Source organism: Bactrocera oleae, chromosome 3, assembly GCF_042242935.1.
Source record: "Bactrocera oleae isolate idBacOlea1 chromosome 3, idBacOlea1, whole genome shotgun sequence".
Classification (NCBI taxonomy): domain Eukaryota; kingdom Metazoa; phylum Arthropoda; class Insecta; order Diptera; family Tephritidae; genus Bactrocera; species Bactrocera oleae.
In genome coordinates this window covers 31,111,264-31,172,211 of record NC_091537.1, presented here as the reverse complement: position 1 = coordinate 31,172,211, position 60,948 = coordinate 31,111,264, and the positions used below count along the sequence as shown (strand labels likewise).

The 60,948-nt window shown below is 35.0% G+C and overlaps 1 long non-coding RNA gene across 1 annotated transcript; it reads right to left on the bottom strand.

Moving 5' to 3' along the window:
- Positions 1-1,491: 1,491 nt before the first annotated feature.
- On the bottom strand, positions 1,492-23,395 carry LOC138855909 (uncharacterized). The gene is made up of 2 exons (XR_011395049.1): positions 23,120-23,395; positions 1,492-1,696 (listed from the first exon to the last, which is right to left on the bottom strand). It is a non-coding gene; the product is annotated as an uncharacterized lncRNA (long non-coding RNA).
- Positions 23,396-60,948: the final 37,553 nt, after the last annotated feature.

Here is a 60,948-nt window from a genome sequence, read left to right as displayed (position 1 = left end):
AACTGTTATATGGGAAGTGGTTATCATCCGATTTCACCTATTTTCACGCTGCCACAAGAGGTGTCGAAAAGATTTGTCCAGTGTAAATTTGGATGACATAGCTGGAATTGTTTGGGAGATATATATTATATAGAGCAGAGAATGTTAATGAATAACAACGGTCTCTTTTGCAATAGCTGTTTTGTTTTTGCGAGAGTATAAAGATAAAAATTGATCAAATTAAGACCAAATAGTTTAATTATAAATAATTTCTTCCCTTTCATTGAAATTAGAAGCGCAAACATCATTCCACTACAATATATAGGAAAATGTATTATATCTTTGCCATAATAAGTACATTTTTCCCTTAATCTCTGAGTTTAATGCAAATTTAGTATAAATTAATAAAACAATTAATAATAAGCTTATTAAGCTGTCCCCGCCATATGAAAATGTCAAAAAGCATCATCTTTATTTGTGATACGCGATACTTTTGTGTGGCTGACATTTTTGGGATAATAATAAATTTCGAATTTCCCAAACAAACAGAACCATTTCTTGATTTAATTGAATGAGTAACTCCAAAAAGGGAAATTAAAATACGAGCAAAAAATGTCAAAAAAGAAAAGTCATTCGCCTAACAATCAACGTAAATGCATTGAATGTCTTTAATTATACAAGTACAATAACTAAAGTAATAAATATTTATATAAAATGTATTTAAATTAGATGGATTTCTTTAAACGCGCCGGAAATTGTAATGCATGGCTATATTGTATATTCTCATCGTTAAAAAGCGTCTAGCAATATCTATTATGGAATAGATTTGATTTGTGCATATTCGGTATCTGGGGGCTTGAATAGTTTTGGTTCAACTTGGACAACTTTTGGTCATAAGATGGCAAACCTCAAAGGCACTATTCGTACAAAGTTTTAACCGGATGCATTGTTTGTTTCCTGATTTATACACTGGAAAGTGTAAAAATCATATGGAATTTAAAATTGTGCTATATAAGGGGGGCGTGGTTGACATTCGATTTCACGCATTTTCACAGTATCTAATAGGAATGTTTCGGTAACCTCTTGAAATGGGTCAAGTAGTTCCTTACACATAGGATTTCACCTAAAGGTGGGCAGTGCCACGCCCATTGTCCAATTTTAACATTGATTCCTATTAAGCATTTTCTTGCGGTCATAGTTGTGAAATTTAATGTTTGTGGCCTGCAATACCAACATTCCCTTGCCAAGAAATATGTGTAGCAAGTTTCATACACTCATCATCTTTATCGTTTATATAAATATTGCATGTATAGGTATAACTCAATATCTATCTCGATTAGAATTACAAACAACAGTTAGATGAAGAAAACTTGTATACTCTGTAGCAACATGTTGCAAGAGTATAAAAATGTTGCGTAAGAAGACAACATTAATTATTCGACAAAATCGGGATCGGATTATAATCAAATCTTTTTATATGGGGTTATATACAGTTAGAAGGAAAAAAGTGAATTTTCGAGAAGTTTTTCTGAGAAAACTTTTAAATTTATTGATCTAAAAATTTATACACACATTATGAAAATATAGTTAAAAGATATTTTCAGACTTAGTACTAGTAAAAATATTTATTTTGAAAAGAGCTACAGCTGATCTCCGGGAGCTTCTCTTTTAAAAAAAGACGTTGTACGGTGACCACTATTGCTCTGAACTGGATCATCTGAAATTAAAAAACCAAACAGATTTCATTAAAGTAATGTTATATCTAGTAATTAATCGAAGGAATAACAAAAACAAATTTTTTGACAAAATAGCGGTTTCTCATAAAAATAAATCAATTTGAAAACACCATTCTGAGAAAAACGCGTTTAAAGTTTGGAATGCACTTTACATGGGATAAAAAACAATTTTTTTTTACTTTCTGAAGTCGTCTATTCCAGGCGCATATAAGAGGCCCTCCGCTGATTCGGCAGCTTCTAATAACTCGAGCTGATGTTGTCTGCGAGCCATTCTTCCATCTCACGCGCTCTGCGATCGGAAATGTTCACGCGTTGATATCTTCTTTGTCGGCATATGAATGGGCATTAAGCCCAAGTGTAATTCCTATTGCCTTCATATAATGCAATAGTGATGCCATTCCTTCATTATCATATGCCGGCAGCTATGTATGTAGTTTTCGAATCGGCTGATTGTAGCTCTCGTTGTTGCATTGGTTAAAACCACCTACACATCTTTCTCACTGCTGAGATCTGTAAAAATCGGACGTATAGCCTCAGAAACATCTTCTGATAATGGCTCGTAATCATGTTCGGAAGTGGATAATGATTGGCAGCTGCAGCCTTCTGCCAGCTGCACCAGATAACATTATACATTTTTTTAATGGAATCACAATTTCTCCTTATTGCTAAGCCATAATAAACTCTCAACTTATCGATCATCGTTCCAGTAAATTAGGCTTTTCCACCGAGAGTTTTTTTTTTGTATTTTTTTTCCTTTTTTGTTTTCAACTGTTTCATAATTTTGTTTGACACAATCTCGGAGTGCCCATTCGTTTCTGTACGTGTCCAATACATTCTTTCTTTACAACTTCTTGATCACCATAAGGTGCAGCCTTTAAAATTCCCGAGGTTTTGGAGTCACCGTCTCCGATGTAATTTTTGTACATGACTCCAAGTTTTTCTAATGAACGTTGGAACGTTTCGACGACTGAATAAACTTCCATTTTCCCAGAAGAACCAGCGTGATTTGCAGTCCAAGTATTTTCATGTTCTGCATGTACAAGCCCGTTGAAAAAGTTTTTCGGTGGCTGGTTTTACAGCGAAGTGAATATTATTTATTATCAAATCGTAAGTGGGCTGTGATATAAAAGCTCTCATGTCCATTAATCCACAAAATGTTGCTGCACCTTTTAACCCTAATCCGAGGATTCGTGACAAATAAAAATCGTCGATTTATCTCATAAGAGTGCGCGACAAAAGGACTAGAATTTATGTTAAGACCTGCACACTTATCACACAGCAAAACAATTTTAAAATCAAGTCCTCGTTCAGAAGCAGTTTGAAACTTGACATTTCCGTCACAGATCTTATATTTCACATATTCAGAAATTGCTGAAAATATTGTTATAAAATTTAAAATGCGATACTCAACAGACGGATCATGTGTAACTGAGATTTCCTGTTGTTCCTCAAAATTGTTCGCCGAGGCACTGAAACTACTTTCATCCGTTTCAGCTTTTTTTGGATTAAAAATATTTTTGCGCTCTCTTGTTCTTGACTTACATATGTTAAGAGATTTTTTCATTTCTCTGAAAGACTTCATTTTCACGAAAAATTACACAAAAACAAGAAAAACGTTAACTTCGGTTGCACCGAAGCTATAATACCCTTCACAGATACAAAGGTTCCTTACAATAACTTGATTCAGATCTTATTTCGTGAAGATGCCTCGTCAAATAGAAAAGTTTTTCATGCAGGCACTTTACTCCGATCTTTCAGTTTATATGATAGATATATGACATAGCGATCCGATCTAATAAACTTTTTCGGAGATTATATTCTTGCCTTAGAAAATAACTCATGCCAAATTTGGTGATGATACCTCGTCAAATGAAAGAGTTTTCCATACAAGTACTTGATTTCGTTCGTTCACTTTGTATGGCAGCTATATGCTACATAGGTATATGAAAATAACTCATGCCAAATTTCGTGAAGATATTACGTCAAATAAAAAAGTTTCCCATACAAGCACTTGATTCCGATTGTTCAGTTTGTATGGCAGCTATATGCTATAGTGGTCCGATATCGGCCGTTCCGACAAATGAGCAACTTCTTGGTGAGAAAAAGGTAGGTGCAAAATTTCAAATTGATATCTTAAAAACTGAGGGACTAGTTTCCATATATACAGACGGACGGACGGACAGACGGACATGGCTGAATCAACTCAGTTCATCATGCTGATCATTTATATAAATATTTTATAGGGTCTCCGACGTTTCCTTCTGGGTGTTACAAACTTCGTGGCAAACTTAATATACCCTGTTCAGGGTATAATAAGAACGGAGCATTTACAATACGCAGGTACATAAAAGGACAGCGTTCAGGTAGTCGCTGCAGCTCCGGCCTTGTACTTCCACGCACTCTGAAACGCCTTTTCAATTTACGTGTAACTTCGAAAATATTCACCGGAACGATATGAAATTTGTGTATTCTTAAATATAGTATGTAGATCCAGAAGATCGCAATTGATGATATTAGGGATATGAGATTTAGATCTAGGTCTAGATCAGCTCCATTAATGTTCAGCGCTAAACCATTAATACTATAAAAAGGTTTGTTTGAATACCGGATATTATTATATGTACAAATAGTATAGCATAATTTCACATATTTTCGGCCTTAAACTAACCTATATCCAATATTATACGTTCAGTTAATTTGGCTAAAATAACTTACATATTAAACGATATATACGATATAAGGCCAACCTGAAGTTTTAAAATCTTTCATTAGGTATTTGGGAGTTAGATGTGGTATTGACCCAATTTTATCTATTTTTTGTTTTACTACATATTATTAAAAGAAAAAGGTGCTCCTGAGTTTCATTAACGTACCTCACATACCATCAACAATGTATAAGGAGTAAAGTCAACCATATGGAGGCTACGGCAAGTTTTCACCCGGTTGTATTCATTTTAGTCACAGAGGTGCACCGTTAGGAGAAAAATACGCTCACTCAAATTATTAAGATAACTCATATATTGACCAATATATGGGGTATAAATCTTTCTTTTAGGCTTCAGGCTAAGGGAAATACTGACCTTATTAAACCTTTTTTGACATACAGACATACTCTTATCGGGAAGGGATTCTCGCCCAATTTTAATTATCTCGCACATTGACCGATATTTTCGGTAAAAATGTAGCCATAGGCTCTGTGGTCCACATTTCCCGTATCTGGGGCTTGATTAGTTATGGTCCGATTTTGAAACTTTTTAGACATGACGTGGCATACCTTCAATGTACTATTCGTGTAAAGTTTTATCCCGATGTATTAATTGGAGCTTTATTTGTATAAGTGAGAAAAACACGCGGAATTTAAAGTTATGTTATGGGGTAAGTAGGCGTGGTTGCAGTCTGATTTCGCCCACTTTCGCATTGTAATATAGAAATATTATAATTCTGATATTACACTCTACTCTTACCTACAGAATTTGCTTAAAACCGATTGGTTCCGACCAATGGGTTTTCACCTAAATGCGGTGCCACGCTCATCGTTCAATTTTGGCAGCTGCTTCTATAAAGCCCTTTCCTATAATCTCCGGCGCAAAATTTTGTGTTTCTTTTCGCATTTATTTATTGATTAAACGCGCTTCTATCAGTTTTTAATAGAACCGGTATATAGGACGTGAGCAGGATTTCAATCCGAATTCATCCATTTTCACCTTAGAGGTGCTAAAAGGGCAGGGCCAGGTCCGCTTTTTTTAAATTTTTTAAAGTGCAGATGCTTCTCCGTAATACGAGTCGTTGCAGCAAAATATTTTATTGTGGAGCTTAGTTATGCAGTTTATTGTAATATGGACTACAAATTTGTGTCTTACTAATCTATATGATAGACTAAATTAGTTTTATAACTACATTTTATTTCCCGTCAGCGAAAATTTTAATACAATCATCCTCAAATAGGACATCTTTGAGTAAGAGAGAACTGGATAAGCGAGAAAGCTCTATAAGTGAGAATAATTCTCAGGTTCCGAACTTCGACCTCTTAAAAAGCTTTATGAGTGAGAAACCAAAACTTCCATAAGTGAGAGTCATTTTTCCCACCCTCACCTCTATAAACGAGAGCCTCTTTGGTATCTACCTCTGTAAACGACAATTTTCCTATGTATGACTCATTCTTTTTTTTCAGCAATCAGGAAGGTTGTTTTTTTGTAATTCAAAGAAGTAATATTTAACTGTATTAACTTATTTGTCACGCTAATTGCAGTTCATAAATATCATTTGCAACGAACAGTATAGCTTTTACAACAACTTATAATGTCTAAACGAAAAACCAACTACCTATTATAAATTTTAAATGTGGCACCACTTCAAGCATTTTTTGCTGTGAACTTTTGTGTCTTTTATTTTACAAAAATTTTGAATTATAATTGATTTCTATTAGTGATTTCCTTGAATATTTAGTGATTTGATTCTGAGTTGCAAGCTAAGTAAAAATGTTCTCAAATTTTGTGTATTATCATAAAGTTTTAAAATTCGAATTTTAGGTGCCGAGTCAGCTTTTGTTTCATTTTGTTTAATTTTATTTTATTTTCTCTCTTTATTTATCACATCTACTTCTTAATTCACAGATGCGTGTAGTTTTTTATTTGTTCCCGTGCACCTAAAACTGCCCGCTTTATTGTTTTTTCAAACTGTTTTGGTTTTGAACTTTGATAATAAAAAAAATTGCTATTATTTTTGCGTTTGTTCTTAATTTTATTTATTATTATTAGTATTTTTATTAACACTCTAATTTATTATATATCTATAAGATTTGTTTTACTTGCTCTTTAATCTTCTTTGTTGTTTATTATGTCGTGTAACTTCCCCAACTGTAACATTAAAGGCGAGTCAGATCGCTACGTTTCGTGCTGGCTTTGTGATGAGCTTGCCAATATTAAATGTGCTACAATCTTAGATTCTATTCTCGACTGTAAGGGATTGCGCTGGTCCTGTTTAAATTGTAGATCTATTGAAATCGATCTATTTAAAGTTTATAGGCAGTCACGCAATCGCTTTAACGAAATCGGTCAAGATCTTGAAACCCTCACCGAAAAATTTAGGCACTACGAAAAATAGTTCATATCTTTTAAGTGCTTGAATGATTCTTACGAATCCTCCAAACCTACTCCTAAGCGTAAACGTTCTTCCGATGAAGTAACACTTACTTCTTCTGTACAGAAGACTACATCTCCTAAAAATGACCTAATAAATCTCTCTTCTCCCTGCCCTCAAGGTGATAAGCCGTCAACTTCCAAAGAGCTTAATTCCCCAAAAGCTCTACTTAATAGTAGTAAGTGTCTCACAATTTCAGAGGCTCCCCCTAATAATAGTATATCTGTTAAAAATTTGGTAGTTATTCCACCTAAAAAAACTAGATTTATTTCTAGACTTGCCAAAGATACCTTAGTGAAGGACATTATTTCTTATATTTCGTCGCGTTTAAAAATTGATCTGTAAATTTAACTTCAATTATGATTAAAGTATATCATCGTTTAAAATAGACGTATCTCTTGAAACATTGAGGCTTTTGTACGCCAATTTAAGCCTAAACTTAGAAATCAAACTGAGGAAAACATTGTTAAATTACCAAAAGCAACCAGCGATATAAAAAACTGATTGGTAGGAATTCGCTGAGCATTTATTATCAAAATCTTAGAGGTCTTAATACAAAATTAACCGAATTGTACTTAAACAATTCCAATTTTAATTTCCATATGATTGGATTTACAGAAACATGGTTAAAACCTCACATTTTTGGTAATGAGATTTTAAACAGCGAATATCAAATATTTAGATGTGATCGACTAAACAGAATCGGTGGAGGTGTTCTATTTGCCGTACATTCCTTTATCCCATCTGAATATGTTCTTGTTCCAGAAACCGACTCATTTGAATTTAAATGTATTAGAGTCTATGTTAATATTGTAGTTGCTTCATTTATTTAACCCTATCTTATATACCACCCCATTGGACTTATATGTATACATGCAGCATGCTTCTTTAATAAATAGCGCTACTTCGATGGCAAATAATGCAGATTCAATAATCGTTTTATGAGATTTTAATTTACCATGTGCTTCGTGGAAAGCTTCCGATGACTATATCGTACCGATTTGCAATCGGTCACGTTCTAATGAGTTTTTTGAAAAAATGTCGGAGTTGGGTCTGAACCAAATTAATTTGATTCCGAATAAATTTGGTAAATGCTTATATTTAGCATACGTTGATACCTCTTAAAAGTGTTCCGTTATTCAGAGTCATCCTGCTTTGGAAATATCTGTCGAAATCATAGTCAATACACGGGATAGTAATAATCAAACTTCTAGCTTCTGTACTTGGTTTAACTTTGCAAAAGCTAATTTTAAAAAGTTAAATAGAGAACTTTCTACAATAACATGGCCTAATTATAATGGTGATATTGAATTGAGTGTCTCTCATATTAATAACATAATTACGAAATTATTTGAAAAGTATGTTCCAATAGTAATTGTTACTTAAAGTATAAAGTATAAATCCGTGGTTTTCGAAAAAATTATATAAATTGAAAAACAGAAAAACTCGAACCTTTTAACATTAAAAAAATACCGGTTCACTTGTCGACTATTCTATATATTCTGTATTGCGTCGACAATATTTTGACCTAAACAAAAAATGTTATAATAATTACTTAAATAAAGTAAAAAAGAATCTTGCATTTAATCCAAAATCGTTTTATGATTTCGTCAACTCCAAACGCAGAATTCCCAAATTTCCGTCCGCGATGAAATACAAATCTATCATTTCAACTGACAATGATATTATATCCAATATGGTTGCAAAATTTTTCAAGTCAAACTACTGTAATAATTCTTCCAAAACTTTTTCCTATTAGCACGTGCTGTGTCCGAATACTTTAATTAACGCTCCAATTATTTCTGAAGAAGACGTCCTACTTAATTTAAATAAGTTAAAACCATCTTTTAGTTACGGCCCAGACATGATACCCCCATGCTTCTTAAAAAATAGTGCCAAATATATTTAGTTGCCTTTCATCGGGATATTTAATTCCTCTCTATGGAAACAGTCATTTATAATTCCTTTGCATTAAAGTGTCCAACAGTGAAAACTATAGAGGTATCGCAAAACTATCAGTTTTACCTACAATTTTTGAAGCTATCATCACTGACCATATAACCTTTTCGATTTCTCCGTTAGTTTCCTCATCTCAGCATGGATTTCGTAAAGGGAAATCGACTCTAACAAACTTGCTTGAATTTGTAAACCATGTATCATCGGGTTTTAGAGAACATAAGCATACGAATGTTATATACACAGACTTAAGCAAAGCTTTTGATAAAGTAAATCTCTCTATTCTTATACATACATATACTTGGCTTTCAGCCAAGATTTCTTAAATGGGTAGCATCTTATCTTTATAATAGAACACAACGAGTTATATTTGAGGATACACCTTCAGATAGAATTAATGTCTCTTCAGGTGTTTCGCAAGGTAGTCATCGGGTCAAGATTCTGTTCTTGTTGTTTATTAACGATATCTCTTCAGTAATAGAATTCTCAAAAATTTTATTACACGCTGACGACGTAAAGCTTTTTAAATCATACACTTCAACTGAGGAAAGGTGTCTGTTGCAAGCAGACTTAAACAATTTGCTTGCATAGTGTGATATAAGTGATTTGCCATTGAATCTCAATAAATGTAAGACGATGTTCTTTTCCTGTAGATCTGTGCACTCCTCTCCTTATGTAATACAGCACCATAGTCTAGAGCAAAGTTTTAACTTTGTTGATTTGGGAGTTTATATGGACCCTAAGCTTAATTTTAGTCTTAATATTGATACCATGTTCTTGAAAACAAAAGCTGCCCTTAGTTTTGTTAAACGTTGGTCTAAAGAATTTAGAGATCCGTATAATACTAAAAGACTTTAGAAATTACTAAAAGACTGTCTGAAATTAAATTTAATACCCCGGTTCGCTTTTTGAGGCAGTTTAGACCTTTACTGTTAAAATCTTGTAGATCAAATTTCGAACTAAACGAACCATTTTGCCGTATATGTCATGATTTTAGTTCTCATTCCAGCCCATTTGACTTATCTGACTCACTTTTCAAAATTAAAAAGACTGTATTATTTTCTCTTAATAAAGGAAAATGTGGCATGTGGTCCGATATCGGCCGTTCCGACAAATGAGCAACTTCTTGGTGAGAAAAAGGTAGGTGCAAAATTTCAAATTGATATCTTAAAAACTGAGGGACTAGTTTCCATATATACAGACGGACGGACGGACAGACGGACATGGCTGAATCAACTCAGTTCATCATGCTGATCATTTATATAAATATTTTATAGGGTCTCCGACGTTTCCTTCTGGGTGTTACAAACTTCGTGGCAAACTTAATATACCCTGTTCAGGGTATAATAAGAACGGAGCATTTACAATACGCAGGTACATAAAAGGACAGCGTTCAGGTAGTCGCTGCAGCTCCGGCCTTGTACTTCCACGCACTCTGAAACGCCTTTTCAATTTACGTGTAACTTCGAAAATATTCACCGGAACGATATGAAATTTGTGTATTCTTAAATATAGTATGTAGATCCAGAAGATCGCAATTGATGATATTAGGGATATGAGATTTAGATCTAGGTCTAGATCAGCTCCATTAATGTTCAGCGCTAAACCATTAATACTATAAAAAGGTTTGTTTGAATACCGGATATTATTATATGTACAAATAGTATAGCATAATTTCACATATTTTCGGCCTTAAACTAACCTATATCCAATATTATACGTTCAGTTAATTTGGCTAAAATAACTTACATATTAAACGATATATACGATATAAGGCCAACCTGAAGTTTTAAAATCTTTCATTAGGTATTTGGGAGTTAGATGTGGTATTGACCCAATTTTATCTATTTTTTGTTTTACTACATATTATTAAAAGAAAAAGGTGCTCCTGAGTTTCATTAACGTACCTCACATACCATCAACAATGTATAAGGAGTAAAGTCAACCATATGGAGGCTACGGCAAGTTTTCACCCGGTTGTATTCATTTTAGTCACAGAGGTGCACCGTTAGGAGAAAAATACGCTCACTCAAATTATTAAGATAACTCATATATTGACCAATATATGGGGTATAAATCTTTCTTTTAGGCTTCAGGCTAAGGGAAATACTGACCTTATTAAACCTTTTTTGACATACAGACATACTCTTATCGGGAAGGGATTCTCGCCCAATTTTAATTATCTCGCACATTGACCGATATTTTCGGTAAAAATGTAGCCATAGGCTCTGTGGTCCACATTTCCCGTATCTGGGGCTTGATTAGTTATGGTCCGATTTTGAAACTTTTTAGACATGACGTGGCATACCTTCAATGTACTATTCGTGTAAAGTTTTATCCCGATGTATTAATTGGAGCTTTATTTGTATAAGTGAGAAAAACACGCGGAATTTAAAGTTATGTTATGGGGTAAGTAGGCGTGGTTGCAGTCTGATTTCGCCCACTTTCGCATTGTAATATAGAAATATTATAATTCTGATATTACACTCTACTCTTACCTACAGAATTTGCTTAAAACCGATTGGTTCCGACCAATGGGTTTTCACCTAAATGCGGTGCCACGCTCATCGTTCAATTTTGGCAGCTGCTTCTATAAAGCCCTTTCCTATAATCTCCGGCGCAAAATTTTGTGTTTCTTTTCGCATTTATTTATTGATTAAACGCGCTTCTATCAGTTTTTAATAGAACCGGTATATAGGACGTGAGCAGGATTTCAATCCGAATTCATCCATTTTCACCTTAGAGGTGCTAAAAGGGCAGGGCCAGGTCCGCTTTTTTTAAATTTTTTAAAGTGCAGATGCTTCTCCGTAATACGAGTCGTTGCAGCAAAATATTTTATTGTGGAGCTTAGTTATGCAGTTTATTGTAATATGGACTACAAATTTGTGTCTTACTAATCTATATGATAGACTAAATTAGTTTTATAACTACATTTTATTTCCCGTCAGCGAAAATTTTAATACAATCATCCTCAAATAGGACATCTTTGAGTAAGAGAGAACTGGATAAGCGAGAAAGCTCTATAAGTGAGAATAATTCTCAGGTTCCGAACTTCGACCTCTTAAAAAGCTTTATGAGTGAGAAACCAAAACTTCCATAAGTGAGAGTCATTTTTCCCACCCTCACCTCTATAAACGAGAGCCTCTTTGGTATCTACCTCTGTAAACGACAATTTTCCTATGTATGACTCATTCTTTTTTTTCAGCAATCAGGAAGGTTGTTTTTTTGTAATTCAAAGAAGTAATATTTAACTGTATTAACTTATTTGTCACGCTAATTGCAGTTCATAAATATCATTTGCAACGAACAGTATAGCTTTTACAACAACTTATAATGTCTAAACGAAAAACCAACTACCTATTATAAATTTTAAATGTGGCACCACTTCAAGCATTTTTTGCTGTGAACTTTTGTGTCTTTTATTTTACAAAAATTTTGAATTATAATTGATTTCTATTAGTGATTTCCTTGAATATTTAGTGATTTGATTCTGAGTTGCAAGCTAAGTAAAAATGTTCTCAAGTTTTGTGTATTATCATAAAGTTTTAAAATTCGAATTTTAGGTGCCGAGTCAGCTTTTGTTTCATTTTGTTTAATTTTATTTTATTTTCTCTCTTTATTTATCACATCTACTTCTTAATTCACAGATGCGTGTAGTTTTTTATTTGTTCCCGTGCACCTAAAACTGCCCGCTTTATTGTTTTTTCAAACTGTTTTGGTTTTGAACTTTGATAATAAAAAAAATTGCTATTATTTTTGCGTTTGTTCTTAATTTTATTTATTATTATTAGTATTTTTATTAACACTCTAATTTATTATATATCTATAAGATTTGTTTTACTTGCTCTTTAATCTTCTTTGTTGTTTATTATGTCGTGTAACTTCCCCAACTGTAACATTAAAGGCGAGTCAGATCGCTACGTTTCGTGCTGGCTTTGTGATGAGCTTGCCAATATTAAATGTGCTACAATCTTAGATTCTATTCTCGACTGTAAGGGATTGCGCTGGTCCTGTTTAAATTGTAGATCTATTGAAATCGATCTATTTAAAGTTTATAGGCAGTCACGCAATCGCTTTAACGAAATCGGTCAAGATCTTGAAACCCTCACCGAAAAATTTAGGCACTACGAAAAATAGTTCATATCTTTTAAGTGCTTGAATGATTCTTACGAATCCTCCAAACCTACTCCTAAGCGTAAACGTTCTTCCGATGAAGTAACACTTACTTCTTCTGTACAGAAGACTACATCTCCTAAAAATGACCTAATAAATCTCTCTTCTCCCTGCCCTCAAGGTGATAAGCCGTCAACTTCCAAAGAGCTTAATTCCCCAAAAGCTCTACTTAATAGTAGTAAGTGTCTCACAATTTCAGAGGCTCCCCCTAATAATAGTATATCTGTTAAAAATTTGGTAGTTATTCCACCTAAAAAAACTAGATTTATTTCTAGACTTGCCAAAGATACCTTAGTGAAGGACATTATTTCTTATATTTCGTCGCGTTTAAAAATTGATCTGTAAATTTAACTTCAATTATGATTAAAGTATATCATCGTTTAAAATAGACGTATCTCTTGAAACATTGAGGCTTTTGTACGCCAATTTAAGCCTAAACTTAGAAATCAAACTGAGGAAAACATTGTTAAATTACCAAAAGCAACCAGCGATATAAAAAACTGATTGGTAGGAATTCGCTGAGCATTTATTATCAAAATCTTAGAGGTCTTAATACAAAATTAACCGAATTGTACTTAAACAATTCCAATTTTAATTTCCATATGATTGGATTTACAGAAACATGGTTAAAACCTCACATTTTTGGTAATGAGATTTTAAACAGCGAATATCAAATATTTAGATGTGATCGACTAAACAGAATCGGTGGAGGTGTTCTATTTGCCGTACATTCCTTTATCCCATCTGAATATGTTCTTGTTCCAGAAACCGACTCATTTGAATTTAAATGTATTAGAGTCTATGTTAATATTGTAGTTGCTTCATTTATTTAACCCTATCTTATATACCACCCCATTGGACTTATATGTATACATGCAGCATGCTTCTTTAATAAATAGCGCTACTTCGATGGCAAATAATGCAGATTCAATAATCGTTTTATGAGATTTTAATTTACCATGTGCTTCGTGGAAAGCTTCCGATGACTATATCGTACCGATTTGCAATCGGTCACGTTCTAATGAGTTTTTTGAAAAAATGTCGGAGTTGGGTCTGAACCAAATTAATTTGATTCCGAATAAATTTGGTAAATGCTTATATTTAGCATACGTTGATACCTCTTAAAAGTGTTCCGTTATTCAGAGTCATCCTGCTTTGGAAATATCTGTCGAAATCATAGTCAATACACGGGATAGTAATAATCAAACTTCTAGCTTCTGTACTTGGTTTAACTTTGCAAAAGCTAATTTTAAAAAGTTAAATAGAGAACTTTCTACAATAACATGGCCTAATTATAATGGTGATATTGAATTGAGTGTCTCTCATATTAATAACATAATTACGAAATTATTTGAAAAGTATGTTCCAATAGTAATTGTTACTTAAAGTATAAAGTATAAATCCGTGGTTTTCGAAAAAATTATATAAATTGAAAAACAGAAAAACTCGAACCTTTTAACATTAAAAAAATACCGGTTCACTTGTCGACTATTCTATATATTCTGTATTGCGTCGACAATATTTTGACCTAAACAAAAAATGTTATAATAATTACTTAAATAAAGTAAAAAAGAATCTTGCATTTAATCCAAAATCGTTTTATGATTTCGTCAACTCCAAACGCAGAATTCCCAAATTTCCGTCCGCGATGAAATACAAATCTATCATTTCAACTGACAATGATATTATATCCAATATGGTTGCAAAATTTTTCAAGTCAAACTACTGTAATAATTCTTCCAAAACTTTTTCCTATTAGCACGTGCTGTGTCCGAATACTTTAATTAACGCTCCAATTATTTCTGAAGAAGACGTCCTACTTAATTTAAATAAGTTAAAACCATCTTTTAGTTACGGCCCAGACATGATACCCCCATGCTTCTTAAAAAATAGTGCCAAATATATTTAGTTGCCTTTCATCAGGATATTTAATTCCTCTCTATTGAAACAGTCATTTATAATTCCTTTGCATTAAAGTGTCCAACAGTGAAAACTATAGAGGTATCGCAAAACTATCAGTTTTACCTACTATTTTTGAAGCTATCATCACTGACCATATAACCTTTTCGATTTCTCCGTTAGTTTCCTCATCTCAGCATGGATTTCGTAAAGGGAAATCGACTCTAACACTGACTATCGGGTTTTAGAGAACATAAGCATACGAATGTTATATACACAGACTTAAGCAAAGCTTTTGATAAAGTAAATCTCTCTATTCTTATACATACATATACTTGGCTTTCAGCCAAGATTTCTTTAATGGGTAGCATCTTATCTTTATAATAGAACACAACGAGTGATATTTGAGGATACACCTTCAGATAGAATTAATGTCTCTTCAGGTGTTTCGCAAGGTAGTCATCGGGTCAAGATTCTGTTCTTGTTGTTTATTAACGATATCTCTTCAGTAATAGAATTCTCAAAAATTTTATTACACGCTGACGACGTAAAGCTTTTTAAATCATACACTTCAACTGAGGAAAGGTGTCTGTTGCAAGCAGACTTAAACAATTTGCTTGCATAGTGTGATATAAGTGATTTGCCATTGAATCTCAATAAATGTAAGACGATGTTCTTTTCCTGTAGATCTGTGCACTCCTCTCCTTATGTAATACAGCACCATAGTCTAGAGCAAAGTTTTAACTTTGTTGATTTGGGAGTTTATATGGACCCTAAGCTTAATTTTAGTCTTAATATTGATACCATGTTCTTGAAAACAAAAGCTGCCCTTAGTTTTGTTAAACGTTGGTCTAAAGAATTTAGAGATCCGTATAATACTAAAAGACTTTAGAAATTACTAAAAGACTGTCTGAAATTAAATTTAATACCCCGGTTCGCTTTTTGAGGCAGTTTAGACCTTTACTGTTAAAATCTTGTAGATCAAATTTCGAACTAAACGAACCATTTTGCCGTATATGTCATGATTTTAGTTCTCATTCCAGCCCATTTGACTTATCTGACTCACTTTTCAAAATTAAAAAGACTGTATTATTTTCTCTTAATAAAGGAAAATGTGGCAATTTATTATATCGTAACTATAAATCTTAGCTGTTGAAAATTTTTGTTTCTGTAGCTGAACAGTTTTAGATCTCAACACTTAAAAAACTCTCTTGCCTTTTCTGACTCGGCTAATTCCACACGTATGCTAATTGGGTCCCACGCGTCGGTTGGGGTATTATTATTATAAAAGTCTCCATAAATATTTGCCTGTTACTTGCTTCTTTGTATTTATGCATTTTAACATTGATAAACCTCTGTAAGTGAGACAAGCCTCTTCTATGCCTCTATAAGCTAGAAAGTCGCATTAGAGGGTTTTAGTGAGAGCATTACTAAGAAACATGGTCCCTTAAACTCTCTTTTAACCAAGTTTGACTGTATTGAGTTGATGTGCAAAACGACAACCAGTTTTATTCCGATACATTAATTGATTATTGAAAATTATGTTATATATAAAGTAGGCGTGGTTGTAGTCCGATTTTCGCGGTGCAGCATAGAAATGTCAAGATAATAATAAGTACCAAACTTGAACGATATCGGATTGGGCTTTCACCTAAATGTGAGCGGCGCCACGCCCTTTGCCCAAGTTTGGCACCTGCTCCTATAAAGCCCTTTTTTGCCATCTCGGATGTAAAATTTAATAACTCTGAAGCATTTCGTTATTTATTTATAGGGCTGAGGTTATTCTGCGGATGAGGAAAATGAAATGAAGAAGAAGGGCAGGACAAAACAGCAGATTTAGAAAATATTTTTGAATAAACATTGAATAATATTATTGATAAGGCAAAAATATCGAAATTAGTATGATTGGCAAACTAATATGAAAAGAAAATGACGGAGAAACTATTGAAAATGAAGATATTGTACAGGAGGTGATGGAGAAATGCGGAAATACTGGAATGTGATACAAATTGGAAAAGCGAAGTACGCAGAAATTAGTTAAAAGAACCAATCAATTATTCATCAAATGCTTCACAGACAAATTCTGGCAGAAGATTTGTGACAAAACAAACTTGTATGCGGCACAAACTAATGGAACGGAGATGAAATGTAATGTTACAATAATTGAAATACAAGTATATATGTTATTATATTTTGCTGCAGTAAATATTCCAGCGTATTGAATGGCATGAGCATAAAATTTCAAAATGGTCGCTGATGCGCCCCAAGAAGAATCCCAAAGCGTCGATGACCAAAATATTGCATATAACGGTAAATGGTATGTACACGTATGCAATAGATTTAAATATATCTAATGAAAAAAAAATATTTTTTAAAGGCCAATAGAGTTTGAACCAGTATCTTCCAAGCGGTTGAAAAATTGTGCTCTAAGCAGTCTCACCTTGTAAACGAGGCCGCAGATCTATCGATTATAAATTTGAGACAGCGCAATCCATCATAGTATGTCAATTAGAGTGTTCAACTGATTTTTAACTATATGTAGCTAAAAATCTCATGAGCGAATGCAAGAGATGGTGTAGAAAATAGAATTTTATGACCTACCTCTTCCAGGTATTGTTGAATGCTAGAACAAACATATGGGAGGAGCTGATCTTGCGAATATGGTGCTAGAATTGTACAATTGCCCATAGTATACTGGTGTATAAATTCCTCTGTAGTCAATAATTGGCTGCTGTACATGTAGCAGATATCTCAAATATAGTGACTGCAAAGTAAAGTCTATCCCTCCTACTCTTTCGACGCATTCTGAATCAACCTGCTATAAGGGGTATATACAGTTAGAAGGTCGAAAAAAAGTGAATTTTCCAGATGTTTTTCTGAGAAAACTTATAAATTTATTGATCCAAAAATGTATACATATATTATGGTCTCCTTTAACTATACTCTAAGACTTAGTACTAGTAAAAATATTAATTGGGAAAAGAGCTACAGCTGATCTCCGGGAGCTTCTCTAAAAAAAGACGTTTTGAGGTGTCCACTATATCTCTGAACTGGATCACCTGAAATTAAAAAACCAAACAGATTTCGTTAAAGTAATGTTAAATCTAGTGATTAGTCGAAGGAATAAGCAAAATAAATTTTTTTGGCAAAATGGCGGCTTCTCAAAAAAAATAGATTTTTCACCGAAATTTCGGCCTTAAATTGTTTATAAAAACAATATTTATCGGAGAGAAAAAATCTTCTATTAAGTACTAAAAAATATATTTAAGAAGCTCGTCTTATTTTAATTTGAGACTACGTGGTTTAGCCGTTTTCGATTAATGTTGGTCACCGACTTTGAAAACACCATTCTGAGAAAAACGCGTTTAAAGTTTGGAATACACTTGACATGGGATAAAAAACTCTCAAACGCCTTTTCAAATTTGCGTGTAACTTCGAAAATATTCACCGGAATGCTATGATATTTTCTGTGTGTATTTTTAAGTATATGTACATTAAGAAAAATGAATTAAAAAAAAATAGAGAATGAAGAACCTGCATTATCTACACAATTTGTCAATCTTAGCCCCTAGGCAGAATGGATGCAAAAAGAATTTATATGTTTTTTTAAATCTACCACAACTGCTTTGTATCCAAGAACCAGTTTATACTCGTGTCATGACTAACAAAAATCGGTTCTCAAATATCTTTTAGCTGCTGCGATTTTAATTCGGGCATGTGAGGGTTAAATAGATATCAAATTTGATTATTATCCATTCACGATTTCGTCGAATAATGAATGATAAATTCTTTCGCAACATTTTCATACTCTCGCAACATGTTGCTACAGAGTATAATAGATTTGTTCACCTAACGGTTGTTTTTATTACCTAAAACTAATCGAGTTAGATATAAGGTTATATATATATATACATGATTTGGATGCAGAGAGGTGAAATCCGGACCACTACCACGCCCACAAAACGCCATTAATCGAAAACCAATAAATTGCCATAACTAAACTACAAAATAAGATACAATAGTGTTATTTGGTACAACGAATCGCATTAGGAAGGGGCATCTGCAGTTAAAAAATTTATAAAGTAAACTTGAGTATGTTATAATAACAAAACTCACTCAGGAGAAATATTTTTAACAACTCTACCGATAGTGTAAAAATAGATGAAATCGGGTGACAACCCCGCTCACTCCCCATATAACGGTTTTGATTAAAATTACTAAAAGTGACAACGCATTAAATAAACAAGTCAGAGACTTTTTTTTTACACGTAGAATGGCATAATTAAGCTTAATCGAAGCCAATAAAATATTGGACAAAGGGCGTGATACCGTCCACTTTTAGGGTAAAACCCATATCTCGAGATCTACTTGACAGATTTCAACCAAATATGATACATAACATTACCCTGACATGCCTATGTTGCTGTGCAAAAATGCGAAATCGGATTCCAACCACGCTTACTTCCCTTATAACACAAATTAAAGTTCTATCTGATTTTTTTACTTTCCAGTATACAAAACAAGTACTAATGAATATATTGAAATAAATCTTTGTAAAAAAAATGTGTGTTCATGATATGCCATTTTAAGTCTAAAAATTGTCAAAGTCGGGGCATAACTGTTCAAGCCCCCATATACCGAAGGTGTGGATCCAAGTGTCCATGGTTGACTTTTTACGGAAATTATCGTTCAATGTATAAGATATATAATTGGAATTTGGAGAGAACCCTTTCCTGATAATATTATGTCCGTATGTCAAAAACGGATTAAATTGGATCAATACTTCTCTTAGCCCCCTTATACCTAAAAGAAAGATTTTCAAATTTCTAGTTGACTTTATACCGCATATATCGTGAGTTATCCAAATAAAATTAAGCTGGCCTGTTTTTCTAATAACAGTGCATCTGTGAGCCTAAAATGGATTAAATCGAGTGAAGATTTGCCCTAGCCCCCATATCACTATATCTATATTGATGATGGTATGTGAGGTACCTTAATGTAACACAGAGAACATATTTTTCTGTAAATAATATGTAGTTATGCCAAAAATAGATAACATCGGGTCAATAATACCCGGCGTTAGATAGGGGCTGTATACCGTATATATTGATTCATGAGTAAGCTATCTTAGCAAAATTAATTGAGAGTATTAAAATGGATATGGTTTAGTCCACCAATTACTGAAACTCCCATATAATACATTAATGATTTTTGTTATTTCGCCGCAAGAGTATAAAATGTTCGGTTTCACCCGAACTTAGCCCTTCTTTCTCTTTCAAAATCTATATTAAATGAACTACAATAATTTTTGAAATTTTATTGCAACTAAAATCTGCGCTATTTCTTTCTTCATACCTTAATTGTAACTACTGCAGGATTTTATTGGGATTATTTATACGTTATTGTATGTAGTTTTCAAACTTATAAACAGAAAAGTTATCTAGAGGATCATATTGGTAAGTACAGTCAGCTAAATGGAGTATACCTTTTACAGAGAACCAAAAAAACTTGTACAGAGCGATGTTTTAAGTTTGAAGAGATTTTTCTCTTACACTATTTCAGCTTTTAAGTTGCAACCAAGAGTAACAATATGAGAATCTTATGTATTTATCGTTTTTTTTTTATTAATTTCAATACTAAATCAATTTTGATGTAAACTATTGAAAAAATTGAAGTAGTAAATAAGTAAAGTTCTTGATCAGCGAAAAGAAACTTGTACACTTACGTTGGCAACATATTGAATGCAGTTAACCTATGAGTACCATTATTTTTGTCTGGTATTATTTGCATATGGTATTATGTGGTAGCGAAATTCTCTTGTGCAGTTGTAGTTTTTGAGGAAAACATGGTGAATTAACAAACATCTCAAGATTTACAGGCTCTGTAAGTCAAATATTGGCAAGAGAGCAAAAGTACTCGCGAAATATGCAATATTTTCAAAAACTCGCATACTAAAGTTTAGTAAATTATTGCTAAATTCAAGAGACTTGTGGAATTGGAAGACTTGATGGTAGAGGAACGCTCAAAAAATTTCGATAAAGACGTCCGCTTTCGCTAACGCCAAGGAGTTGGAGGATGTTGCCATTGCAAAACCCCACCCTTAAACTGTTTGGAACTTCTTGGATTCTTCTAATTTGGAGCGTTACACCACGAAACAAGCCACAATTATCGAAAAAAAATATTGCGAAACGTTTACTATATTTCAAGGAGTATATTCATCATAATAACGAATTTTGTGATTCTACAATTTTTACCGATGAGTCAAACACTTAATTTATTTGGATCTGATGGTCGTCGACTTGTACGGCGTAAGGAGAGCTAAGCGATCAGAAATAAAAAAATAAATAAGACTGTCAGCATAAAGAAGGAGGCTGCATTGTGTGGTGCAATGAAATCAAAAGGAGTGCAGTGGCAGCAAATGGCGTCGGTAACCTTTTCTTCATCGTAGGAATTATGTAAAGAATGGATTCCTAGGCAATATTAAAAAATTATTTGGCACCGTCAGTAGCTAAACTCATTTTAAATGGTGGCTACTGCTTTTTTCAGGATAACAACCGAAAGCATTCTGCTTTAGTGGTTAAGGAATGGTAGTTGTACAACGTGCCAAAAAAGTGCCCAGAGTCTAGACCTCAATCCCATTGAGCTGTGCGCCTATATGGAGACAAAGTTACGAAAGCGCGAAGTTTATAGCAACAAGTAAGGGAGTTCTAAGTTCGGGTATAACCGAACATTTCATACTCTTACGACTTGCAATAATCACAGCCCGGTTAATTCCTTCAGGTGCAGACAAAATTTTATATTAAAAAATGTTACGAAAGAATTTAGCATTTATAACTCCAATCAAATTTGGTATCTTTTTGTATTATATTGAAGATATATTAGTTTTATTGCTATATGTTAGTTTACGTCAGCTATAGCGATAATAAAGACAATTTCAAATGAGATATGTATACATATATTTATGAGTATGTGATATTAACTCGATCGAAAAGGCTAATTTGAATATAATATATTGACCAGAGAATCAGAATTTATTATATTAGGGCCAATTAATTCAGCGCCAAACATATAATTTTTAAGAAAACTTGTAAATTAAATTTCATTAAAATATTACACACTTTCACCAACCTGAACGGTTTAGACGGAAATCATTTTATGGGCTATATTGGGGATAGAGAAAGGGACGGGCGGATTGCATAATTTTGGCATTTCTCAGGTATACTCGAGAGTTTATATATACTTGTAAATAACACTCACTGGCCGACATATTCTGAATAAAACATGCTAGAGTAACGCAAATCATTAAAAGTAGTATATTGGAGAAAACTGGATTTTTTAAGATAAATTGTAATTACATCATGAAAATTAATAAAACTGGCCTTTTCTCACTTTAAATGCAACTCAAAAGTTTTAATAATTTAGGATATAAGTCACTTCAAAGTCAAACCATTTCTGTACAAGTTTTTTTTTTTGTTCAATGTATATTGTAACGGTATATATAATATTTCCAGACAAAGTAAGGAATTCTTCCATTTTTCAGTGCTATATGACTTTTTGCATGATAGTAGTCTTATATTTGCGTGAAATAAGAGAATATGGTAGTAATGGTCAATACCAACGCAATCTTTTGGGACAAGTATACCTAAGTACGAGTATATATTATAAGAACTGCCTAAACTCTGTTGCTTACCAATTGCTGATTTTATCTACATTGGAGAGAAATTCTATTTTTTGAAGCAACTTTTTTTATACACCAAGATCTACAGGTGCATCGATCTTAAAGGGAATTAGGAAACCATTTTGAAGATTAATGATCCTAAAATGCTTCCTTTAAATTTAGAAGGATTGATGTGTGATCTGCCATTCATCAGAAAAGCACACAATTGCAATCGACAATTCGTTTGGAAAATCAGCTAAAGACACTAAAATAAGTAATCTGGGAAAACTATTTTTCGCAACTTTTGCAACAGATCGGTTACCATGTTGTGGGACACCCTATTTCGTAAAGATCAAGCTTTTATTTTTACACTAAATGCAGTATTTTCTATCATTTTTAAATTTTCACTATCATTAATATTCCTATCACTAACGTGGCTGCAGTTTAAAGAAGAACCAAGGAAGCTTCCATAACCTGCATCTTTTCACAAATTTAGATGCACTAAAATTAAAAGTTTTTTCTCGGCTCATAATGCACTGAATGTATTATCTTCATTTTAATTAAGATTTTCTTTGCTCACCATTTTACCAAATATTATTGCAGTTGCAGATTGTTAAAGTTTATTACACTAATTATATTATATATTAATACTATTCGCACAAATAAGCGATATAAAAATTTTTTTGACGACGCGATCGTAATTTATTTTTAGAATTCAATTTGTCACAACGATTAATGGAACGTCAAATTGACGGTATCATGGTGTACGCTTTCACATCCAAATCAGTTTGTCTTCTTTTGTTTTATTTTTGCTTAACAACTGTTGAGTGAAGTGCTTGTAATATAAAACAAACAAAAGAAAAAATGGATTTCGATCCTCGTAATGTGTCACGTCGTGCAGTGAATTAAGAAACCTGAGTGCTCAGTATAAGAAATGTTTTAAAGCAGCCTTTCTAACGAAGCATCCTAAAGGTCACAAACGGACTACTAAACAAGTAAGAAAGTGCTTAGTTCGGATGTAACCGAACATTTTATACTTTCGCAAAGTCAAATGTGGATTGGATGATATTTTCGGTAGAAGGTCAACTATAGGCACTGGGGTCCACATATTTAGTACTTAGCGGTTTGAACAGTTTTAGTTCAATTTAGACAATTTTTGGTCACAAGGTGACGTACTTTAAACGTATTATTCACGCAAAGTTTTACCCCGATATAATAAGTGTTGCTTGATATGCATAGTGGAAAGTGAAAGAATCAGATGGAATTGAAAATGGTGTTATATGGGAAATAGGCGTGGTTGTAGTCCGATTTCGCCCATTTTCGCAATATAACATAGAAATATGAAAATAACGTTATGTACCGAATTTTGTTGAAATTGGTTAAGCAGATCTCAAGATATGGGTTTTCACCTCAAAGTGGGCGGTGCCCTGTCTACTACTGTCTAATTTTGAACGCGGTGCCTATAAAGTCGTCTCATACCATCCCAGAGATAAAATTTAATGTCTCTGGCGTGTTTAGTGCTTGATTTATCGCGCTTTTAGTAGTTTTTAACAGTACCGTTATATGGGGAGTGGGCGGAGTTGCCACCCGATTTCAACTATTTTCACACCGTCAATAGAAGTGCTAAAAACATTTACTTCCAGCGTTCCAAGTTTTATAAAGATATCTCAATTTTTACTCAAGTTACAGCTTGCGCGGACGGACGGACAGACGGACAGACAGTCACCCGGATTTCAGCTCGTCTCTTCATCCTGATCATTTATATATATAACCCTATATCTAACCCGATTAGTTTTAGGTGATACAAACAACCGTTAGGTGAACAAAACTATTATACTTTGTAGCAACAGGTTGCGATAGTATAAAAATGCAATGTTTTTTTGTAAATACGAGTTGTACATTTGTGAAGAGGAGGTCTGGCCATTATGGAGAAACTGGAAACGCAGATGACAAGCTAATAAGAGGAAAGAATCACGGGACATCTAAAAGTGAGGACAAAACTATTGTTTTCCTTTTTGAGAAAAAATCACTGCTCCGTCTATGAGAAGTTAAAAAATGCTGTTTAACAAGGAATTGAATATATCTCTAAATACAATACGGGACAGACTTCAGAGATTTGGCATCAAACGCAACAGAACTGTAATCAAATCCATTAATTTGACGAGATATCTTCACGAGAATCGGAATATATTACTGTCCAAAGCGACGGTGCACATTTCGAAGAAATTGTCCAGATCATACTACTACTTGTATAGCATATAAGAGCCATACAAGCTGAGCGATCGGAATCGAGTGGAGTTTGGAAAACTTTTGCATTTTACGAGATATCTTCACGAAATTCAACATGAATTATTATCCAAAAAAGCTGTGCAATTTTCAAAGAGATTTTCAGATCGGGCTACTACAGCATATAGCTGTCATACAAACTGAAGAATCGAAATAAGGCCTTGTATGGAAAACATTTGTATTTGACGAGATATCTTCACGAAATTACGAAGAAATTGTTCAAATCGGGTCACTATAGCACATAGCTGCCATACAAACTAACCTATTAAAATCAAGTTGCTCTATGGAATATTTTGTATTTGTGAAGGACCTTTTTTCTTGATTTTATAAACAAAAAACACTTTTAGAAACATATAACTTTTTATTTATTTGGAACTATTTTATTCAGTTATACGAAACAAAATTTTTGCATACAAACAAAAAATATGTCTTACTATATTTTGCGAACGAATAAAAATTAATAAAAAAGAAGAATTATACCGTCAATACAAAATTTATAATGGTGTGTTGAGTAACGCAAAATCTTTCCGAATTACGCAATACTACGCAAAAATCTAACAATGTGTTATTTATATGTGATTATAAGGTAACACTGTTATTTGTTGAATAAAGTCTTTTTTGCACTATTTAATATAAATTAAATGTGTTGAAATGATTTAGTGAATTGTTAATGAATATAAAAGTATATATATAAGTGTAAAATGCATTATAAATCGAAGAAACACGCACTGAACTGTTTTAGACTTTAAATGCAAATATATCAGAATCCCTAAGCCAGGAACACCTCTACCCATACATACCCATTTTGAAACCGAAATCGGGGGATGCTATTGTAAAATTTACCCTGTAATATATTTTCCTATGTATTATATTTTAATGATGTTGTGCTTGTATTTTCGATGAAACGGAAGAAATTATTTAGAGTTAAACTATTTGGTTTTTACCATTTTTTGCCTTTATAGGCTCGCAATAATAAAACAGCTTATTGCTAAAGTAAATTTTGCGGTAAAAGTGTTCTGTTATTATACAATGAAATATATGTAAAGTTGTTTAACGTTGCATACAGACGATGTATAAATACTGTATTTATACAGTATCGATACTTTGCAGTAGTATATTTTCGAAGTCAGAATGCGCTAGCAATAATCGCGAGAGACAAAGGTCGCGAATTTGTCAAAATCACAACTTAATATTGCCCACTCCGAAATTTACAACTTAGTAACCGTCTAATGTGCATTTTTCAGTAAAAAATAAATGCATAAAAATAGTTCCAAATTGAAAAAAACTGTTTGTTTATAAAAATTTACCTTTTGTTTATAAAAAATAAATTCAACGTATTTCTCATTGTAAAGCTAATAAAAAATCGTAAATATTAGGCCGGCTAGTTAATTTTATAAAGAAATAGTTTTCTTCGTATACGAAAATGTTTAAAGGTATTTTTTTCGAGCGTTGAAATTTTAAAAATACATAACTCCAAAATTTTTCAAATTGTGTCAAAATAAAAAATACGCCTCCAATAGTTTGCCTTCTAAGAACACAAAAAAAAATTATTTGCACGAGCTTGCATGGAATTTACGGATGGAATGACCCATATGTATTTAAAACAAAATTAAATCAAATTCGTCAAATATTGCTTGTTTGCACATGTCATTTAGTAGCTATTTCTTTAAATGGCAGCAGTTATTTTCCGCTAAAAGAAATTAGCTGCTTTCTCTGTATCAATTACAATAAAATCAGCTATCAATTCCAAAAAATTTCAACAAGTTCCTCCAAATTTTATTCAGCCTAAATATTAATGAGTAAGAAGTCAAACGACGTTGCGAAGTATACCGACACCGTCCGTAATACCAAACTGTCTCCAAAATATTTGTGCGGCGCAGCTCCAATTAGCTACTAGTATTGTAGGCAAAAGGAATATGGCATTTAAATAAGGATAAAATACAATATATGAAACCAACATAAAAGCATACACAGAGAATAGTTTTAAGGAAATTTTAAAATTTGTGTTAAGTAATACCACAAAACCGAAGCTATAATATCCTTCAAAAATACCAAAGATTCTTTACAAGAACATGATTCCGATTGTTCAGTATTACAGCTATATGCTATAGTGATCCGATCTGAAATATTTCTTCGGAGATTTTGCCATTGCCTTTGCCAATAATCCTTGTTAAATTTCTTGAAGAGATCTCGGCAAATGAAAAAGTTTTTCATACATGCACGTAATTCCCATAGTTCAGTTTGTAAGGCGATTATATGCTATAATGAAATGTTTTTTCGGAGATTGCGCATTGCCTAGACAAAAATCCGTGTCAAATTTCTTGAATATATCTCGTTTTTCTGGTCATTGCGGTATATCGTTTACGAATAGGGGTGACTTAATTTTGACAGCTCGTGACGGCCACGTTTGTTTCCGGATTAGTGTGTTCAGTAAGGTTTGCCATTTCATCATATAACGTTTAACGCTTGGAAATAGTCCAAGATTATTATGCAAATTCACGTTCTCCGAAAAATTCACAAATTCACGTTCATCGAAAAATCGTCTTCTCAGATGAAGCCCATTTCAGGCTTAATGGCTTCATCAACAAACAAAATTGTCGCTATCGGGGAGAGTCAACCTCTCGTGTGGTGTGGTTCAGGAAACGCAATTGCATCCCCCCATTTGACTGTTTTGTGCGGATTGCGGTATGGCGGCATCATGGTACCTAATTTCTTTCGAAAGGATGAAATCGACACGGATAATCTTTATTTCTAACAAGACCACCTCATATTTCACGTCTAAACACATTGCGTGCAAAGTTTGGCGACTCAATAATTTCGAGAAATGGCCCAGTCAAACGCCTCTAGATTATTTGCTCTGGTGGTATTTAAATCAAAGGTTTACGCCAATCAACTAGTAACGCTCGAAGAACTCGAAGACAACATTCAGCGCATTATAGCCGAAATGCTGCACCGGGTCATCTAAAGTTGGTGTAAAAAGGGAGATATGCAAACGGAGCCATCGTGGCCATTTGACCGAGATTTTGTTCAAATAATAAATTGCATACAATTATCTGCATAACAAAATAAAAACAGAACCCATTTTGCACAAATTTTAGTGTTTTATTTCATAATTTCACAACATGTCGTTCTTGTTGGTAGACCCTTTTATAGGGTCTCCGACGTGTCCTGGGTGTCACATGCATCATGGCAAACTCAGGGTATGATTAATGTAATATATGATTCAGCAAGGAGCAAACCTAAATGCTCCAAACCTTTTCAAATAAACAATGAGCAACCCAAATATTTGCGCGACTTTTGTTGGATTCGGCTCATCTGGAAACGCCCATATGGTCGACTGCTGTTTAATATCGGTCTTATGCGCTTAAATCTACGTCATAGCCATGTTTCGAAGCACCGCTATCGTATTTTTGTTTTTAATTTACATTTCTCTCGACCAATAGACACGAGGATTTTTTTAAGTGAATGCTTCTCCAATAATCTTATGCCATCCCTATAATGACTTTCCGAGAGCTCTGCGAAATACATATCTACGGCTGTAATAGCTTCTTCCTTAGATGAAAAACGCTTTCCACGAAGGAATTCTTTCAGGTTTCTGAAGAGGTAGTAGTCGCTGGGAATCAAATCTGGTGAATTTTGTCATTGTTAAAACACAATTCTCATGATTTTTTCATCCAGCTGATCCAAAAAGCTGCAATAATATTCAAAGTTGATTGTTTTACCTTTTTGCAGGTAATCAATCAACTAAATTCCATTTGCATCCCAAATAACTGATGCCATAACCTTTTTTGCTGATCGTTGTGCTTTGGATTTGAACAACCAGCTTTAGTCCATTGTAAACGTTCTTGTTTCAATTTAGGATCATGGTGGTAGATGAAGGTCTCATCCATAGTTATAAAACGACGCAAGAAATCGGGTTTATTATGCTGTAACGAAGCTTATTGCTGCTACCGTTTCTTGTAATTTGCGGAGGTATAGTTGCCGTGTCCAGGGTTCGTTACAATAAATTTGCAAACTATGGGGCTTTTTACAAATCGTACTTTATTTAATTTTCCTTACATTTACAATTCCTCGTGCTATCTCTTTACAAAATGGGGTATACCGCCTTATAGTGGCGTCACCCGAGGATAGCGCTGTGTATACTGCGATGGTGATGTGCTTTGCTGCGTGCGTTGACGCCCGTGTGTGCTACGACGATGACGCTCGGATGTTTTCTGCCGACGCTCGTGTAGGCTTCGATGACGATTATCTGTTGCATGCGTTGACCCTCGTGAGTGCTAACTCTGCTTTTACACACAGATTCTTTTGTAACCCATACCGGTTTATTGATGGCGAGGGGACGACGAGGAAAGACGAAGGGACCGTGCCACTCGTGTTTGGGTGGCCCGCTTTGTGTTCTTGTTCGTAACAGCTCACTGCTACCCTTTTCAGCATTCCTTTTCACTTTCAAATTCTTTGAACGGTTGCAAGAGCGCTCGCTTTCAAATGAATTCGTTCGTAAATTTCAATTCTGTTATCTATTTTTTATATGTAATATGCAAATATAGAACAATAGAAATATTTTGAAAAATTGTAAATAAGGAGAAAATTAAGATATAGATTATGGAGTAAAGAAATTATGAATTTTTAATACGGAGTAAAGAAATTATGAATTTTTAAAAATTAAAGATTAGGAAATTCCTGTTATAAATTTGGCCTTGAAAATATTATAATAGTAGCGGATATTCAATACATTCTGGTGGATTAGGGAATTCCCATCTTAAGTATTTCTTTGAAACTATTAAGCGGGTAGATATTATGCATATTGTTCTACCACATTCATGCTAATTTATTGCAAGCAAAATGTGGGACCACCATCCCAACATACAAATGAAATATGCAACACGCTCTAAGTGTTGCGCAGTCGAACCGCACAAATATTTACGAAAATTTTGTGAAAAGGAATGCAGAAAAACTAGGCTCGAGTTGCTGGACTCTTTTTGACCTGTGAATGCACAGAGCGACACCAAAAAAGAATTTGCCGAAAACGAGGGTCAAAAGAATCTGTGTATAAAAGCCGTCTAAGACGACGATGCTCCGATGTTTTCTGCTGGCGCACGTGTGGACTTTGACGACGATTCTCTGCTGCATACGTTGACGCTCATAGGTGCTACGACGACGACGCTCGGATGTTTTTCTGCCGTTTATCTCGCGCTGTGCTATGGCGTGACTGCGGTATAGCCGTGCAAAATCCCGTACCACAGGAGACTGTGTTAGCGACCGAAATGGTAAGAGTTAAGTCGGTCAAAGGATCAGGCCGTACGTATGTACGCTGTTACAGTCCTGTGCTAACTGATAGCTCAAACAGTCACCGACATTTCTCCCTTCCGTACTTATCGCCCGTATCAAACCAAATTTGTCAAAAGTTATGCCCGTAGTTGCAACGTAGAAATCAGTTGTTCTCTTTTGTTTTCATTTTATCAATGTTGCCATTGTTCTATTTGTATACACGGTTTTTCGCACATTTAGTTCTTTAGTTATAATTTTCCATAATGTAAAAGCTCAAAACTAAAATCCGTCTATTAAAAATACTTTACCTATTTATAAATAAATGTATTCGACTGTGATTTTGAGTTCTTTTAGGAATATTTCAAATATATTCTAGCTTTTTTAATTACTACAAAATAGTGTGTTGCTTGCTCGCGTATTCGCAACATGTTGCTTTGGGATGATGTGTGTTGCTAGAAGTGGCGTGGTTTTCCCGTTGCAGCCCAATACTTGTTGTGTTGTTTACGTGGCGTGGTTTCACCATTGTGTATGAGTGGTTGCTATGTCTTCATCTGTATGTCTTGTTTTTCCTTCCTCTTGTATACTTGCTATGTTGTATCTGTTTAACAGAGTGCGTCTTCATGCTTTGTGTGGGCTAAATTCCGTATGGATATTTAGTTCTCACAATGCTTAAAACGCTCTAAACTATGCTGAGAAACTTGTTTTACATCCAGTTTTGGTTGAATTCCATGTAAAATATGAAGTACTTGTTCGTCTGAGATGCCTATGGCATTAACAATTTCACGCTTATTCAAACTTGGATCTTCACTAACAATATTATGTCGTCTTCGAGCCATACATGTTTACATTCACCAGCCCAAATTCAACGGTGCGTTTTGAAGGTGAGGACTCCTTACACACTTTTAACAATAGTTTATAAATTACCTTTGCTTTTAAACCTTTCAAAGCAAATAATCTAATCAATGTGCGATATTGTATTTTTTCCACATTAAAAATATACTCTGACACCTCAACAATTAAATAGCTTGTAAACAAAGAATTATTTGACAGAATGACGTGTAACTTTGCATGTATTCTCACGACAGATGTAAAAACCTAAGATATAAAACATTTGGAGCTGGTAGTCCTATTTCCTGGTGAGAGAAGAAACTTTTCAACCAACCTGTACATAATCTTATATCTATATCGATTAGTTTTAGGTGATACAACCAACGTTAGGCTAACAAAACTATTATGACACTATTGTGGAAGAATTCCACATGAATTATTCGAAAAAATCGAATTGATTGCAATGAAATTTGGTATCTTTTTAACTTTAATTATTGGTCATAGACTGAGTTAGTTTCATTACTATATTTTGCTTCTCTGAAATATTTATACTAAAATAAAGGTAAATAACTCATATATAATATATGGGGTATAAAAGGAAAACACCAACCAGAGGATCGAAAATCAGAAAATGAGATATGAGGTTTACAACAAGGTCTGGATCAATTTCATTCATATTCAACGCTAAACCTCATTATGTTTTTTTAATTTTATAATTAGTTTCATTAAAATATCACACATATCGACCAAAATAAAAGCTTCAAAATCAGTTGAAAATCAAAATTTGACACTGTCGTTATAACTACAGTAAGGTTTTTTCCTGAACAAATTTGGTTGATATAGCTCTAGTGGCTTGAGAAATACATACATACTTATGTATGTACTTTAAACTTTTAACGGCAGGACCACGACCACTTTTTAAACATTTTCAAACCACAAATACCCCTCTATATTGTATTTTCTTATATCAAACAACAGTTGTGTATCTAAACTTGTGGCTTAGTTATAGTTTATAGTTTTGTGGGCGTGGCAATTTTATGACTACGCCCATCTGCACTACCGAGCTCTTATGGGTGGCAATTTTCATCAAAATATGTTAATTTTTACTCAAATTATCGCTTGCACGGACAGAGAGACGAACAGACAATCACTCGAAATTCAACTCGTCTCGTCATCCTGATCATTAATACCTATATAAAGAGGCTGTTTACATATTATATTAAGATTAGTACATGTTAAATGGGACTAGCTAATGTGCACAAACAAATATTCTTATAATTGCATGGACGAAAAAATTATTAAAACAAAAATTAAAATTATTGAATATTAGGCAAATAAATAGAGAACAAGAAATAGCAAAAAATATATTAGAACATATGACCGTATAATGCATTGGTTCTCAATCGGTGACCCAACAGTCATATATTCAATTACTTTTAAAACTCATCTTTAGATAAGATATATCTGACATAAGCCCAAACGAAAAGGCTAAATTTAATATATTGAGTTGATGTGCAAAATGTCACCAGAAGATTTGAATTGATTATATTAAGGATATGAGGTCTGAACCAACTCCATTCATATTCAGCGCTAAATCAAATAATTTTTAAGAAATCTTGTACACGTAAATTTATTAAAATATCACACATTGTCAAACTAAACGGTTTAAAGACAAATGAGAAATCGGTAAAAGTCTGGACTGTTTTCATTAACTTTAGACATTGCGCAGGTATATTCAAAATCACATATCATATTTAGCAGTGATTGTTGGAATAATGAAAGTAATTATATATACGGTATTAAGCCGGCCGGAAGTTTGAAAATCTCATATTAGGTATATGTGAGATAGGGATAGTATTGAACCGCTTTTGTCTATTTTTGATATTACCACATATTATTAACAGAAAAAAGAGATTTCTGAGTTTCATTAAGGTACCCCACATACCATCACCAATATATGCGGGATAAAATTAAAATGATGTTTTAAAATCCTGATATTAGTTATATGGCGGCGAGGGCAAGTTTTCACCCGATTATATTGATTTTATGCACAAAGATACATAGTTATAAGGAAAACACGATCTTTCAATTTCATTAGGATAACTCATATATTGGCCGTTATTTGCGGTATAAAGTCAGCCGGAAGCTCGAAAATTGTTCTATTGGGTATATGGGGACTAAGGGAATTATTGATCCGATTCAGCCCATTTTTGGCACACGAACATAATAATATCAGATAAAGATTTCCCCTATGTTTCTATAATATATCTTTCAAATTGAACTATATTTTCGATCAAAAGTTCGCAATAGAAACCATTTTTACAATGCCGGGATTTGTCGTGAGCGTCATTATTTAGAGCTTAGTTATGGCACTTTATATGTTTTTTGTTTAATGTCGTTTTATGGGCGTGGCAGGGGTCCGATTACGTCTGTCTACGAACTCGTCTTCTTTTTTTTTACCAAGAAGCTCGTGTACCGTTGACTTCGGCTGCATCGAAGCTATAATATTCTTTACAAGTGTATTTCTAATAATAACTATGGGGATGTTCGAGTACCAACACTACGGCAGTATAGCAAGGGAAAAAATGTTGCAGTATACAAGTATGTATCCGCTGAGTATCTGCAGAAAAACAACAGTGGCAACAAGCTTCAAGTCGATTTAAGGTTACTTAATAAGATAAAAAGATTTTGTAACTTGATTTTGATTGGTCAATTTGAACGGCAGCTATATGCAATAGTGGACCAATCTGAAACATTTGCTTGGAGATTGTTGTGCTGTCTGAGCAATAATTCATGCCAAATTTCGTGAAGATGTCTTGTCAAACAAAAAAGTTTTCCATATCAGAACTAGATTTTAATCGGCCAGTTTGTATGACAGCTATGTTATATGCTGAGCTCAGACCTAAGTTCTTAGGTTAGCTGCGAATACTCAATAAACAGCCCCTGACCAAGAGCGACAGGAGAGGAGTGTTCGACTTAAAAGACCTGAAACATCCTAAGAGTCTCCGGTGACGAGATGAATAGATGCCGCCTCAAAATAAGCATCCACAACCCCAAAGGGGCTGCCCCGAGGGAACACCTACCCACGAGAGGGAGGCAACAGAGCGACGAGGGATGCTACAAACGGAAGCCGAGAGAACAAAACGAAAAGGAAAAAAAAATTATAATAATAATAATAAAATAAATAAATAAATCCCCAATTTGCTAAGCTCATACGGGTCATAGATGGCGGAAACTGATCTCAGTACCTGCAAGACGTAGGTTAGCTGCAAATATAAAATAAGTAGCTCCCGACCAAGAGCACAGCACAAATAAATCAAGGAAGTAGGACCACGATTTTCACAAATGATTTGGAAACGTTGAACTTGGGCTGACGGCTGTGGTATTTTGTTACCTCAGTACACAAGAGTGACATCTTGCAGAAATGGCTTTCAGGATAATGTCACAGTCGCCTCCGTCCCGTTAAAACCATGGCAGGTCTTCAAGTACGTTCGATGCTACGTCGCCATTAGGTTGGCGGTACAGGCTCAGTTGATTTAAATCCTGACTAGTGCTATGGTCCTGGCTCTGTACACGAATTCCCATAAGGTTTCGTGTCAACTCTCATGTGGCCTCCCTGCAATGCACAGACAACCACAGGGACCAAAAATGCAACTGTATGATCGAGCGGAGATAGCGGCTTGAAGCGGGGACCCTTTAAAAGATGAATACGAAAAACGAAACAAAAGAAAACAAACTAGAGAAACACCAAAAAGCACAAGCGGATGACGAATTGAACGCTTTCAGAAGGCAATTCAAAATCATGCGCTCGGTGCCTCAGATAGAAAACGAGAGGGTAATCCAAACTACGCGCATGGAAGAAACCGCAAAACAGGCAAAGAGACAACAGGACCCCGGCTCTCGACCAAAGCTGGCGAAACGAACACAGCTCTCCAAGGCAGAAGTTTATCGTGAAGATGAGAGCAGAAGAGGATGAGGCGCTTCTAAAGTGAAAACATAAACACCGAGGTGAAAAATATGGGGTATCCGAGCTAGACGAACTCTTTGACATTATAGCTAGCCTGCGACGGATCTGGATAAAGGCAGAAAGAGATACAAGGCGCACAAACGCAACTAAATCCCTGGAAGCATGCAACCAAAATGCAAATGTTTCAACGCCAGTGACAGCTCTTCCTAAACGGACTGCACCCAGACCAGTAGAACAGGAGTCAGAGAAAAGGGGGCGAGGAACCGGGAATACCGTGTGGATTGTAGTTAAAAGGAAAAGAAACAGCAGACAGAACCAGACAAAATCGCAGAACAAATCCCTGGCTACACAAGACTGGCAGAAAGCTAACAAACTTCAGAAGCAAAAACGGGCAAATAAAACCAGAGTACGGCCAGAAGCAGTGCTAATTAAACCGGCAGAAGGTCGCAGCTATGCCGAGGTGCTCCAAGCCATACGTCAACATGTCATGGCGGATCAGGACAAGGGGGAAGTCCGGGCAATACGGAAAACAAAATCAGGGACCCTGCTCCTCGAACTGAAGAAAGGAGAAAAACCTTGTATAAGCGAGCTGAAGCAGAAAGCCACAATAGAGATCCGAGACCTCGACTCCCAAACGACCGCAGCAGAAGTTACGTCCTCAGTAAGAAGACTGCTAGAGGAAGCAGATGAAGAAATAACAGTGAGGACCAGCGCCCTAAACACTCACGAACAAATACGCGCATATGTGACATTGACAGCAGACAACGCAAACAGGATACTTAAGGAAGGCCACATAAAAATAGGATGGATCAGCTGCAGGATGAAGCTCATGAAGAAAGTCAAAAAATGCTACAGATGCTTCAACTTCTTTCACCTACAATGGGAGTGCAAAGGACCTGATAGAAAAGGACAAGGATTATGCATACGTTGCGGGAAATCCGGGCACAAGCTGAAAGATTGCACAAACACACCGAGCTGTTGCCTCTGTGTGGAACAAAAGCATAGCCTAACAGACCATATCCTAGGGTCTCGCACGTGTGAGTCGTACAGGGAACAAATGAGTATATGAAGATCCTGCAGTGTAACATGCACAGAAGCAAAACCGCTGACTCCCTGCTACCACAGCTCATGCTGGAATTCGGAACCGAAGTAGCAATCATCAGCGAGCAATACAGGATAGTGCAAGATCCAATACAGGATAGTGCAAGATCCAATACAGGATAGTGCAAGATCCAATCATGGTTGGAAGAAATCACCGCAACAGCGGCAATATGGCTAACGGAAAGCAGCGGCTTCAAAAAAACAAGCAGCGGGAGAGGAAATGGTTTTGTCTGCATAAGCAACGAAAACATCACGATAATTAGCTGCTACCTGACATCGAGCGATCCTATCTCAGAATTCCAAGCAAAGCTCGATGCCATTGAGGTTGCCGCGCATAACCCAAATCGGCACTTAATCAAAGCCGGAGATTTCAACGCCAAGGCCATGGAATGGGGCACACCGACAACAAATTCGAGGGGACGCGAAATCATTGACATGGCAGCTAGATTAGGACTTATCGTTGCCAATAGAGGAACCCAAACAACTTTCGGAAGGCCGGGATGCAACGACACAACCCCCGATATTACGCTGGTATCTTCAGGATTCGCAAACCAGCTACGCGAATGGAAAGTGCTAGAAGACTACACAGGTAGCGATCACCAATAAATATCATACCTCATAGGTCCAGACAAAAGTCAAGCAACAACTAAAAGAAGAGGAACACGTAAATGGAACGTTTCCAAGCTAGGCTCAGGAAAGCTCCTCGCAAGCATCACAGAGGCATGTAAGGCAGCCATGCCTAAAATAAAAGGCGGACATCCAAAGAAAGCAGTTTATTGGTGGACGGACGAAATACGAAATATGAGATAAACTTGCCTGCGTAAAAGATGACGATACACAAGGGCTAGAAGAAGAGGAAGAAACAAAATGGAAGAGTATAAGGAATATAAAGCTGCGAAAACTGAGCTGAAAGATGAAATAATAAAGGCAAAGAAAGATAAATGAGAATAGCTACGTAGCGATATAAACGAAAATCCTTGGGGTCTCGGATACAAGATCGTAATGAGAAAGCTCGGGGCGAAACAGTCCATCCCAGAGTTAAACGCTGCAGCCATGGAGCACATCGTAAACACTCTGTTCCCAACCCATGTCCTGGGAAGAGACCCACCAGAGTATAGGCAAGAGACCTCATGCCCACCATTCACTCTGGAGGAAATGAGCATGGCCACAAGAATTTTAAAGAACAAAAAAGCCCCCGGCCCTGACGGGATACCAGTGGAAGTGATAAAGCTAATCGCCGCAGAACGTCCTCACTTATTGCTATTCATGTATAATGCATGTTTGAACGAGGGCATCTTCCCAGAAGTATGGAATTGACAACAACTGACCTTGATAAGTAAGGGCAAAGGAAACCCAGAAACACCATCAGCATACAGACCTCTGTGCATGCTAGATACAGCAAGAGAGTTACTAGAAAGGCTGTTGAAACCCCGCATAATAGGCGCCATAAACAATGCTGGAGACTTATCAGAGCGACAACATGGCTTCAGACCAGGCAGGTCCACAATCGGAGCCGTTGAAGACGTCGTGCGCAGCGTGGACGAAGCCAATCGAAAGAACAACTCCTCGAGGCCAATAGCCCTCCTCGCAACAATAGACATAAGAAATGCATTCAATTGCGCAAATTGGATATATATGATAGATGCACTAGAAAGCCGATTCAAAACGTCCCTCTACCTGATAAAAATGATACGAAGCTAGCTTAAAGATAGGGAACTGCTATATGACACAAGTGACGGCCCTCAAAGAAAAGAAATCACCTCCGGAGCAGCGCAGCGATCCATACTTGGACCAGACCTATGGAACGTCAGCTGCGACGGAATTTTAAACGTCGAAATGCCAGACGACTGCTACCTCGTTGGGTACGCGGACGACATCGCTGCCGTCATAACAGCTCGTAATACCGACATAGCCAGACGCAAACTTACACAAGTCCTGCTGTGAACACATACATGGTTGGACTCACACGGCCTTAGCCTAGCCGCAGAAAAAACCGAGCTGATCCTGCTCACTAGGAAACATATCCCGTTGGAGGTGAACATGAAAGTTCATTCAGAAACCATATAAACGACGAAAACCCTAAAATACCTAAATATAAGAATGGACAACAAACTGACGTACTGGGCTTAAATTCAGCACGCTGCTAAAAAGTCAGCCAATATAACCATGTCGCTTTCAAGACTTATGGCAAACATTGGAGGTCCGCTTGCAAGCAGAAGGAAACTGCTCATGGACACAACACAGTCAGTGCTATTATATGGTAGTGAACTGTGGGCCGATACATTAAATGTGAAACATAGATGGAAAGTAGTTGCTAAGGTGCAGAGAACAGCAGCCCTGAGAGTTGCCTCGGCTTACCGCACTGTATCCGATTCCGCAGTGCTAGTGATAAGCTGCATAATCCCAATAGATCACTCGCAAAGGAGAGAAGACAACTCTGGTTATGAAAGAAAAATGGAATGGAAATACACATGCAAACAAGACAACAAGGAAGGAGCAAACACTCGAACTTTGGCAAGATCGGTGGATAAGGGAGCGCAAAGGGAGATGGACCGCCAAATTGATCAAAGATATAGAGACATGGCACAGTAGAAAACACGGCGAGGTGAACTACTACCTAACACAGATGCTCTCCGGCCACGGATTTTTCGAAAATACCTGTATAACATGGGTTAAGCCGAGAGCCCTGCATGTATTTACGGAGACGAACCACTCGATGACGCAACCCATACCTTCTTTAAGTGCCATCGATGGAATGAAGCTCGGAGAACTCTAGAGAACAAAGTTGGAGAACTAAACACGGAAAACCTAATAGCGAAAATGATAGCTACCGGCGAAAACTGGCAACAAATTGCCTCATACGTGGAACATGTACTACGCATCAAGAAAAGGGACATGGACGCGGACCTTCCGACCAATTCCACTTAATAGAAGATAGTCAGTCTGATGCTGGCTTCAAACCAGTAGGCACCCCTCAACGCAGGGAGAGTAGAAACTGACCCGCTATGGGTCCATCTTGGAAACCTTGCTCTGGAGTAATGCGAAAGCGGTCCCGGGGCAAAAAAAAAATCCGTGATAGAAGGGGGAGTGTTTTATTGGGTACACCTCTCACGTAAGATGACGATCCCTATATGGTGCGAAGGCATTTTAAACCCTCCTTACGGCCTAAAAAAAAATGTTATATACTAAAGTGGGGCTATATCGGCGGTTTCGACAAATGAGCAGTTTCTTCACATCGATATCTCAAAAACTGAGGAACTAGTTCGCCTATATACAGACCGACGGTCATAGTTAAATGGATTCATCTCGTCACGTTGACCATTTCTATATACTAGGGTCGCCAGTGGTCACAATTCAAGCAATAGAAAATATAATTTATTAAGAAAATTAATAGTATTTAAATTTTATTAAGGAATTTGATTTGAATCTTGATTAAAAATGTTGATAATAATGTTCCTATGCGAAGTACGTTCAAATGTGCATTGGTTGAAATACCGCCTTATTCTATGAACTTATTTCAACCAACTAATAAACCTTGGAACAAAATTATAAAAAATGTAACTAATATCACACAATTCATTTGAAATTAATGTAAAATGTCTACCTCATCAAAATAAAACGAGTGAGATCAAGAGTTACTTCCACTTCAATGTGTTTTTTTTTTCACAAACCATACTTGAAATTTAATGTGCGTTAAAAATGTAATTGTAACAGAATTCAGGGTTGCAAAGTCTAAACACAAATAATCCAAACACAAATGCGCCGTAAACGATTTTTATCAACTAACAACTATTTACAACAATTATCCGTTACATGTATTTGTAACTTATACAGAACAGCAACGAAATGCACTTCTGTTTACGACTAGGTAAAGTAATAAGAGACCTATCATTGACGTACATGCGATGCTGTGCACTTCTGTACGTCTTCTTTTTTAGAACGGTATAAATTATTTTATATTTTGTATTATTTATTCAAATATGTCAACGGCAACACAGTCAAAAATATATGTATATAATTCTTCAGGGTTGCGAGTTTTTTTTTAATAAAAAATCTTGGATTGAATAATTTCAAGGGCAATGCGTCCTCTATAAAAATATATGTAATTTTATATCAAACAAGATTTTAATCGGGTCAACACTTCTATTAGCCCCCAAATACCTAATATAAAGATTTTTGAACTTCCAGTTTACTTTATACCATATATATATGGGACAATGGGTTATTTTAATGAAATATACATATACAAGTATGTTTCTATTTTATATTAAGTATATATACTAAAACTATGGCCTTCAGAACAAGTTATTATGATACCAAATTTGATTGTAATCCATTCGCTTTCGTTAATCAATCAAGTTTAATTCTTTCGTTACATTTTTATTTTAATATAAATTTTTGCCAGCACCTGAAGGAATTTCCTGGGCTTTGATTCTTGCAAGTTGCAAGAGTATAAAATGTTCGGTTACACCCGAACTTATCCCTTCTATATGCTATAGTGGTCCGATAAATGAAGGTCGGAAAAGACAAAGAATATAAAGGGTAGGGGAAATATATATTCTCTGGCATGGAATCCAAGCAACTCCCCTGACTTTGCATGCACTTCCGCAATACGTATGTCAAGCGTAACGAAAATAAATAGAAATAATGTTAAGATAATGGAAGAAAAAATCGAAGCAAATTACTGATTGCAAACGTAGGACAAAAAAATATACGCTAACAATAAAAATGCGTAAACAAAGTTAAAAATCGGAATAAAATGAAATTAAAGATCGGAGCATAAACGGAAGAAAGCTGTGAAATACTCGCTTTATATTTTTCTGTGCTATTGCGTCATTAATTTTCATAACTAACAACTAAAATTTTCGATTTGCCCACAAACCACCTTCGATTAATTCCTGGCTTTATCATTTATCTCATTTAATTACCTTTTTTTGTCTTCTCACGACGCATTTTCATCTTTGGACAGTTGCAGTTGACGATTTTATTTCAATCGGTGCGAATTCGGGTTTTTCGGAATCCTTTTATACAGCGACATCGTAGGGCTGCAAAGCAATCGATGGGATAGTTATATTTTCTCCGCACTATCGATAGTTTATTTTGACTATCGATGGTTTATGCCTTAACTAGACTTACCAAAAATTTTCATAAAATTACAAAATTTCAGTTAATATAGCTACATAGCATATATGTATATTCTGGTAATACCAAATGTGAAGTCTAATATTGGTTAAGATAGTAGCCTCAAGATTATTCATTATTGGCCTGATTGCGCGCAGAAATTTTTTAAAATAATATACAAATTATTAAATTTAACTATTTTCATTAAAAGGAATATTGCGGAAATATTTTCAATTAGGTAAGAATTTCTAATGTTCTGAAATGCCGGCTGCACATGACCTCAGTTATTCATACATGCAGCCGTAATTCAAAAATTTTTCACGGTTTTCCAGTATTTTAATAAGAATTGTACAAAAACCTCTATTTTATTTAGTATTCTGTTATCAGTAAACTCTCCGAGTAGTTTATATAGCAACATGAAAAAAGTTATGTAACTTTATTAATTTGTTTGTGCTTTGCGCTATTGGTTATGTTTTGTTTTATAAATAAATCCATAAATACAATATTATATTTTCATAAAATTAAGTGAGAAGTAAGTAGATTTCGAGGGGGAAAACTATCGCTTCTATCCGACTTTCAATAGTTTTGCAGCTCTACTAATTGTAAATCATTTGCACTCATAATGGAGAAGTGCTTTTGAATTCACTGGGTGGGTATTTGTCGATATTTTGCTGTTCGTGACATTGGTTCATTTTGTTTATTTTTGATTTAAGAAATTAGCGGGTTGAAGCTTATATACAAAACACCTGCATGCTTCAGAAAGTTTAATGTGCAGAATAAGTTTATACTTGTACCAAAAATATTTATATATATGCACTGCCGTCTTCTCCTCTTCACAAAGCCTCTTTTAACTTAGAAACCTGATGAATTCCAGGAACGTGCCTGTAGTCAAAGGGGCAATGTGCTGTACCAGCAGGGTTGCGAATTTTATAATTCAAAAATTTGGAATCAAAAATTAAATTTTTATTTGGTGTATGTCGGGATTCAAAATTATAACTTAATTTTTTAATCCCGATGTTAGATTCCTTCCGCAAGAATTTTAGCCCTAGCAGTTTAGTAGTTGATGCATAGCGAGCTAATTAATTAGCCAGCTCATTCCCGAGTATGCCCGTGTGTACCTGCTTCCAGACTAGGAGGCCCAAGCAAAGATTTTGTACGCACACTTTGAGTTCTGTTTGACTTTCTTTTAGAATAGTTATGCGTTCATTATGTTAAAGGTTTGATTCTGCTTACCGATTTATTACCCTCTGTTCGAAATATTTTTTTAAAAACCTTGCGCATGCACCTACTACCCATGCCTTTTGTTGTTTTCTTTAGTCGAGGCTATAATTTTAATTTGCTTTCAATAGCAGTCTCAATTTCCTTTGTAGTTCATTAGAGCCGCTGGATACCCGAGTGTTTTAGCCATTGGCATAAAAAAATTAAGGAAGGGCTATTTCGGGCTCAGTCGAAAAGTAAAATTATGTGGAATATTACCATGTGCATGCAAAAAAGTTGTTCGTTTTCAACATTAAATTAGGCGAAAATTTAAATCTAAACCATATCGCATTATCCCAGCGAGGTTCATTAAACTTTATGTGAAAAATCCAAGAATGAGAGAGACAAAAGTGTGACACCTGTTTAACGCAGACATAATTTATCTTAGAATGATGCAAATTCCTTCTAAAATGCCGTTAATTAAAAGTAGCCGAAATCGGAGTATGAATTTCAAGCCGCTAGATACCGAATATGTGCAACTCAGTGCCTGTGACAAAATTTATACTGAAACAATCTGTTAGATATTCAATTGAAATTCAGGGAGAATGGAGAATAGAAGGCCCAAATTTGGTTGAAATTAGTTGAGTAGCTTTTGGGGTATAGGTATCCAGGGCGGTTGTACGCCCATTTTCCAATTTTGATATTTGTTCCTCTGAAGCCCTTCCGTGCCATATGGGATGTGAAGTTTTATATATTTTCTGATGTATTAATTTAGTGACTTATCGCACTAGTAGTTTTCAATATAACCGTTATATGGGGAGTAATGGTTACTCGATTTTATCCATTGTCAGAGTATCGAAGGAGGTGCCAAAATGATTCTCCCGTAGTGAATTAAGTTATAATACTTTAAGTGGCGGGGCTATTCCCACTTTTAAAAAAGTTTCAAACTACAGATGTCCCTCTCTACTGCGATTTACTGTACTTACAGATTTGTATTTTAATTTGCAGTTTAGTTATGGCATTTTATAAGTTTTCGATTAATGTCAGTTTCTACAATACTCATGAAGTCAAAGTGGAGTTTAATACAGCCTCTACTGTGACTTAGGCTCTCTAGCTACTTTTTACTCAACAAAAAGGTAACAAAGATTTGAGATAAAAAATCCACATCAAGATATTATTCACGGTCCAAGAGTTAAATATATTACATATTAGACGGTCCCACTGTTACATATGTACATGTGTTTGAATTATGCATGGACAACAATTTTATAAAAAAACGATCGTTCGAAAACATTGCATAGAAATTAATAAAACAATTTAAAGAGCGATTAATAATAAATACTGACAGAATATAAGGAGACAAAGAGAAAGCATTTAGCATAATTTAGCCAAATTAAGTATTAGTGGCGTTTTCTATATGTGTACGAATATGCATACATTTAAATAAATAAATGACCAGTCACTCGAAAATATTTGGAATATAAGCAATAATTTATGTATGTGCGAAACATTAAACGATAAAAATTCAAATTCGGCTGTAACGAAGCTATTACACCCTTCACAGGTGTATTTCTTTTAGCTTAAGGGTATATATAAAAAGATCATTTTCTTGATTTTGGTCAGTTTGTACGACAGCTAAATGCTATAGTAGTCAGTTCTGAACAATATGCAAATAAAATATACAATATACAAATACATTTTTCAATACAACAACTTAATTTTTATCGGTCAGTTTGAATGACATCTATACAAATGTTATAGTGATATCGATATTTAAGAACATACAATTGTAAACCGCGTTTATTAAAAATTTAATTTTAAGCACAAAATATGTCGAATAAATTCTGTTCACCATGTTCATAGCACATATAGTAATGGTGAAATTAAAAAATTGTAGTAAATTCATAATTGATGGATATTACTATATCGAGATTAATTGCGTCAAATTTTAACAAACTTCATACAAGGACTGAAATATTCAGTCTTCAATAATAAAGAAAATCAGTGTGTATAGTACATGGGAGCTAGCTAGTATTGACCCGATTGCACCCATTTTCATTACTTAAATGTCGATAAAAAAATATGTTATAAAAAAATATTTGAATGAAATTAGTTTACCTAGTTGCTACAGAGTGTTGTTGTTTACAACATGTTGCTACAGAGTACAATAGTTTTGTTAACCTAACGGTTGTTTGCATCACCTAAAACTAATCGAAATAGATACTGGCGTATATATATATATAGGTAGTAATTATATAGGATATTTGCGGTACGATTCCGCCATCTACAGATCTCCTTAAAGTGACAAGAAAAATGTGTACCATGTTTCCTCAAAATATCTCAATTTTTACTTAAGCTATCGCTTGTGCCCAGCAGACCCGAACAGACACACATACATAATTCTTTATCAATCTCGATTAGTTTTAGGTGTTACAAACAACCGTCATGTGAACAAAACTGTTATACTCTGTAGCAATATGTGCCAGAAAGAGTGCATACAAGTACAAATCATTAAGTCTCCGTTTGGAAATAAAAAATTATATAAATATGTATTTAAAAGTAAAAGTTGAAAATCTTTCATTGTCTTTATTTATTTGATTGTAAATTGCGTCATAATAAAATTTAATGATTAAATAACCGATTTTAAGATTTTACACACATTTTAGCTGTAATTACTCTTGGCTTTTGATGAGGCTTAAAAAAGCAAACAAGTAAGCAAGGGCTAAGTTCGGGTGTGGTATTATCTACTTTCGCGATTTAACCAATATTTAAGCGAGAAAAGTCTTATATATCATATTTGGGAGCTAGAAAGGGAAAATGGGGGAAGCTGTTTCCCTAAGTTCAAGCTTTGCAAATAACATCTTTTACACTGATTCATCGATTCCTTGGGCTTATCAATTCACAAGAGCGCGGTTGGCTATGATATTTTTTTAACATAACTTTAGTAAAATCCCTACCATAAAGATTTTCGAACTTCGGGTTGACTTTATATCGCATAAATCGGTCAATATGTGCATTATCTTAAATAAATTTGGAATACGTTTTTCTCTAACAATAGTGTATCCTTGTCCAAATAATGCATAAGGTTAGGTGAATGCTTTACTTAGCTTCCGTATACCAAATATAAGGATATTCGAACATCCGGTTGACATTATACCATATACAAGGTGCAATTCAAAAGTTTCAGGAATTTTATTAAAAAACGAATATTATTTTTTTTTTTTGAAAAATTTATTGGTTGGAAGTGGTTGATTGTTAAAATTTGATTTTTGGTCAAATAATCGGCCACATGCGTCGATCGATGAGACGGCGCATTATCGTGCAACAAACGCCAACTTCCATCTTCGCGATATTCGGGCCGAATGCGACGAATACGTGCTACCAAACGCTTCAAAACTCCAAGACAAGGTAGAATACCGCATTAACGTTTTGGCCGGGTAGAAAAAATTCTTTGTGGACAATACCCTTGGAATCATAAAAACAAATCAGCATTGTCTTCACTTTTGACTTCTTCAGGCGCGATTTTTTGGGTTTCGGCTCGTTTCTCATTTATGTCCTCACGACCACTTTGAAAACGTTTGAACCACTCGTGAATACGGCTACGGGATAGACAATCATCGCCATAAACTTGTTTCATCATTTTATGAGTTTTGGTAAAAGTTTTACCAAGTTTAAAACAAAACTTAATGTTGGCTCTTTGTTCGATGCTCATTTTCCCATTTTCCGACCGACACTACAAATATGAATTCAATCTAGACCTTGGTACGGACCGATAACTTGTGTATTCGTTGGAAATCGTCTTACTGGATTTCTATGAGCGCCATATTGGCTAATACTTTAACAGCGTCGCTTGATGTGGTTCGGAAAGCACTTATCACATGTATCGTAGAAACCCTATGTACTGAGTTTAATGGTCTAGCATATGATTGCACATGAAAGTATATTTTTCCAGCTTTGTTTCTTGCGAATTGCAGGAGTATAAAATGTTCGGTTTCACCCGAACTTAACTGTTCCTTACATGTGCGATTGCAAATGCCGGTCGGGCTCTATATTTTGGCCGTGTTGGTTGAAATTAGAAAACAGACGAATATTTTAATGGAGTATATTTAATGAGATACATACTTATACTACATATTCTCAAGTCATAGTCTACTGCGTAGTAGCTGGTGTGCGAGAGAGTGAGCGCGTGCGTTTCTTTATAAGTTTGTGTGTTTTGGATTATTATTTAATACCTTGCATAAAGTAAGTAATGTTATCATTTTGCTACTAAATGTTGAGTATAAATAATTTTCGCATAGTATCAATACAACATTAGTGTGCACTATGAAGTCATAAACGCACGCACCGCAACAGCTCACAAGAAAAATTCGACACGATTTTTATTCAGAACCATTTGTCGAAAATAGTGTAATATCATGAAAGTTCTATTTGTTGTGGCGCTTTTGATTGCAGCTGCTTCGTCTCTGCCACAATTTGGGGGCTTCGGAGGCCCTGGTGGTGGATTCGGCCGTCCTGGTATTGGCTTCGGATTTAATCGTCCCGGAATTGGTGGCGGTCCAGGCTTTGGTGGTCCTGGTTTCGGTGGAGGTCCCGGCTTTGGAGGCATTCCAGGTTTTGGTGGCGGTCCAGGCTTTGGCGGTGGTTTCGGAGGTTCCGGTGGTCCCGGATTTGGTTTCGGACGTTGAAGTAACGGTATTTTAAAAAGTCGACAAATGCTTCATAAGGTTTAATTTGGAATTAATTTTTTGTTTCAAATGTTTATTCATTTTGCAATGATATTTAGTCATAGTATACATATTTCTTATTTTTTTTGGTTGTTATAAAATGTTTGTGAAAACAATTGTTTCTGAATAATTTTCTATTTAAGTATGTTATTTTATTTTAAAGGAAATTTTATGGTATTTACTAAATTAAGGAATTGTAACTTATTATTGATATTAGCGTTTACTTAGCCTAAACGCAACTTATCCTAAAATCATAGCAGAGACAAAGCGCCTTCGCCCCTTTAAGGAATTTAATTGTTCCGACAGCTTAATTAACCCATCCTTCCTTAATCCGTTAAAACAAATAACAAAACAATTAGTTAACGTTTTCTTATCTTTGTTTTCCACGGATATATCTGAGGATGCAGAAATTAATATAAAATAGTGTCGATTACTGGTGTGTTTCAGAGTCAGCATTCCTTCTTATTTTTATGGACACTATTCACTTCATTTCCTATATGTACAACTGTAATAACGAAATGTAAGATTAGGGCGGTTCTAGTGATTTTGATGATAAACCATATTGGAGTCTATAAAACGCACGAGGAAGAATACCGCATTAACGTTTTGACCGGGTGGAACAAATTCTTTGTGGGCAATACCCTTGGAATCATAAAAACAAATCAGCATTGTCTTCACTTTTGACTTCTCCAGGCGCGATTTTTTATGTTTCGGCTCGTCCGGCGCCTCCCATTCAGCACTCTAGCGTTTCGTTTCGGAATCATATTGAAAACACCACGTTTCGTCACTAATCACAATCTTGTAAAGGAAGTTCGGGTCTGTTTTTGCCTCTTTTATGATGTCCAACGAATGTTGAATTCTGAGCAATTATTCGTCGTCAGTCAATTTGTGCGGAACAAACCGTGCACACACCTTTTGTAAGCCCAAATGTTCAGTCAAAATGCGATAGATCGATGTTTTGGAGATGTTCAATTCTATTTCCATGAATTTCAATGATGATCTCGGCTGATTTTTTATGAATTCACACACAGTTTCGATGGAATTTTCGGTGATCACGGATTTTGGTTGGCCCACATGTTCATCGTCATTTATGTCCTCACGACCACTTTGAAAACGTTGAAACCAATCGTGCACTCTGCTACGGGATAGGCAATCATCGCCATAAACTTGTTTCATCAAATGAAACGTTTCGGTACAGGTTTTACCAATTTTAAAACAAAATTTAATGTTGGCTCTTTGTTCGAAGCTCATTTTCGCACCGATGACAAAAACATACTGACACATAAAACGCAATAACGTCACTTCCAATAGATGAAATGTCATGAAATTTTTACTGGAAGTCGATAAATGATAGCAGATTCTAACGCACTAGTCGACATATAGATGGCGCCACTAGAGTTACTGTTACTGTTTACTTTGGAACGCTTGTAAACTACAAAATGGTACAGAGGGTCTGTGAGTTGTAATTAATTAAATATTATATGTTTGACAAAATTATTTATAAAAAACAAATATATATATGGTACATAACTTGTCAATAGAAAGTTTCCGGAAATTGTAAATAAAACGAAAAATTTTTAATCTTTATCAATATTTACTTTATCGCTTTCAAAATATGCTCCTTCTGAAGCGATACTGTGTATCACAAAAATAAGTATGCACTATGTATGTGCGTAAAAAAAGTCATATCAATTGCAAAATAAAAATAAAACTTTTCGTGTTTTTTACAATAACAATTACACATAACATCGCCTTCTTCAGTATACTAGATCGATGTCATTCACATTTCCCGTTATTAAGAACCGTTGGATTTTCTCAGTAAAAACAAAAAATCATGTCACATAAGTATGTATGCAATTCACCATTTCAGTATGTTTTCGGCTGGCACACAGTATTCGTGCCCTTCAAAACCAATAAATAGTTATTTTTTGTTTAAGATATAAAGATTTCCAAGTTTTAATAATATTTCAACCGTAAATTAATTAAAATGTTGATCATAGCGCCGCGCGGAAGAGATCTATCATAATTTAAAAGATGTTATAATAAAACTACATAAAGGAAAAAAAAGTCGGAGGCAAATTGGAAAAATAAAAAATAAAAGTAATTCTACTATTCTTATATTAATATAAAAAAGAGGGAAATACACAAAATAAGGAAAGATCTGGGCGGCCAAAAATATTTGATGCAAACGAGCGGCGTATTATAACACGCAAGATACAGGTGAACCCAAAGAAGAGTGCACCAAAAGTGAGTACAGAGATTGAAAACGAGATTGGTAAAACCTGCAATCCCCAAACTATTCGTCGAGTACTGTATGATGCTGGCTACCATTGTCGTAATGTCCGTAAAAACCAATTCATAAACAACATTAACTGACAAAAAAGATTGAAGTTTGTGAAAGAGCACGAAAATAAAGACGAACATTTCTGGAATTCTGTTATTTTCTCGGACGAAAGTAAATACAATATTTTTGGACATAAAAAAGTTTGGAGAAAAGTGAATACTGAGCTTGGTCTACGGAATTTGACTGCCACGGTAAAACATGGTGGTAGGTGGCTCATGGTGTGGGGATTTATGGCAGCATCTGGAGTAGGTAATCTTGTGTTCATTGAGCATACCTTAACATTTTAAAAGCAAATTTGAGCGAAAGTGCGGCTAGATTGGGACTTGAAGGATCATTTGTATTCCAACAAGACAATGATCCAAAACACATCGCTCGCATTGTTAAGAAATGGCTTCTTTACAAAACACCCAAACAATTAAAAACACCAGCCCAATCTCCTAATGTCAACCCTATTGAGCATTTGGGGATGATTTAGAAAGAAAAATCGGAAGACACCAAATAACCAGCTCTCCATAATCTTTGAAAGCTGCGTTAATCGAAGAATGGAGCAAAATTCCATATTCAGTAACCGAAAAGCTGGTGAAGTCCATGTCATCCAGGTTAATTGCAATTAAAAAATCCAAAGGCTTTCCAACGAAATATAATATTAACCGTCTATCAAAGCTCAAAAATAAACCCGTTAGAATTTTTTTTTCCGCAATTTATTTTTAGTTAAAAAAAATTGGTTAATAATATTAGTTTCGCATGACAAAACAGATAAACACGCTGCATACTTATTTTTGTGATATACTGTACATATATGCCACCTCTTTTTCCGATCATCGAAACATGATTACTTACTTGCCTTGTAGGCGGATCGCCTTCAGTTCCCATATCGTATTTTCTTTTACAGCCTCAATCGAGTCGAAACGGGTTCCACGGAGTGGTAACTTGAGTTTTGGAAACAAAAAAAGTCACATGGGGCCAAATCCGATGAATATAGTGGTCTTTTGGAACAAACCGAGCATTGACGTGTATCATGCCCAAATTATCGGCCAAAATCAAACGAGCTGCTTCACGGCCGATGTTTAGCATACGTGCTCTCTCTCTAACACTCGCGTGACGATTTTCGAGCACGATTTCCTTCACTTTTTTGTTGTCATCGTCAGTGGTAGACGTTGAAGGACGACCACAACGAGTCATGTCTTCGACGGATTCTCGACCATCCTTAAAGGCTTTGTACCAGTCGTAGACTTGGGTTTTCGATAGAATAGATTCACCACACGAAATATGGTTCGAAACACAAAATTTTATGCAAATTTCTGTTCAATATTTTTTTCTATTGCAAAAATCGTACAACACTACTGAGGTCGACTGATTTCAACAGCTGCTGCAAACAAACTAATGGACAGATCGCGCTCATTTTTGGCATAGTAATTAAAAAATATTCATCGCGGTCAGTTTAAATGACAATTTCCGGAAACTTTCTGTGTATTATAATTGTAGACTTAAGTTGAATACATATTCGTAAACAATGTATCAAAATGCAAAATATAATAACTTAACTCATTTCAACTAATGAATGAGAGGCAAAGTCAGCCAGGAATGAATGAATCCGACTAGTTTCCGTTGAGCCTCCGCGAACCAAACGACGCCATCGCAAGTTCATAGCTTGCTGTCATCATTTTGTGTATAGTAAAAGCTGTCGCAAAAATTTTCAAATTAATAAGAATCAGTACGGAAAGGCTAAGTACGGGAGTAACCGAACATTTCATATTCTTGAAACTTGCAATGATCAAAGCCGGGGAAACACCTTCATTCGTTGGCAATACCTTATATTAAACTATTCATCCATTTAAGGCAAGAGGATACACTGTTATAAGAAAGAGATTCCTTCTGAATTTCATTAAGATATCTTACATATTGACCGATAGATGCGAATTAAAGGGAACCTAAAGTTCGAAAAGGTTTATGTTAGGTATTTGGGGCCAAGGAAAGTGTTGACCCGGGTTTACCCATTATTGGCAAAAATTATAATTCGATTTCGAAATTTTTTAGACGTATGTGTGTATGCATTAATTCGTGCGGTTTTGTTACGAAAATTAAGACTTTATTGTGAAAAAATTGTTATACATTTAATGTTCAAAGTATTGCCCATCGAAAGCTATGATATTTGCCCATCTTTCTGGCAGTTTGTGGATCCCATCCCAAAAGAACTTCTCCGGCTTGGAGGTCAAGAAAGAATCAATCCAATTTCTGATACCCTGTTCTGAAGAGAAGCGTACTCCGGTGAGGGCATTCTGCATTGATCTGAACAAGTGGTAATCGGAAGGTGCTATGTCTGGGCTATAAAGCGGGTGAGGTAGAACTTCCCACCCACAGTTTTCCAAATAGTTTTTAACTGGCCTTGCAACATGTTGCCGAGCGTTGTCATGATGAAAAATTATTGATTCGTGTCTGGTCGCATATTCTGGTCGTTTTTCCTTGATGGCCTTTTTCAAACGAATCAATTGTTTTCGGTAGAGGTCCCCATTGATCGTCTGACCCGATTTCAATAGCTCATAATAGAGCACACCCTTGTGGTCTCACCAAATACATAGCATAACCTTAGCAGCATGGATATTCGGCTTTGCCGTGGATGTTGATGGTTGGCCAGGCTTCATATACGATTTCTTGCGCTTTGGGTTATCATAATGAATCCATTTTTCATCGCCAGTGACAATCCGATGCAAAAACGACTTCTTTTGGTGGCGTTGAAGCAACATTTCCGACATGCAGAATCGACGTTCGACGTCTCTTGGCATTAATTCATAAGGCACCCAATTTCCAAGCTTCTGGATGAATCCTAATAATTTTAATCGTCTGAAAACGGTTGCTTGATCAACTCCTAATACATTTGCAAGTTCTGCTTGCGTCTGGCATGCATCTGCGTCGAGCAATGTCTCCAATTCTTCGTCTTGAAGTTTGTTTGGCTGTCCGGGTCGTTCTCCGTCGTCTAAGTCGAAATTGCCACTCTTAAACCGTGCAAACCACTTTTGGCACGTTCGTTCGGCTAAAGCATGGTCACCATAAACGTCCAGTAAAATACGATGGCTTTCGGCAGCACTTTTCTTCATGTTAAAATAATGAAGAAGAACTCCCCGCAAAAACACTTTATCTGGTACAAATTTCGACATTTTCAAATGAATGAAACAAATTGTTGTTCACGCTCAAACAATTTATATCTACTGAAAACGACGCGAAATGGCAGTACCTTTGAAATGAATATAGCCACAGATGAATACGACGCGAAATAATACTACTAGAGCCCTCTCTTAGAAAACCGCACGAATTAATGCATACACCAATAAAATGAAATAGCTTGAAGGCACTATTTGTGAAAGGTTTTATTCTTATAACTTCCCCGCAAGACAGGTATCTGTTAGCAAACGTGTTAACTACTTGGCTCTTGGATGTTCAATGACATTTCCGCTTTATCCAATTACAAGTAGGCAGGTATGGCTTTCTATGCTACCTCTTCTATGTGTACCCAATTTGTTTTTGTTTTGTTAGCAGTATATTAGTTACCAAAGCTTTTTACATTCTGTAAGCTGTAACAAATGCACATGAATATGTTAGTTACGTTTTATCTCTGTTATTCACATGTGTTAGAGAATGGGTTTCCTATGTGTTACTCATAACAGCAGTATCGGTTACCCTAAGGGTCATTGTTTTGGTTAGCAGTTTGTTAACTCGAACATACAAACATGTCAGCGCATTTCTTACAAGTACCAAATATACAAGTATGATATTTTACTTTCATCGACGTGTTACTCTGTTCGTTACCCATCTGTTATTTCTAAAAAATACATTTGTTAGCATTACGGTTACCTTTTTGTTAACTTTGACAAAATTTGTGGATAGGCGTGGGTACCGCCCACTTTTAAGTGAAATCACATACCTCGGTAGCTGCTTGATCGATTTCAAACAAATTCACAATATAACATTCTTTTGAAATTCCTACATCACAGTGCGAATCGGACTACAACCACGCCTACATCCTATATAACATAATTCTAAATTCCGTCTGATTCTCTTACTTTCTAGTATGCAAATCAAGCACAAATGAATGTATTGGTATAAAAGTTTGCACGAATAATGCGCTTAAAGAAAGCCACCGTATGACCAAAAATTGTCTACATCGAACTAAAACTGTTCAAGACCATAGGTATCGATATATATATATATATATATATATATATATATATATAACCCTATATCTATCTCCATTAGTTTTAGGTGATACAAACAATCATTAGGTAAACAAAATGATTATACATTGTAGCAATGGGTGCCCTATATCTATCTCGATTAGTTTTAGGTGATACAAACAATCATTAGGTAAACAAAATGATTATACATTGTAGCAATGGGTGCGTAAGAGCTACGTAATAATTGCAGCAGTACAGCAACTGTGTTGCATATTTGCTGATACTCTACTGATGTACAGACAAAAATTTAGTGTTGCCGTTTATTTGCACAAATTGCGTGCAAAAAGTGGCAGTAGAACTTGATGCTGTTGCAAGTGTTGCCAGGAATTCACGCATTCATGATACTTTGACAAATTTGCAACACTACTGTCGTGATTACCATCTCGAACGCACCCAATGTGTTGAAAAAGTATAAAAAACGGGAACTAAAAATTGTAATAAAATTTCTTTACACATTTGAGGAATTCGTATTCCTTTATCAGAGATAATTTGAACAAAATAATGGTAAAATAGTGTCGATATCCGAGCATTGCAGTGTCCGGTTATAGGAATTAGTTTTGTACAAAAATATGAAATATGTATGAGGGCGTTTCGTATTGGGATTTCACTATATATACACTATATGTACATATATAATAATAATATGTGATGTCGATTCTGATGAAATAAAGAATATTAGTGCTTTTTTTGCAACATTAATTATTGGTTAATTGTTTTATGTACATTTTCTTATAATTTAGATTTAGTTAATTTATAATTATTCTGTGGTATGTTGGGTTATTTCCTCACAGGTATTATGGATCCTTACCGCCAGTATCAAACCAAATTTGTCAATGCCCATAGTTGCAACGCAGAAATCAGTTTTTATACTCTCGCAACCTGTTGCTACAGAGTATAAGAGTTTTGTTCACCTAACGGTTGTTTGTATCACCTAAAACTAATCGAGTTATATATAGGGTTATATATATATAAATGATCAGGATGAAGAGACGAGTTGAAATCCGGGTGACTGTCTGTCCGTCCGTCCGTGCAAGCTGTAACTTGAGTAAAAATTGAGATATCTTTATGAAACTTGGTACCGTGAGACGGTTGGTATTGCAGATGGGCGTAATCGGACCACGGCCACGCCCACAAAACGCCATTAATCAAAAACAAATAAATTGCCATAACTAAGCTCCGCAATAAGATACAAGACTGTTATTTGGTACACAGGATCACATTAGGGAGGGACATCTGCAGTTAAATTTTTTTTTTTAAAGTGAGCGTGGTCGCGCCTCTAATAGGTTTAATATGCATATCTCCTAAACCTCTAATGCTATAATAACGAAATTTACTGGAAGCAAATGTTTTTAGCACTTCTATTGACGGTGTGAAAATAGTTGAAATCGGGTGGCAACTCCGCCCACTCTCCATATAACGGTACTGTTAAAAACTACTAAAAGCGCGATAAATCCAGCACTAAACACGCCAGAGACATTAAATTTTATCTCTGGGATGGTATGAGACGACTTTATAGGCACCGCGTTCAAAATTAGACAGTGGGCGTGGCACAGCCCACTTTTAGGGGAAAACCCATATCTTGAGATCTGCTTAACCAATTTCAACAAAACATAACGTTATTTTTATATTTCTATGTTATAGTGCGAAAATGGGCGAAATCGGACTACAACCACGCCTATTTCCCATATAACACCATTTTCAATTCCATCTGATTCTTTCACTTTCCACTATGCATATCAAGCAACAATGATTATATCGGGGTAAAACTTTGCGTGAATAATACGTTTAAAGTATGCCACCTTGTGACCAAAAATTGTCTAAATCGAACCAAAACTGTACAAGCCCCTAAGTACTAAATATGTGGACCCCAGTGCCTATAGTTGACCTTCTACCGAAAATATCAGCCAATCCACAAAGAAATTTCAAACGAGTATACCATTTGACTTTGCGATAGTATAAAATGTTCGGTTACATCCGAACTTAGCCCTTCCTTACTTGTTCTCTTTTGTTTTCAATTCACCAATGTTGCCGTTGTTCTATTTGTGTATACGATTTTTCACACATTTAGTATTTAATTTTTCATAATGTAAGAGCTTAAAACTAAAATTCTACTATTAAAAATAGTTTCCCTATTTATAACTAAGTGTATTTGACTGTAATTTTGAGTTATTTTAAGAATATTTCAAATTAATTACTACAAAATATCGAGATTGGTAACCCTGCGTTGCAACAGATTGCTCTCTCACTCTCAGCTCACTCGTTTCTACGGAAAAAATCCAATTTTCGCCGATGTCCTACCATACCAAACAGAGTTTTTGACACAGAGTTTTAAATAAAAGGATGTAGTTTAACAATTTGTTTATGAACATGTATTTGTTATGAAAATAATAATGAAAACTTTCAAGAAAATTTTCGAAACAAAAGACTATTATATATCTAGGCGCGTTACCGATCTCTTTTGGGTGTTCGGTTACCCAGGAGGCCTATATTCACCCATATAATATATACAGTTCTAAAACAATCTACTTTTCATAACAATTATAACTCGAAAAGATATACCTATACATAAAATAAGGTACATGAATCAGGTTCATGAATAACAATAGCATTAACAATATAAGTTGAAATATTCAACTTGATTTAAACAAAAACGAAAATAAATATATATAAAAATCAGGTACAATTCAATTATAAAATAATATATTTGATAAAATTGGAAACATTTAATAATATTTCAACACAATAAATATTAATTTAAATAATAAAATGTAAATTTAATCTTTAGGAATTTAAACAACCGGAATTTAAAACATAACACGGCAACACATTATAGCAGATTTCTGTCATTTGGACGTTTTAGTAGCAGAATAATGGTTGGCAACCCGTACAAAGTGTGACTTTAGTAGCAGAATATTGGTTAGCAACCCGTACCAAGTGTGATTTTAGTAGTAGAATTTTCGAGGCAACCCGTACCAAGTGGGATAATTTTGATTGTGTATTAGTGAAAATCTTAAGATTGGCTACTTGTAGATTTATACAATGCATACGGTCTGTTGAAGCGGACGGTAGAAGCGGTGGTGACTGTTCATTTACATTGCGCTCTTATAAGATAGGTCGTATCAGCTGATTCGGTTTTGCGTCGGTCACTGTTTGTGCCTTTGTATTGTAGCGTGAGATGATGTTCACTTCTTATTGTCTTGATTTTAATGTTCACCAGTGTTTATACCCTGAAGAGGGTATATAAAGTTTTACACGAAGTTTGTAACGCCCAGAATGAAATGTCGCAGACCCTAGAAAATATATACATAAATCATCAGCATGATGAGCTGAGTTGATTTAGCCATGTCCGTCTGTCTGTCCGTCCGTCTGTCTGTAGAAATATACAAACTACTCTTTCAGTTTTTAAACTATCGATCTGAATTTTTGCATCTGTTCTTTTCTCACTAAGAAGTTGCTCATTTGACGTAATGGCCGATATCGGACCACTGGAGCATATAGCTCCCATGTAAACTGAACAATCGGAATAAAGTACTTGTTGGAAACTTTTTTATTTGACATAATGTCTTTACGAAATTTGACATGAGTTATTCTCTAAGACAACGTGTAATCTCCGATGAATTTGTTTAGATCGGATGACTATAGCATATAGCTGCCATACAAATTGAACAATCGGAACCAAGTGCTTGTTTAGAAAACTCTTTCATTTGACGAGGTATCTTAACGAAATTTTGCATGGGTTATTATTTAAGACAATAATTTAGTCTCCGAAGAAATTGTATAGATTGGATGACTATAGCATATAGTTGCCATACTAACGACCGGAGTCAAGTACTTGTATGGAAAACTCTTTCATTTGACGGGGTATCTTCACGAAATTAGGTACCAGCTATTGTTTAAGACAACAATGTATTTTCGGAAGAAATTGTTCAGATCAGATCACTATATCGTATAGCTGCCATACAAATTGAACGATCGGAATCAAGTTCTTGTTATTTTGTATTTGTGAAGGGTATTATAGCTTCGGTGCAACCACTTGCGCAACGTCGTCGTACCAATCGCTACCTCCGCTATCAACCGTCACGACCTGTTAATTATTTAAAATAATTATATTATTTTTTATCGAAATAAAGTTGTGAACTCATGAAAAATAAAGAAAAGCGTGTTTGTGAGTGAAAAATAAAATATTATATCTTTGGTGAGAGGTAATCAAGGTGGCGTATTATTAAACATTGGTCCATCGAGCCTTACGGAAAGGCACTATTAGGAAAAATAAATGAAATAAATAATATATATTGTAGAACAAAAGTACGGGGATCAAATACTTACATATACAATACATATACCTAAACCAAAAAAAATCAAAAGTGTACAGTGAAACACCGCAAATGAATACACATATATAACAAGTAAGGAAGGGCTAAGTTCGGATGTAACCGAACATTTTACACTCTCGCAAAGTCAAATGGTATACTCGTTTGAGATTTCTTTGTGGATTGACTGATATTTTCGGTAGAAGGTCAACTATAGGCACTGAGGTCCACATATTTAGTACTTAGGGGTTTGAACAGTTTTGGTTCGATTTAGAGAATTTTTGGCCGCAAGGTGGCATACTTTAATTGCATTATTCACGCAAAGTTTTACCCCGATATAATCATTGTTACCTGATTTGCATAGTGGAAAGTGAAAGAATCAGATGGAATTGAAAATGGTGTTACATGGGAAGTACGCGTGGTTGTAGTCCGATTTCGCCCATTTTCGCACTATGACAGAGAAACATGAAAAGAACGTTATGCACCGAATTTGGTTGAAATCGGTTGAGCAGATCTTAAGATATGGGTTTTCACCTAAAAGTGGGCTGTGCCACGCCCACTGTCTAATTTTGAACGCGGTTCCTATAAAGTCATCTTATACCCACTCAGAGATAAAATTTAATGTCTCTGGCGTGTTTAGTGCTTGATTTATCGCGCTTTTAGTAGTAGTTTTAACAGTACCGTTATACGGGGAGTGGGCGGAGTTGCCACCCGATTTCAACTATTTTCACACCGTCAATAGAAGTGCTAAAAACATTTGCTTCTAGTGAATTTTGTTATTATAGCATTAGCGGCTTAGGAGATATGCACATTAAACCTATTAGAGGCGGGACCACGCCCACTTTAAAAAAAAGAGCTTAGTTATGGCAAGTTATTTGTTTTTGATTAATGGCGTTTTGTGGGCGTGGCAGTGGTCCGATTACGCCCATCTGCAATACCAACCGTCTCACGGTACCAAGAAACATGTCTACCAAGTTTCATAAAGATATCTCAATTTTTACTCAAGTTAGAGCTTGCACGGACGGACGGACGGACGGACAGACAGTCACCCGGATTTCAACTCGTCTCTTCATCCTGATCATTTATATATATATAACCCTATATCTAACTCGATTAATTTTAGGTGATACAAACAACCGTTAGGTGAACAAAACTATTATACTCTGTAGCAACAGGTTGCGAGGGTATAAAAACCAACAAGTGCCGAAAATAAAAATATACATGTATACAGTGCCGTAAAAATAAATACATATATACAAAAAGTGCAGAAAAATAAATATGCCATACTTAACACAAAATCAGTTATCAAATATAATATAAAAAAAATATATATATAATAAAAGAGATAAAAAAAGTGCAACAAACCTTTGACATACTGTCTGTGAGCACATATAAAACTCGCGTGCGAAACCTACATATGTACAATAAAACAAATCAAACGGGCGCGATTAGTAAACACAATATACATACCAACATAATTAAATAATAACCGGGTGCGAAATCAAATACAAAACACAAAACTCTAATACAACAAACTAAGGAACATACCTACGGAACAAAAAACAACAAAGCAAGCTCGAACAAAAAGAGGAAGAAACGGATTTTTACGACGGTACAAAGTGAGTCGTATCGATTCCTTTTAATATTACTTATAGTTTGTATTTATTTATTGACATATACATATGTATGTTGAAAGTTGAAGTTCAACTTGTTGAAAAAAACAAATGAATGAAAAAAATCGGTTTATATTTAAATATAACAGTTAATATATGTATATATATACAAAGGTATATAAAACATGCACATATATAAAAACCAAAAGTCTGTACATGCTTACCTTCCAAACACACAAATTTAACAAACACAAAAATCAAAACTTTTTCAAGTACTTACTTGACCACATTGACCCGATAAGAAAAGACATTTTTTTTGTTTCTTTTATTGAATAAATGAGAAATTAATATTGTTTAAAATATTTTTATTATCTTACAATACATGTAGGTTATTCAGGAATTTAAACGCAAAGTTGACACATCTACTACCTCGCAGCCTCATGATTTTAGCAGCGATGTATAAAAGGTGTTGTGGGTCAGTAGCACGACTATCAATACGCCGAAGTTCACTGGTAGCTTGCTCGAATGACGTAACAATAACACCATCTCTGTATGTTCGAAACTTCCCGCCGTAGATTGTCGGAAAAGACAGTTCTTCCGCATATACTGACCCTGTTATAATTACCGGGTGTTAGACTCATAAATAAAATCAAATTACATATTCACGTAAGATTTTTCTACAATACGTTGACGAATTTCCTTTGACGTTCAGCATTTGATTTTAGTACTGTTTCGTTTTTTATCTTTTTTATTTTATTTTTTTTTAATTTTTCTTCAAATCTTTTTTGGCGCTGATAATATGCCCTTTGACGTTCACAACTCTTTTTCTTTTTAGCTCTTTAAGTTTTTCTTCTCTTCCTTAAAACGAAAATAGCTAAGTATAAATAAAAGGTATAAATAATTAGGTATAAATAGTGTAATTACACACCAAAACAATTCCGGAAGGTGGGGCTATTTGAATTTCTCGGAGCTTTTCGGAACGCCAAAATTATAACAATCTTCGTCACTTATTTTCAATCACACTAATAGTATAAAGAAAATCTGAATTAGCCAAGTGGGGTTTGATTGCTAGAAAGTAGGTTAAAAACAAATATAATTGTCTAATAGTATTATAAAAGAATAAAAGAACAAAAACATTGAATGTTACTTGTGTTTTCGAACGCACCTTAGGATTACGTTAGGAAGTGTCTCAATTAAACCCTGGGCCGCAATATTCAATATTTCTTTCATAAACATGCCTAAAATCATAAAACAACATGAAGAGTCAAAATAGCCACAACCCTATGGCTATTTGAGACATCTAAATAAAAAAAATATATATAAATTCTCCGTTAACTCTTAGACAAAAGAAAACCGGTTAACTTACTAAAAAAAATTAAAAGGAATTTAAATAGGAAATATTCTAGATAAGATTCTTGTAT